The 69838-nt window shown below is 37.3% G+C and overlaps 8 protein-coding genes and 1 non-coding gene across 16 annotated transcripts; 3 read left to right on the top strand and 6 right to left on the bottom strand.

Annotated features, from left to right (window-relative positions):
- Positions 1-234: 234 nt before the first annotated feature.
- On the top strand, positions 235-4099 carry LOC141822469 (wall-associated receptor kinase-like 14). Its single transcript, XM_074709919.1, is given in 4 exon segments — positions 235-512; positions 514-1145; positions 2272-2361; positions 2714-4099. Coding segments are annotated over 4 exon segments (2046 nt in total). The 5' UTR covers positions 235-453; the 3' UTR covers positions 3979-4099.
- Positions 4100-11631: 7532 nt separating this feature from the next.
- Positions 11632-18550, bottom strand: LOC141822056 (uncharacterized). The gene is given in 18 exon segments (XM_074709474.1): positions 11632-12014; positions 12017-12193; positions 12483-12799; positions 12930-13025; positions 13194-13346; positions 13427-13496; positions 13802-13901; positions 14051-14177; positions 15143-15475; positions 15579-15639; positions 15754-15846; positions 15945-16019; positions 16108-16181; positions 16277-16390; positions 16650-16782; positions 17006-17146; positions 17245-17607; positions 18176-18550. Coding segments are annotated over 18 exon segments (2568 nt in total). The 5' UTR covers positions 18263-18550; the 3' UTR covers positions 11632-11960.
- Positions 18551-20830: 2280 nt separating this feature from the next.
- LOC141821181 (inositol-tetrakisphosphate 1-kinase 4-like) lies at positions 20831-26817 on the bottom strand. Of its 2 annotated transcripts, XM_074708563.1 has the most exons (10): positions 26472-26817; positions 25398-25479; positions 25138-25170; positions 24161-24281; positions 23751-23843; positions 22725-22844; positions 22474-22650; positions 22314-22369; positions 22147-22231; positions 20831-21159 (listed from the first exon to the last, which is right to left on the bottom strand). In XM_074708563.1, exons 1-10 carry the CDS (start codon positions 26651-26653, stop codon positions 21080-21082), a joined length of 1029 nt encoding a protein of 342 aa, XP_074564664.1. In that variant the 5' UTR covers positions 26654-26817; the 3' UTR covers positions 20831-21079. The 2 variants fall into 2 exon arrangements, with proteins under 2 accessions (XP_074564664.1, XP_074564665.1); XM_074708564.1 differs by lacking the exons at positions 25138-25170; positions 25398-25479; positions 26472-26817 and adding an exon at positions 24974-25071.
- A 2368-nt stretch (positions 26818-29185) lies between these two features.
- On the bottom strand, positions 29186-29257 carry TRNAQ-UUG (transfer RNA glutamine (anticodon UUG)). Its single transcript has one exon. It is a non-coding gene; the product is annotated as a tRNA-Gln (tRNA).
- Positions 29258-31383: 2126 nt separating this feature from the next.
- LOC141822046 (uncharacterized) lies at positions 31384-35150 on the bottom strand. Of its 4 annotated transcripts, none has more exons than XM_074709459.1 (7): positions 35041-35150; positions 34700-34888; positions 33606-33712; positions 32483-32659; positions 32309-32407; positions 31990-32235; positions 31384-31919 (listed from the first exon to the last, which is right to left on the bottom strand). In XM_074709459.1, the coding sequence occupies exons 3-7, from the start codon at positions 33654-33656 to the stop codon at positions 31635-31637; spliced, it is 858 nt and encodes a 285-aa protein (XP_074565560.1). In that variant the 5' UTR covers positions 33657-33712; positions 34700-34888; positions 35041-35150; the 3' UTR covers positions 31384-31634. The 4 variants fall into 4 exon arrangements, with proteins under 4 accessions (XP_074565560.1, XP_074565562.1, XP_074565561.1 ...); XM_074709461.1 differs by having other exon boundaries at positions 33606-33700; XM_074709460.1 differs by lacking the exon at positions 34700-34888 and having other exon boundaries at positions 35041-35141.
- Positions 35151-37182: 2032 nt separating this feature from the next.
- On the bottom strand, positions 37183-42756 carry LOC141821244 (coatomer subunit gamma-2). Its single transcript, XM_074708650.1, has 18 exons — positions 42644-42756; positions 42126-42223; positions 41980-42030; positions 41799-41912; positions 41531-41731; positions 41352-41453; positions 40934-41041; positions 40639-40869; positions 40120-40370; positions 39862-40033; positions 39635-39790; positions 39497-39547; positions 38974-39111; positions 38697-38894; positions 38489-38620; positions 38240-38413; positions 37687-37926; positions 37183-37617 (listed from the first exon to the last, which is right to left on the bottom strand). The coding sequence occupies exons 1-18, from the start codon at positions 42687-42689 to the stop codon at positions 37423-37425; spliced, it is 2658 nt and encodes an 885-aa protein (XP_074564751.1). The 5' UTR covers positions 42690-42756; the 3' UTR covers positions 37183-37422.
- Positions 42757-49882: 7126 nt separating this feature from the next.
- Positions 49883-50613, top strand: LOC141815876 (TPD1 protein homolog 1-like). Its single transcript, XM_074703747.1, has 3 exons — positions 49883-49976; positions 50051-50110; positions 50222-50613. The coding sequence occupies exons 1-3, from the start codon at positions 49916-49918 to the stop codon at positions 50611-50613; spliced, it is 513 nt and encodes a 170-aa protein (XP_074559848.1). The 5' UTR covers positions 49883-49915.
- Positions 50614-52273: 1660 nt separating this feature from the next.
- LOC141821232 (DEAD-box ATP-dependent RNA helicase 15) lies at positions 52274-58439 on the bottom strand. Its single transcript, XM_074708632.1, has 12 exons — positions 58263-58439; positions 58056-58172; positions 57586-57686; positions 56871-57043; positions 56558-56789; positions 56316-56434; positions 55734-55790; positions 55484-55668; positions 54711-54855; positions 54537-54620; positions 54395-54458; positions 52274-52523 (listed from the first exon to the last, which is right to left on the bottom strand). The coding sequence occupies exons 2-12, from the start codon at positions 58169-58171 to the stop codon at positions 52513-52515; spliced, it is 1287 nt and encodes a 428-aa protein (XP_074564733.1). The 5' UTR covers position 58172; positions 58263-58439; the 3' UTR covers positions 52274-52512.
- A 1770-nt stretch (positions 58440-60209) lies between these two features.
- On the top strand, positions 60210-66402 carry LOC141821149 (uncharacterized). Of its 4 annotated transcripts, none has more exons than XR_012601198.1 (15): positions 60210-60534; positions 60751-60870; positions 61482-61543; positions 61726-61813; positions 61917-61978; positions 62046-62139; positions 62294-62686; positions 63196-63636; positions 63712-63861; positions 63946-64053; positions 64148-64231; positions 64876-65116; positions 65221-65290; positions 65975-66167; positions 66244-66402. XR_012601198.1 is itself a non-coding variant. In XM_074708530.1 (15 exons), the coding sequence occupies exons 3-15, from the start codon at positions 60772-60774 to the stop codon at positions 66087-66089; spliced, it is 2007 nt and encodes a 668-aa protein (XP_074564631.1). In that variant the 5' UTR covers positions 60210-60301; positions 60418-60534; positions 60751-60771; the 3' UTR covers positions 66090-66402. The 4 variants fall into 4 exon arrangements, 3 of the variants coding, with proteins under 3 accessions (XP_074564631.1, XP_074564632.1, XP_074564630.1); XM_074708530.1 differs by having other exon boundaries at positions 60210-60301; positions 60418-60534; positions 65975-66402; XM_074708531.1 differs by having other exon boundaries at positions 62294-62382; positions 62452-62686; positions 65975-66402.
- The last annotated feature ends 3436 nt before the right edge of the window (positions 66403-69838 follow it).

The raw sequence follows: 69838 nt of genomic DNA, 5'->3' as shown, positions 1-69838 counted from the left end.
CCAGTTCAACTAAAAGTCAAGCATGGAGTTTCTTGAGTAAACATAAACAAACCAGTTGACTTCTCTTGTTTATTCTCTACGGTCGAACCAAACCCGCAGCTGAATTAATCTCACGTTGATTTACAATCCAGTCCTCAAAGATTATTCTTTTTTACTACCATTATTATTCATAATTAATTTTAACAGGAGAATAAGACTGATTGAAAATGGCTGCGGAGGAGCTTTCGTTGGCATTCTTCCACAGAGAAAAATCTCGGCATAATTGAGTGGCCGATTGATCTTGAAGTCGTAGGTTCCCAATCCAAGTCCATGCCTCCTGTTAGAATCTTCTCACTGTTCGTCGGATGCGATCTTTTGTTCGCCAAGCGGAGCAACCCTAGATCGAACGCGGTAATGGTTTGCAGGGAAAGTGTTTGACTAAATGCTCCATTGAGTTCGGTTTCTCCTTCAAGCATGCCTAGCTTGTTCGCCGTCTTCTTCTTCTTCTTGTTCTTCTTCGGTTTTCTCGGGCTTAGCCTGCGCTGAAGGTTGCCATCAATCCTGTGGCAGCTACAAAGCCCCCTACCCTTTCGGCTTCTCTGACGGATGCCCGATCCGCTTGAACTGCTCTGATTCCGCGGCCTCCCCCTTCCTCATCGGAGAATTCGCCGGTCGCAACCTTACCCAGGATGCTATCTGGGTCGACGTACCGCGTTCCTGCAACCGCTCCGTGTCTGCCGCCAGGAGCCTCTTCGGCCCAAACTTTGCCTTGACCAACCGGACCGCTCTCCTGCTCCGCAACTGCAAGCGGTGGGACTTGGGGGGAAGCTGCCCCGCTGAGTCCTTGTTCATCGACCAATCATGCAGCACCAGGTACGAAAACACCACCTGCGTCCTCAACACATCCCACGACATCATGAAGCGTGCCAACGCCTCAAGCTGCGGCGTGTTCTTCGTCTCCGGCGTCACATACGGATCGCCGGTGATGTCGGTGGAGTTCCAAAAGGCGGAGCTGGCGTGGTGGCTGCCGGAGCGATGCAACTGCTCATCGGACGCGAGTAGCGAGTCGGTACGGGTTCAGGGGACCAGCTTTTCCGGCTGCCGGTGCAGGTGCCACGAGGGATTTCAAGGGGACGGATTTGCCCAAGGCAATGGTTGTCGACGAGGTTGGTTCTTGCTTCATGGTGCTTTCTTGTCTTCTCTCTGTTTTCTCCACCCTGACTTACCGTCAAAAAAAGTTTTTATTTTTATTTTTCATATTTATGTTAAAAATGAAATTCCTGATTTGTTAATCATCATAAGTGTCACCAAACTATCGATCATTCCCATTAATCATCCACTATTCCAGGTTGCTTCCTTTAATTACCTCCTGGTGCCAATAGTAAGTTCTGAAGTTTCAATGTATCATCCATGATCCTTCTTCTGATTTTGCATCTACTGCTCTGATTGCTTTAAATATGCATTTTAAATTCAATTTTGGCTCACTTTTAGTCATCGTCTGTTCAGGAATCGAGGAAATTCTTCAGTCAACTTTCTTAGAAGAAAAGGCAATCATTGTTTCTGGCTATTAATTCGTTTTCCAAACCTATTCTTCTGTCAGTAATTTGATCGGCACTTGTTCACCCATTGAAATTATTTCTATCAGCTGCAATAAATTTGATGTTAAAAAGATGTGAATTTAATCTTTGAATATGGTGAAACAAACAAGGGTTATGATGATGATTACGTCTGTTGTTTCCTTTGAAACTCCATCTCCTATTGTTTCTTTGTTTAAATTTCACATATCATCAAGTATAAACAAAAAGGTACAAAAAAATCATGGATTATACTTGCTCCGAAACATGTGTATGTGTATGCATGTCAGTATTTCACAAGTCTACTAATAGTTTTTGCTGATCGGACTTTGCATTGTTAATCAATCTTCTCCCATCTCAACTTCTGTTATTTTCCAAAATGCCTTCAATAGGCATTCCTAGCTCTTATCTGCCCATTCCCACTAAGCATTTGCTAAGCAGAGGTGTTTATTTGCTCCAATCACCTTTCCGGGAAGAAAAAGACATACTTGAGGTCGTGGGAACTGATGCCTCCTTTTTTGATTCTGCAATATCAGTTGATAGTTGTTCATGCTTCTTTTTTTTTTTTTTTAACCATTTGCAACAAATTTGTTGTAAGAAAGCAGATCAAATTTTGATTGTGAGTCCGTGATACAAAGAAGAATTAGGATTAACATCACGATATATTACGTCTTTCTTTTTTATTTTCTGAGTGTAAACATGGATTCTACTGTTTCAGTGTCCAATTCCAATCAAAAGTGCAATCCAACAAAGTATGTGACTGGGGACTGTGGTGGATCTACCAGCAAATATCGCACTCTTTTAGGAGGTAATTTCTCTTTGTTTCTGTTGACTCATGTAGTAGTATTGTGTTCGAGCAGTTTTTGTACCCAACTTTGAAATTTGCCAAGGACATAGAAGACCTTAATTATCCGCAAAGATGGATTGTTTGTTTTAAATATCTCAAGAGAGCAGTATTTTGCATCACTGTTTCCAAACTTTGAAACTTGCAAAGGACATAGATTGCGATTGTCTTCTCCAGAGAGTTGTATGTTGGTATAGATACTTTTTTTGTGGAAAGATAATCATCTTACTCTTACTAATTGTGTTAGATTAATTAGTGTTCTTTGTGGTAACTGGATGAAAAGAAATGAACATTGATCATGCAACTCGCGTTTCAGGAATTGCTGGAGCTTCCACGACGGCGGCACTTGTCCTCGTCTGCTGCTGGCTCCGGCGGCGCACCTCCCTGACGAGGAAGCGCGAGAGCATGCGCCGCCTCCTCTCGGAGGCTTCCCGCACCGTCCCGCTTTACTCCTACAAGGACATGGAGAAGGCCACCGATGGCTTCTCCCCCGACCGCATCCTCGGCACCGGCGCTTACGGCACCGTGTACGCCGGCTATCTTAGCAGCATTGGACGCCAGGTCGCCGTCAAGCGCATCAAGAACCGAGACGGCGATACCGTTGAGCTGGTCATGAACGAGATCAAGCTGCTGTCATCGGTAAGCCACCCCAACCTGGTTATTCTACTCGGCTGCTGCGTGGAGCAGAGTCAAGAGGGGCTCATCCTGGTGTACGAGTACATGCCCTGCGGCACGCTGGCGCAGCACCTGCAGCGCGAGCGCGGTCGCCCCCTCCCCTGGACCGTCCGCCTCGGCATCGCCGTCGACACCGCCAAGGCCATCGCCTACCTCCATTCCGCCGTCCACCCCCCCATCTTCCACCGTGACATCAAGTCCAGCAACATCCTTCTTGACAGCGATTACCATTCCAAGGTCGCTGACTTCGGCCTCTCCCGCATGGGCCTCGCCGATTCCACCACCTTCCACTCCCACATCTCCACCGCACCGCAGGGAACGCCGGGCTACGTCGACCCGCAGTACCACCAGAACTTCCACCTCTCCGACAAGAGCGACGTCTACAGCTTCGGCGTCGTGCTCATGGAGATCATCACCGGGATGAAGGCCGTCGACTTGGGGCGGCCGCAGGGCGAGGTCAACCTGGCGTCGCTCGCCGTCGACCGCATCCGCCGCGGCCGTGTCGACGAGATCGTGGACCCGTTCCTGGAGCCGCACCGCGACCCATGGACGCTGACCTCGGTGCACAAGGTGTCGGAGCTGGCGTTCCGGTGCCTGGCCTTCCACCGGGACATGCGGCCGTCGATGACGGAGGTGGCGGACGAGCTGGAGCAGATCAAGCTCAGCGGGTGGGCCCTAACGGAGGACCTCCCGTTCCTGTCGACGTCCTCGTCGTTCTGCTCTTCGCCAGCGAGCAGCATGGCGGAGAGGACGTCACGGTCGTCGTGCAAGAGCCGGAGGCTGGTGCTTGTGAAGAGCATGGTCGAGGAAGTCGACGTGGAGTCTCCGGTGTCGGTGCAGGATCCGTGGTTGAGCGAACAGAGCTCGCCGTCGGCGAACAGCTTGTTGGGCAATGTGCTACGTTAAATTAATGTGCTATATATTTTCTTCAGGTAAATACTTTGTACTCGAGAAAAATACATATATTTCCACACAATGTAAAATAGAAAATTGTAATGAAATTAATGAAATATGATTAGCTTGTGGATGAAAATTATTATCAGAGGAAAGTTCTAGATGAAGATGGCATATTCGTGTTGTTTGCAACTGGTCCAATACATAACCGTTAGTATTGCAATCCATCTTACTATTTTAAATATCTCCAATCCATTACCGTCCATGCACATCTAACTCACTCCAGCCGTCGGATGGCTAACGCCATGGCTATTTAACCTAACCACTTGGCGTTTGAAGAGTTGTTTATTTATTTATCTTCTCCTGCCGCCTCTTTCCTCGCAGTTCGTCCATGGCGAAGCATCCATCCCCTCAGATCTGCGATCGTCGAAGGTATGCGTGGTAGATCTTCCATGCGTTCCAGTGACTCATTTTCGATTCCAAGTGTTGTATCTGTTCCTCATTTTATCGGTTCGAATTTTTCTTTTGTTCTCCCGATTGTCAGTCTGTTTCATGTGACTGCGATTCGGTGTGGTTTCTCGTTTATTTCTTGTTTGAGTCATTCGAATTAACCTATTTAGATCTGTTTTCGAATCATGGTTTTCAATCTTTTTCTCTGATTTGTTGCTTCTACTACGAGATTTACCTTTTGTTCTTCCGATTCTGAATTTCTTTGGTGATTGCGACTCTTTGTACATCCGGTGAATCATTCACTTCGATCTGCGATCTTACGAACCATCCTCGGGATATCTTCCATTCGAATGTGTTGCAGGTTATGTAAATTTTGTTTTCCGTTTACGTTGTTGAAGTTTTTCTTCATATGTTGGTTTATATGATCTTGCCCTTTTGGTCTTCTAATTGTAAATCTCCTTGGCTTGATTGCGGTTCCTCGTTGTTTTTTAGTTAAAACATTCGGTTCGATATGTTTACATCTCTGTTTCACGTTGAGATGCCATTGATAAATTATTTTAGCAGTAGGGGTTTTCTTGTCTCACTACTTCATGTTTAAATCCAATTAAGTGCCAATCTTCGAGTTCATTCCTTCAATGTATTCCAACTTTTTCCAGTTATTTTCATTTCTGTTTTGTTTGATTTGTATGCCAATGAATCAGCGGAGCAAAATGCCTTTAGTTTTTGATTTATATCGATCTGTTGATCTTCTTTCCATCATTACTGCTGTTAAGGTACTTACGTCCCTCTTCCGGCTTATTTCTCTTGTATATATACATGCCTTTGCAAATAACACAGAAGAAAATAATGCATTAACAAGCATATATACACGTTTTAGGTAGTCATTGATAGTCAATGTGATTACGCAACGAAAGCCCATGATCTGAACTTCATTTAGCTACTTTTTGGAACTTCAGTTTATTATAATGTTATCTGTGCTGAAGCAATATATTTGCTGTGATGCCATGTCCTATGCAATTTGGAGAATAGTAGTAAAATGTATACTATGTGTTTGCATAGCCCATTTAATTGGTTGCTTAGACTATCATGAAATTGTTCGTAACATTGTAGAGTGATCATTTATATCTGTTTGTCTCTCGCCAGTTTTTTCTCTTCTCTATGCTGTTCATTCCTAATTTCTAAGCTCACAATCTTGTTGGTCTTGTTTAGTAGTTTAACATATTTACATCTTTTTTATTTATTTATTTTTTTGACTTGTTCATTTTATTTGTTGCTTAGATTATCATCGAAATTATGGAATGATCATTTACGCATCTGTTTATCATTTTCTTGTTTGTGTTTTTCTCCTCTAAACCATCCAATATTTGTTTCTAAACATGATTATTACTACGCAAATTGATTACTTTAAGTCAACAATTACCAGAGTTCCAACTATTTAGTTTGAAATCAGGGTTTCTAAATTTTAGATTCTACATTTGAAATTATTTTAAGAAGATTTTCTTTTGAACCATGCTTGAGTCGACCGGACCACACCGCCTCCACATCTTTAATGGTCTCGCAGCCTCCCTCGTTTGCCTCCATCCGCGAAGCTGATGATACTACCCTCTCCACTTTCTGGACCACCGTTGCTATCCTTTACCCATTGTTTGTTAATCTAAAAAAGCGTACGTGGTGATTTTGTTTCCATCTTATTGCTGCTTGTTTTTGCCCCCATTAACATCTCGCGCCTGGTTCCACTAAGTTTTCATGAAAAGAATTTTCCATTTTAGTATTCGAGAGGGCCTTTAGTAGAATTTTGTTCGTCTTGACATAATATTTTGGTGGTTCAGCGTTTCAGTGTTATCTTTGAGATGTGCACGCCATGTTGATCCTTGTAAAACAAATTGTTGCTCATGGCAGTGTTGCCCCACGTCTGTTCCTTGTAGCTGTATATCTGATTTAAAATTTTACAATCTTTAGATTTGATTAGGTGACTATTGAATGATTTGCACGCATTTCTGCTAAAAAAAGTACATTTAGGCGAGTGTTAAAGATTTGTGAAAAATCCAATTTATCAGCCAATATAATATCCCAGGTCATTATATATTTAATATGGAAAACTTGTTATGAACTTAATTCGTCTTGGTATAATAGTTTGGTGGTTCAGTATAGTGTTATGTTTGAGATGTACATGATCCTTGTAAAACAAATTATTGCTGATCGAAGTGTTGCCCCACGTCTGTTCCTGGTAATTGTATATCTGATTAAAACTTTAGAATCGGTCGATTTAATCGGGTGATTATTGACTGGTTTTCACGCTTTTCGGCTGGGAAGGCATATTTGCGGTCAGTTTGGCGGTCAATATAAAATTCCAGATGATTACGTATTACAACGGTATTAAATTTATTTTCCATATTTATCAAAAATGGTCTATAAGCAACCCAATAAAGCTTATTGAAACACAGCTCAATTATTAAAAAAAACCCAATAAAGTATCCCCATTATGCCCCAACTTATTACCTAATACAGCCCATGCTGGTACAACCAGTTCCAAATTTACGCTCAATGCAGCTCAACTCACTAAAAAGTGAAGCCTTTAACCAATTTAAGTCATTTACAATCGTTTGAAATCATTTTTATTCAACCTAAGGGTGTGTTTGGTTTAGAATTTTTTATTTTTTTTTTCTGATTTAATTTTAAAAAATAGAAAATATGTTTGATATGAATATATTATTTTTTATTTTTTAAGAAAAATTAAAAAATATGTTTGATTTATTAATATAAAAAATTATAAATAAAATAGATTTTTTAATAAAAATATCATATTAAAAAGAAAAAAGAAAATTCATATAAGAGGTCAAATTTGTTTTTTTAATACAGTATTATATAATTTCAAATGTATTGTGAAATCAAATTAATTAATTTAATAAATTTTAATTTAAATATTTATAAATTTAAAAAATAATTTATTTTAAATTTTAAAAAATAAAATTAATGAATTGTATTTATTAATTTAATGAATTATTTTATTAATATATATATATTTAAATTTTAAAAGCTAAAATTAAAAATATATTTATTAATTTAATGAATTATTTTATTAAAATAATTATTTTTAATGAATTATTTTATTAAAATAAAATTATCAAAATATATTTATTATTTCAATAAATTATTTTATTAAAATAAATATAAAGTTATTTTAAATTTAAAAAATAAAATTAAAGAATTATATTTATTAATTTAATGAATAAAATAATTATTTTATTAATATATATAAATTTATTTTAAATTTTTAAAAAATTAAAAAATTATATTTATTAATTTAATGAATTATTTTATTAAAATAATTAATTAAAATAAAATTATCCAATTATTTTTATTAATTTAACTAATTATTTTATTAAAATAATTATTTATTAAAATAAATATAAATTTTTTAAAATTTAAAAAATAAAATTAAGGAATTATATTTATTAATTTAATGAATTATTTTATTGAAATAATTATTTTAATAAATTATTTTATTAAAAAAATATATATTTATTTTAAATTTTAAAAGATAAAATTAAAAAAATTATATTTATTAATTTAATAAATTATTTTATTAAAATAATCCTAGAGTAAGTGTGCGATAGTATTTTATTTTTTATTTTTTATTTTTTAATTATAGTTTTCATTTTTTATAGAAAATGATATTTTATTATTTTTTATTTTTTTAAAAATAATTTTTTATTTTTTAAAAAATGAGATTGAAAAACACAAAGTAAACAGTAATTTTTAGAAAATAAGAAAATGATCAAATCAAACGCTCTAAGATACTCTACGAGACTAAAGGCTGCCTAACTCTGACCCAAGTTAAGCTCTTAGAGGTTCAGTTCAGCAAAAGCGAAGCCTAATGGGTCTTATTTGTCCACCTCTATAAATTCGAGCATCGTTAGGCCCAATTCTAGCCCATTGCGTGCCGCTTATTGAATATGAGCCCGTGAAAGGCCTAATTTGGTATCAGTGAATCTCAGAGTCAAGTCCATTACGGCCCAACTCAGTTAGAATAAATGACTCTCTGCCGCCGATTAAGTGCTGCAAAAGCCTATGTGTCCCAACATATGACGCAACTCAGTAACCTAAGTCTTTCTCCTAATGAGAACCTGACCATGAAATCAATTAGTCATAATGAAATAAAATTAGTTCAACTTTCAATGTGGCACTTTAACTTAAATGCTCCTTGTTATTCAAAAGAAACTACATGATGTACCACGAGCACCTCCATATTCTAACTCTTAAGCCAATATAATTTTTGGAAAATGCCTACCAAACAATAATAAACATCAAGTTTTAGAAAAACACAATTTCAAGTTTCAATTCTAAACTAATTTTCATAGTCCAAATACAGAATGAACAGAAAAGTTTGGTGCAACTTACCCCATAATAGTATCTAGCATGCATAACAACTCGGGGTAGGAATACGTGCAACCATATGACCAAGCTTCTCATCCATAACTTGCACAGTGACTTCAAAGGATAGTTACAGATATAGACAACAATAAGTAGTCGGCAACTATGCAAAAGGATAAAGTTATGATGACAAACTATAAATTGATACCTGGCTACGCCTCTCTTTTGCTCATGATGGAATGTGCAAAGGCACAAGGATCAAAACTTAAACTCGCATCACCTTCTAAAAAAATATGAACGACAAAATTTTACAAGCAAAAGCCATTCAGGTGCTCAAACGATGAATTTGCAAAAATAAATTTAAATTACTGCGGCACATTCTATAGAATCTAATAGAAACCTAATTATGAGATGGAGTTTTATCCTTTCCTTTCTTCTTCCTATTCTCTTTAATAATTATATTGTTGTCCCAAGATTTTAAACTAATGATGAAGGTGGTTAACCTCGTAGTGAAAGAGTGAAACGATCTTGCTTTCTTCAACAGTGGCGATCACTAGTGAGAGCCTTCGCCTAGAATGGTAACCAAACAATGACACCGCTGTGGCCGATCTGCAGTGGGTTCGTCAAAAAGAGTGAATAAATATGTAAATCGGAAGACAAATAAATACATACAGAAGAAAAATTAGGAGAATACATCTTCGAAGTAGCCATCTGGAACACCTTCGACCAGATCGTAGATTTGGACTAAGCACCCCGCGCCATGACCGATCTTGGTCCTTGAGTTAAGCTGCTAAAGAAGAAATCAGGAAAAAAAAGGAAGTAACAAATGAAATGATATGATGAAATGATGTATGTGTTATAATTTCGCTTAATGGTAAGATGATGATTTTTTATAATAATTTAAAATTCTAAAATTGTACAAAATATAAAAAATCATACATACTATTTTAGTTTTGTAAATACACTCTTGCTAATTACTTTAAATCATAATATATACTATTTGTCAATTATTATCTCAAATATATTTTTATATCAAACGAGCCTACACAAACTATTAAAATATTTAATGACAATACCATGACATAATAAATAAAATTATACTGAAAGAGCATATAAGTCCGGATTATTGTAGAAAAAACCAAACAAACTAAACACGGCGTAACATTCAGATTCGCAAATATATTCTAAAAGCAACAGGTATATAAGCTTAAGAGAGAACATCTGATATGATACATGATCCTATTTTAGCGGTATGAAAAGAATAATCAAATAAACATATTAAATATGTTTTAAAATGTCATGCCCATATATATTTAAAGTTACTCTTAAAATTAAAGCTAAAACTATATAAAAGTAGGACGAAATGAAAATAGATCAAATCATGATATAGTAGATAAACCTACCAACATATGATGGGAAATCAGTGAGAAGCAAATAGAATAGGCAACTTTTTTGAGCAGTTACTTCCCTAGTTAATCATACTCACAGAGGAAAGTAATGGAGGCGGGAAGGCGGAACTCGTGGACTTCCGGTCTGATTCAGACTCATGAACCGCTCCACCGGATCGAGATGTTATTGGGCCGACTCAAACCAGTGGTGGCCATCACCCGCACCGCTATCCTTTGCGAGGGCACTCGTGTGGATCTCGCTAGGAAATGGTTGTTCGGCCAAGCTGAGGCGGCGAAGGCGTTCTCCAGGCGGAGGCATTCCACCTCGTCGGTGGCATCGCGGAGGAGAGAAGTAATGGAGGCGCTGGTTGATTGCCAATGGAGATCTCAGAGAAAGGAAGAGAGACACGGATCCAGAAGCAGGTAGAAGGGTAGCAGGGAGAAGTGAAAAGAGTATTCTGAAGGTATAGAGGACGGGTAGGAGAGATTACCATCACAGTAATCTCTTATCCGTCCTCCATACCTTCAGAATACTCCTTCCACTTCTCCCTTCTGCTAGCTGCTTCTCGGTCCGTGTCTCTCTTCCTTTCTCAGATCAACCAGCGAGTTTCGCTTCTACATGATCGAGCGCTAGCTACGAGGCCAAGAACAAATTACTAAGATCTGAAGCAAACGAAGTGGATCTGAAAATAAAGATGAAAAAAGAAGATTGAGAGAAAGATCGTATCACCGAGAGCTCGAATCCTGACGGAGTAGAAGCTGGAAGCAGAGGCGTCCTCGCCTTCTCTTGGAGCAAAGGCTCCGATAAGGAGGTTCAAGTAGCGGACTGAGTATTTATAAATTGAGAGGGATGGTGAGCGAGTGTGGATGATGTGGCGAGTGCGGACGCTGAGGAGACCAAGGTAGACCTAACAACGGAACTTCCCATCCGTCTCATTCCATACCAAAATTGGCAAAACCGTCAGTTAACGCGTAGTAACGGAACCAGATATTATCTCTCTATTTCACTCACCTCAAAATCAAATTTTGAAAATTTATATCTTTTTTTAGAAAACCTAAACCGATTGGGTAATGATTCAGTGCATAACGTATACATACTCAATAATCCATCAGAAAGCTTTTATTTATAAAGTAAAAAAACTAAAAACTAAATAAATATTATTGTTTATCATAATTTTTTTCTTTTTCATAAATTTGCAGATATAAAATAAAAAACATAAAAAAACTCAAAAAGTCCTGGGAAAAAAAAAAATCCAAAATACTGAAACCAAACTGGCATAGTAATTTGGAACTAGAGGTTTGTGTGTGTGTGTGTATATACATATATAGGGGGGTCGAATTTTTATTAAAATCTGACAATAAAGGAATTGAAACTTGTTGTCAATAAGTTTGTCCAAAATAAACCAATTCATTTGTCCAATAATAATAACAGTATAAAAAGACAAGCAGATCATTTTCAAAGGACAATTCATTAGAAACAGGGGCACAATAAATACAATTATAAGTTACCCCCCTTCCCTCACATGTTAACTCAACAATCCTTAAAACATTTTCAAGGTGATCGGGGCTTAATTCTTAGAACAAGCCCTAGTATTGTTTTAACCCGACTAAGTTAACTGTCATAGACACACCCATGAATCCTAATTGATTCCATTTTGTTGGGGTGAAATTACAACCCTAATCGATTAACCTTTGCCATGCCATGCAAAACATAGGCGATGATGGATCCTAAAACACAAACCTGATGAAAAGAAAGTAAACAGCAAACACCAAAACCAATAACTAGAACTTTAAAGTTTTCGTCGTCTTTGCAAGTAGAGATTCCCAAAGCGACGAATCCACCAAGGTACTGTCTCGCCAAAGCCCGTGCACTGGCCCCCACTTTCGTCGCTGCTAAACAGAGTCTGGTCCAAGCAGTCAAGTGCCGCTCCGCATGCTGCATTGTAGGACTGGCATGCAGAATGGCACACCCGAAGCCTATTATCTCCATCCTTATCGCAACGTTGGATTGAAATCTATGACACAAAATGAGTAAAGATTGGAACCGGTTGCACTCGAGGCGGGTAAAGTGATGTCAAATCAATGAATCGAACAAACAACTCATAAATGCACAATGTAAGGCCCAACTGAAATCCAAAAATCTAACAAAAGTTATGAGAACAACACAAATAGAAGAGTTTTGAAGCAATACTTGATAAAAGCTAGGGAATCCATGTAAGAACTTGCTAAACTTCACGTAAGGTTATAAACAACCAATATACGATTGAAAGAAATAAGAAAATAGTTAGGCACAAAAAAACATACCCAGCAGGCGAGCCGCTTGGCTGCTGCAGCACAGTAGCTGCTGTCAAGGATGCTAAAGAGTGAGTGACTGCTGGGCATCAAGCGGTTGTAGTTTGGCATTACCACGGCAGCTTCAAGCTGCTGCAGTATGCTCAGCTCAGTTGGTGCACAGTGTTGCCCAAATACATCCCGAACTAGTACCTCACCGCAGAGAGAGAGGCTAGGCAGCAACAATGAGCTATTCTGGCAAGTATAGCCAGCGTAATCAGAGCAGCGGAATTCGCACACACCATTGTCGCATACTCCTCCATGCCGACTGCACTGCTCATCACATACAGCTGCAAAATTCAAATCAGCAATTTAGCAAATCGTTTTGTTTGACAAGATGGCATTACATTACTAACGTGCAGGAATAGAAAATTTGATGCACATTGGAAGTGAATATGAAAAGGGGATTCCGTAAAGTACCAGTAGAGCAGTCGATGCCAGTCTGACCATTGTCGCATTCACAGATCCCATTTGGATGGCAAGTACCATGTCCACTACAGTTTCCTGGACATGATCCTGTGGAAAAACAACATTCCTCGAGTAATTGCTAAAAAGAAACATTTCCTTACTACAAATCCAAGCCCTAAGTATTTGGCAAACATTATGTTGCTGATGAAGGCTAAATGTAGTAAAGACACCACAAATAGATTAAAAATTATTGAGGCGCTAATCGTGTTAACTCACTTTCGCTGCAATTCTCGCCATGAAAACCAAGAAAGCAATGGCACTGCCCATTAATGCAATCACCATTAAAACTACAGTAACCAGGGCATTGGCTGTTTACAGACATAGGTATGCTGCTGCACAACTCATGAAACGGTGGGCATATCAACTCACCTGCAACATCAAGCACTTATATGAGAGGAAGGTCTGCATAGATCTCATATTAAATGTTTTTTAAATGACCAAGAACTTGCCACTGAATCCTTGGAACTGAACAGGACCACCAGCCTGTAGGCATGCCTTCCAAATACCATCCACAGCAACCTACATAATATATATAAGATAAAATTAAGATCTAATCTACAACAGATTGCTAAAAGCCATCTATAAGCGAAGTCCACAAATTAGATTGCATTTATTGCACGAAGATGTAAAAGAGGGATATGAGAAGGAAAGAAATACAAGATTGCATCACTAAAGCTGATTTTACAATGAAATATCATCAGAGAAAGAAAATGATACAAAATTATTTGTCAAAATAAAAACTGAATCTGCTAAAGAGAATAACAATGCTATCTTGCTAATATTCATGAAATCCAACAAAATGATTTAACATGAATGCCAATTACCTCTAGTGTGTTATTTGCACATCTATGTTGATAACAACCATTTCCCTGAGTCATAGATCCCCTAACAAAGCCTGTGCGCACCAATGATGAAGCCATGCACCTTACCAAACAATTAGCATGTTAGAATAAGATCAAGAGAACATAGATTTTAGCCTAAGTATGTCTTCAAATTGCTTCATGTATGGGTTTCATTTGTTCCACAAACCCTGCTATTATTCTATTGAAGTTATTGCTAAATTTTAGTCTCACCTTGAGTTACTTCCTCGAACCTCGCCCAACATTCTATCAGGAGCACGTGCACTACTAGTGTCTGTGCAAGAACCATCAGAATAGGCAACAAAATATGTGCAATAGTCTGCCAATGATGATTGCCCACCTGAATATGTGTAAATATTACAGAGTCATAGACTATAAGAAATTTAATCAGATAAACTCATCTATACACCATATGAAGGTAACAAATAATGATTCCAGTTGTGATCATACACTATAGATTATGAACCTGGGTGCAGTAAAGCAAATCGTGCTCAAGGATAAACAATTATAGTTCATTCAATATATATATATATATATTTAAAAAGGAATCTATTAAAAAAATGAAGAAGGAAATCCATTTCAGGCTAGAGAAGATAAATGGTGCATTTGCCTATTTTTATCTTTGAACCCTTCATCAATCATTCCTTGTTGTTGTATTTAAAGTCCCTTCCTTCATTCAATATATATATATATATATATATATATATTTTTAAAAAGGAATCTATTAAAAAAATGAAGAAGGAAATCCATTTCAGGCTAGAGAAGATAAATGGTTCATTTGCCTATTTTTATCTTTGAACCCTTCATCAATCATTCCTTATTGTTGTATTTAAAGTCCCTTCCCTATTCTAAATATTACACAACCTGGTCTCGTCACTTTGCCTACCTAGAATAACTCAGCTTCTACAATTCTTATGGTTATTCCTCTAACGCTGGAATACACCACAAGTTCTGCGAATTGAAGGTGGTCAACATGCCAAAACCAACTTTCTACATCAAATCATTGAGCTGATCATTGTTCACAAAGCTTAAAAATTGACCTAGAAAAACAGAAGGTAGATAGAAATTGCTGCAGGTTTTGCAATATGGAATAGCTAATGCGAAAGCGCCATGTCAAAATGGAAGACCTTGGAACAACAAGCATGACAACAATGATAGTGGTATAGAACCCAGATAAAGACAAATATTGTCACGGCGAAATGTGTAGACTTAAAGAGAAGTTATATTCTGGCAATGAAATGAAAGATACAAAGAGGCTGTGCTTTCAACTTTAAAGATCAGACACTAATTAGAATCCAAGCTTACCTTTATTAGCTTGTGGAAAATATTGAGCCCATTTGGGCAAATCTCCATTATAACTTACAATAGGACAATATCCTTCAGCCTCCCTGTTGTATGTACAGCCAGACAATTGAGTCGTGTTGCATTGGTATGCCCCCTTCCAATGATTGCAAGGAGACGTAACAAACTCAGTTCCTTGATTCCTACCCCAATCAAGGCGCTCAGCCATGCTATAATTAGCCTGGTACCATCCACTATCCTCTAATAAAGCCAAGGTCATTTCTGAAACCACAGATCTTGTATCGACGGATCCCGTCATAATTTCATTCATCAAAAGTCTTTTCTCCCAATGAGAACCTGATCATGAAACACACATCAGTTAGTCATAATGGAAAGAAAATTAGTTGAACTTTCAATATGGCACTTTAACTAAATGTTTTTTTTATTCAAAAGAAACTACCTGATGTACCACGACCACCTCCATCTTCTAACTCTAAGCCAGTAAAATTTTCAGAAAATGCCTACCAAACAATAATAAGCATCAAGCCAATAAAAATCACATTCTCAAGTTTCAATGCTAAACTAATTATCATAGTCCAAATACATAATGAATATAACAGTTTGGTGCAACTTACCCCATAATGGTATCTAGCATGCATAACAACTCGGGGCAGGACAATACGTGTAACCGCACGACCAAGCTTCTCATCCATAACTTGCACAGTGACCTGAAAGGATGATTACAGACAGACAAAAAAAAATAGCCAGAAGCTATGTATAAGGTAACAAGAGGATTAAGTTGTGATGGCAAACTGCAAGTTGATACCTGGCTACGTCTTCTCTTTCGCTCATCATGGAAATGTGCAAAGGCATGAGGGTCAAAACCTAAAACATGCATCACCTTTGAAGAAAAATGTCCATCAGTTGCCACCAAGCATAATGAAAGAAGTCAGTAATAGAAGTAGCAGAATTATAGAGCATTTACTAACCTCGTGTATCAATGTGGCTGAAAGCAATGTTTCAGCCTCAGCTGTTAAATGACGAGGAGCGACATTCACATGACCTACAAATCATTGAAGGATACTTTTAATTGGTATATATGGCAGCAATAGCAATAAACTTTCATTAACTTCCAGCAAATATGGTAGAAAAAAGCACCAGCAATAGCACGCCCCCATTGATCTCGCTCACATGCCACTGCCCATGCAAGAGTGTTGCCAGTTGTGGGTCTCGTTGTTACCAAGAGAACTAGGTCTGTGTCAGCAACACCATCTGCATGGCGTAGAGAAATTATAGCAAAAAATAAAAGATTTGAGTACTGAAGTAACAATCTCTAGAGAAATTATATAGAAAAAGATAAAATATTTGAGTACTGGAATAACAATCTCTAGAGAAATTATATAGAAAAAGATAAAATATTTGAGTACTGGAATAACAATCTATAGAGAAATTATATAGCAAAAAACAAAAGATTTGAATACTGGAGTAACAATCTATAGCAGAGCCAAAAACAATCCAGAAATGAGGGTACCTTCAACATATTCATGTGGAAGTTGCACACCGCCATCCTGCCCACATGCAGAATATCCACTTAATCTCAAGTTCCCCTTAACAGGTTCGACTGCTAAAGCTCTTCTGAACCACTCTGCTGTTTGGCCTAACGCCTGATCAGCATTTATAAAAGAAAAAAAATTGAAAATTATGAATGGAAAAGGAATAGAAAAAGCATGGTGGAGACAGTAAACATTAGAACAAAGAAGTAAGTAATTCACCCTATCAAACTTAACAACAGACAAAGATCTAGGCATCTTAAATGAGTACAAACAACATACCAATGATGTGCATTTTGTTTAATACAGACTACGAACCAATATGCTATATTCATACCTTCTTAAGACGTTGCTTCTTATCTTCCCCTGAAATATCTTCCAATGTGCAGTTGTACCAACAATCTGCAGATACTGGCCTATCTCCATTAGGGGTGCACACAGAGCTTCTTGGAACTGATGTTGCAGAAGGTTCACCAAGCTGAAATAACAGCAAGACCAGAGAATGGTTCATGCTTATAAAAATACAGGAACTCATTGTCCATAATTTGAGCAATTTATTTTACATTAACAGATTACCTTCACAAGATCTCCAACATTTAAGCAATCCCTATCATAAGAATGACCCACAGCATCATAATTTAAATATATCCTGATAGGCTGTTTTGAATCCTTTTGTAATGTAGGTGTTTTAGACGCCTGAAGCAAAGCTCTTCTGCCACTATGTTGTGATCTTGAGAAACTATGTTCATGGTAAACTTGTGGAGTGACTGAGTACTCTTTTCGACCAGGGCGGCGCCTCTGATGGAGTATCTCATCATGGATGCATGAGTGCATGAGATAAGCATCTCCCTCCACAATTTCCAAATTTTGCCGAAGATATGAATAATTATTATGGGATTCTGCACTAGTTCCTCCAAAACTCACCAGAAGCAAAAATATCTAGAAAGAACAAAAGAAACCAAAATTTTAAATTTTTACTGAATTCTGCTAAGAGTTTCGTTAAACCACAACATCAAAAAGTGACAACATTGCATCATGAAATAGCAACCAATGATGAAATTAAAGAGACAAAAGTACCGTGCTCTGAGTAAAACTCAGTATAATGGCATTGCCTGCACTAGATCGGCATAACGTCATTTTGCTTGCGCTTCACAATTTTAGGGTAATCTAGGACAACATGGAAGAGAGTAAGATATTAAGCTCCCCTCGCCACAAGAGGTTCTAGGAAGTCCAAGAAGACGGCCTCCACCCTCTCAATCCTCAAATGAGTTGAAATTACTCTACAATGAGATCTATCCATAAAAACAGTAAACCCTAAACCACCAGCAGCTCTCACCATGCTTCCCAATCCCCTAAAAATTACGATCACGAACACACACCCACACACAAGTCAAAATGCTACAGAAACCCAAAATCCTTCCAACTTCACAGCTTGTACAGTAAATCTTCGCACCCGCAACAACAAAAACCCTGAAAAATAAAAATAATAAATAAATAAACATTCTACCTCAAGAGAGACCACCGAAATAAGAACCGGCAAGGAAAATGCGATTCGCGACGACCCCCAAAGAGGAAGTGACGTCTTCACCCCCATCTATCGCGCTCCAAAACGAGATTCCTTATCTTGTTCCATTCGCCCCTCTAGGGGATGATGGTCCCGACACCGAGAGAGGTTTGGCTCTTTCTGCCCAATCTGGCCTAAAGGAGCTAGCTCGCTCCCCTCCTCGCCTCCTTGTCAAGTGCAGACGCCAGCCGAAGCAAGAGATCTCGCATTCAGTGGCCAACACCAACAGATCCAGGAGCCACCTGGGTAGGCGACACGTCGGGGAGGCGATGGAGACCGGAGCCGGAAGCAGGGAGAGGCGAGAAGTCTAATGCGAAACGAGAGAGAAAGAGGAAGAAAGAGAAGGTCGCCGCTGCACTGATTTTTTTTCTTAAAAGAACGGAGCAACTTTTATTTTATTTAATAAAAAATCATAAAAAATAAAATTAATTTACGTTGTGAAAGCCACTACACCAGACGGATATTACGAAAGTACCATTCATCATGGGATAGGGATAATTGGTTATGGACATCAGAATATTTCATTTTGACCCCTGTAAGTTATTATTTAACCATTTTATCTAAAATCTATTTCGTTTGAGGACATCAAATCGTATGTGTATATATATTTTTTTATCCTATGGATGAATAGAGAGAAGGTAGCCCATTATTAGAATTAATCGAATAGATGATTTAGATATCACGATTACAAAATAAAAAACAACTATTTTAATATATAAAAAATGTAAGATATTGAGTATGTTTTCATCAAATGATTATGATTTGCTTGAGGTAGAATTTTCTGAAAAACAAATTAATTAATAATGTATTCTTTGACGTTGTAGATTGAGGTAGTTGAGCAAACTTGATGATCAAATTTTGTAATCAAACAATTCAAATGATTTCTCTTTTTTTTTTTAAGTTCGAAGGGTAAATTAAGTCAGAATTATTGGGGGTTGGAAATGTCAAAATATTATTATTTGTTTAACGAGCCTTAATTATTAAAAATGTTCATAATTCGGTAGTGGGTGGGTCGTTCAACGGTCAAACAAACGATCACTGTTATTAATATATCATCAACTGCTACATTTAATTATGCTTTGTCAAAAGCGGTTCATCAAGTTCAAAGAGAGAGATTAATTTTCAAAAGTGCACTGTATTATTATTAAAAAAAATTGTGTCTTCTAATAACATCTTCATTATTTTTAATCTTGAAAATGAATAACAATCAACTGTCACTTGTCACCTGAATCTGTTACTCGCCACCATGGCCAACTGAGTCTGATACTTGTCACCTCCACTCCCCTCATTACCGATTGCTCATTGCCAACAAAAAGTGTTGTCGTTGTAAGAAATTGAATCATCGCTAACTTTAACCATTTTTTTGTTTTGTTTTGTTTTGTTTTGTTGATAATTCAGGTATATGGAGTTTGAATCATCGCAAACTTAGACCACCATAAGTTGTCTATCATCATCTATCACTTGTTGCCTAATGAAGGGAGCTGTTGATGACACCAAATCTTTTATGTCTCTGTCCCTTCCACCGTCACTCTCGTCGACATAAATAATAATAACAATTTTTTCTACAAACATCTTAAAATTTAAAATACTTTTTTATGACTATCTTACACAAAATAGAAAGGACCTCGTACACATTCTTAAATGGTAAAGAGTCCACAGCACAGACAAAGTTCCTCTTGTAAATAAATGCAAAGTTTGAGGGCAAACCTGTACCTTTTCCCTAAAAAATGAGATCCTTGAAAAACAATAATAAAAATGGTAATAATAGAATAAACAGCCCAAGTTCTAAAATCTTGCAGAGAAAGGATCCTTGTTTGAGTGGTACAAGGAATTGAGGGGACACCTTGAGATGGTGGGCAAGGTTTGATATTTGCCATAATCCCAAACCTCCCAACATAATCAACACAATTAGTTTTTCTTTAACCCAAAAAAATCATTATCATTTTTTTCAAAAAACAAAAAGAACAAGTTTCCTAAACAATGCAAGATTAGTTGGAGAACAGGTCATGGTGTTGAAATAAAAAAAAAGGGAAAAGCTAACTAATCGTTTATTTTATAACAGGCATGTCTCATGACTCGAGAAATGTGCTGGAATATTAAAGCCTGATTAATTATAATTATTACGTAGTAATAGCAATTGGGGCAAAGTTTGTCCTAGTGTGGTCCTATGGATGAAATTTTATAATAAAAAAAATATAAACAAATTAGGCAAGAAACTAGTTTCGTCAGCCTCTTATCGAAATGTTGTTATTATTTAAATCAATCATATACTAAATCATATAATTAGCATCAATCTTGTTGAAATACAGTGGCTTTGCTTAATGGCAGAGAGACTAAGACCCAACTTGTTGCTTGATATCCCATAGTTTATCCTTCTTAAACTTAATTAAATAAGCAAGAAACTCCCGCTAATTTAAATGTCATATCGATGACCCAGAAGAAGAACAATGTGCACACAGGCACATGTGTAGCATTAGAACGGAGCCAAGAGATGGCACGTGACAGAAGGACATTAGCAAGCCTACAAAGTGTTGGATGTTTTGCCTAGCTCAGGATATTACTAAACTTACGACGATTACATTCCTCACACCGCCAAGACACAATCAGATTTGGCCTCACTAAACAATGAAACATGTTACAAACAGAGAACATAAAAGAAGACAGCACGCGTTTGACTATATGAAAGACTCGTTAGAAATGGGCAGTAGAAGAAAGCAGCACTTGTTTGTGCAGTGACATTTGCTAAGGTTGGAAACTGTGTGTGTGCATTGAGAATTTCAGTTGCAATTTAGGCCTTCTCGTGTCGTGAAACGTTATTGAAAGTCACTACATTTAACTGCTAGGAAGTCACCTTTTGAGCTTGCTTTGTACCAGGCTGAGGAGGAAATCAGTGAATATGTGTTCATAACCAGACATTTTACTATAGCCTGCAAAGTTTGCACAATGGAACTAAGGATATAGTATTTGTTGAGGTCGCATCTGCAAGGAAATAATTCACTGACAAGAAGAAAAACAATAAAAAGGGAGAGTTAAGAAAATGTTGGATTATCAACTAATTGATACGGGCATTCCAAAGATGCTGCTGTTTTGTGGTTGTGGCAAAATATGGCGAAATAATGATAGAAATTATTTCAAACTCTATCGTTTTTGAGATACAAATTCTAGTTCGATGGTTATATTTAGACACCATAGACTTGAGAGGAACACCACATACAGACACCTTGATCCAACAGAAGGAACATAGAAAATGACAAGGAAAAGTGTAATATTCATCTTAACCACTAATCTAAAACATATATCCATCCATTATTTCATTCCAAATGGAAATACACAAAACACATATATAAATAAAAATTATCCAATATAAGTTCAGAGTTTCCCCTGAAATTAATGACTATACTTATTTAAACCGGAAGGAATAGAAAAATAATTATCATCCAATAGCTGCCTTGCCTATGGAAATACAAAACAAATAGTAAACACCACAGGACTAAAGGTTGTTCTAGATCTTTGTTCCAATAAAAGAGTCGCTCTAAAAATACCTACTGCTGTTGAACTAATTTATTTTCAATATATTCTGATTCTAATTTTCATTTCCACAAAAAACAAGGAAATTGAAAAGAAAATTTTACAAATATTTGTCAACTGTTGATGTCATTGCACAAAAAAGTTTTATTTTGCACAGAAGATGCTTGATTCTCACGAAAATAAGAAAACAGTGATCGTAACAAAGATGGAAATATAAAATCAAACAGTAAACCATTTTTTAACCACGCAAGGCCTAGATTTTCAAACTAACCATTTATAATACAAGCATATCATATTTGCTGATCTCTACAACTGAACCAGGAAAAGGAAAGACCAAACTACCGATGTTAAGAGAAAAACCAAAATAACAAGTAGGATATACTTACCAGGAAAATAATTGATATCAATGACATAAAACCGGCCTTTAGTTCCATGCTCTCTAATTATATCTATGTTGAATAATTGAAGACCCTACAGGCAATAATCACAAAGAGAAACTTAAACAAATCTACAAATTAATTGGATAATGCATACAAATAGCAAATCCTCTCACCAGTCTATGACGGAGCTCCCTACATAGGTTCTCAAGCAAAGGTCTTGGAGGAAGTTCTACAGAGCAGTAGTATAGAAACAAATCGTCTCCATCACATTGTACAACATACAATTAGTCAATTGAAAATTAATCACAGATGAATTGGTTGAATTAATCTTACCAGCAACACTGGGGTCCAATTCTGCATCATCTGCAGATGCTGCAGCACAAGAAACTCTTGGAAACTGAAAGACACCGGTGTTGTTTAATGGTTCACACTTATTAACATCAGGAAGGGAAAACCGACGAACGACCTTTATTGTCTCCCCAACAATATAGACCTTAAAGAGGACCCCACCTATGACAGTGGGAAAATAAGTTGAATGTATTGAAAATGGAAGCCTGGCAAATTGAGAGTCAAAAACAAATTACCATGGTTAACAAATTCTTGGAGAACCAAAGGAGGGTCAAGTTTTGACAAGGAAACTTCATCATAGGCAAGTGATAGTTCATGTGATTTTGCACTTCCATCGGCTACTAAAGGCTTGACAACTGCAAAAACAAACACAATAATAACACAATGAAGAAGATACAGCCATGCTCAAGTTAAAAAGTAGACATGCATGTTAGCAGTCCAAATGTTCCTAATTCACTACACATCACAAAAGGTTAAATTGTCCTAAGTCAAATTTGCATGGATGGACAACAATTGCTAAAAAAAAAGAGCTGCATCATTTTGAAGTCATAGCCTTTTCCCCTCAGATATACTGTGGTAATAATCAGGACAACACTGGTCGACATTGAATTTGATTTATCCAACATGCAGCATGGTTTTCTAGAGTATTAGAGACATGCACTGAGAGTGAAGTCACCCAAGGATGGCAAAAAGATTGTACAAGATGAAATTTATGGTTATTTTTTTCATTCCAGGGGCTAAATTGTCTTAAGGTCAATGGCATGAAGCCCACTGTTAAATCAAAGTTTTCATTCATTTGATACCTACAGCATCCAAGTCAATTTTCTAACCTTAAACATAGAATATGCTTACATCAGAAGTAGACAATCAGAGACTGACATCGAACATCTAATAAAGCAAATTTTAACTTCCAATTAAACTAAGGAGACAGTGTTTCTTCTTGCACTAGATATAAGGTCACAATGCCTTCTATATACAGTCCTATCCATCTAATCACGGCTAAGAGAAATACCCATTTTTAAGAAAATAGTTCAAATGCTATTTTATGGTGTCAATTCTTCATTTTGACTCATGTTTATGAGATATATGCCACATTGCTAACCCATGCTGGTTTTTATAACAATACAACACTAGATGGGATAAAGTGAAATTGCTATTGAACATCTAGGAATCCCATTCCTTCCTTCCAACATCAGTTGCAAACATTTTTCTGCATAAAGGATCATTGCTAAGATAGTGAAAAAAGGTACCAGAGAGTTTACCTAATGGCAGACTTAGACCAGCCTTGTTAACAGCACCTGGAATTGACGAAGGATCTTTTGTGATGATAAGTTGCCTAGGAATGCCAACTTTGCCTGCAATTATTATTCAAACAAGATATGATTATAGTTCTATCATTTTGAGTCTTCACAATTGGAAGATTGTTGTAGACATGAGAATACTTCATGGTGGATAATGGGCAATAATTTCAAGAAGATGGTAAGCAAACCAGAGTATAGAGAATTAAATAAATGACTGAACAGCTAATGAACAGAAATGTCTTGGAGCAGAGTATAACTCTTTCAAATTACTCTCATGAGGGATATGGAATATGGAAAGTTATTAATTTGATCCAAAATAATATATTTGTGACCATGCAACCCAGTTTTAGCATGATGCATAGCAGAATTACCATAGCAGTCTGACATATTCAGATCAGCCACATCCTGGAGCATCGATTGGCGATTACGCAAATGTTTTATTGCAGCTGGTGGATCAAGTACAGTAACTTCTGGATGTTTTTCCCAGTAATCCTTCAAAGATTAATAGAATCAAGAAGTAAAAATATATAAATTTTTGACACCACAAATTCGAAAGATGAAAGTTGACAATTATTCTCAAAGAGAGAAGATGCATAACACAATCGCCAAGGGTGTTTTCAGGGGAGTCAATCACCAAGTGCGTAGGACACAAATTATGAAAACTTCAGCAATTAAAATTGGGACATAGACAAAAACTCAATGGGAGCATTTTTCTCCACCAACAGCAACAATTTATTATAGTTGTAAATGTAAAATATTCAAGTAAGTAAATTTCTGTGAAAGGTTCAGGTCAATATGTTTGGGATACAAGACCGAAACTCTGCAAAAGAGAAATGTACAAGTTAGACAAAACAATTTTGAATCATTGCATACCAAAACTAGAGTATAATTGGGGGTATTGCTACTTGTATCAGATGGATCTTAGCCATGGAGCCATCTGTATACCAGAACTACAAGAGTAAAGACACTAAAAAGATGTGCTTTCCAAAACTATTGCCACAAAGGTCAGATCCTAGTTCAATAATTAGATTCTAGATGCACCACAAATTAGGTCACCTACAAATCAAATGAGGATATAGTTTTTATGAAGTACAATTTCCTAGTGTAACATCCACCACCAACCTCACAATCATTAATCAGATGGAGAGAAAAAATTTTGTAAGTAATTCGAGAGATGGGCAAACCTTTTAGGTTTACCATTCAGCAATACTTCAATTTTGATGAATAAATTGAGTTCTAGCATGATGCAGAAGCTATGTACCCTTCTGAATAGCTGAATTGATCAAGCGATAGTATATTGATTACTGATCATAGTGAAGCTCTGAAACTTTAGAAGGTGACTACTAACCTCTAGGATTTGTTGCCACTCTTTTCCAGTCAACTGCACAAATATTAAAAACAGAAGATTATCAGTTCCAGTTCCACCATGTGGAAAATCAATACAAAAGAGTTGGGACCATTAGTTTGTTCACATATTTTCACAAATACCAATTAGTCGCCAACACAACAATAGATAGCATTCAACAATTTCAATCCCTAACATGGAAATAGTCATTGCCTGTTAAAATTTAAAATGATTGAAATTGTTATCCATGGGAGACGCCTAACCTTGTGGAGAACAATGTCAAAAGGACCTTGATTTCCAAGTGGCTGGCAGTGGTCAATGGCAACAAATATAATTCCTTTCTTCCTGCATCACATATCACAAAATCTCCTCAGATTAATTTTTTTTTAACTTTTCAGAGTCCTGAGATATCTGGTTTTGATAAATAAACCGATATTTTCTTGGTCGACAATTTTTTATGGCATGAACCAGGGTAGACATAAATGTCAGCAAATAAAGCTTTTTAAAAGTCTATAACACAAGGAAACATCAGAGTTCGTTGGTAGCATAGTCCACGCAATTAAAAACATAAAAACATTCTATTCTATGTTTTCTCAAAAACTAATAGTTCAAAATATAGTAATACGATACTATTCTTCTCAAGGTTCAACAGTTCCTCAGTGAAATGATGCCCTTTTGACCGTTTTCTGAGACAAGATGGCTGAGCTGCATTGCATGGGCAGGAGAATCTTCTGATTTACAGAACCAAAGATTCCAGATATCACCATGTCAGACATGCCAGCTTAGATAAATGCATAAATCAAACTACTGTTGAAGATAAGACAAATGAAGTCCTGTTGTGAAAATTTGCATGGATCAATGCCAGTTTTCTTTGGAAAAGGACGCTGATGATTTATGAACTTCCCCAATTATCCTCTTAACTAGCAGTCGGATTTGATAAGAACATCGACTACATATTTTAGAAGTCAACAATCATATGGAAAAAAATATAAAGGAAATAAACAAATAAAGGAACCGGAAACTAAATCTTTATTAAAAATTTTCGTGGTGTGATAAATATTTATTTTAAAGATAAGCACGCCAAATAAAAAAGAAGAAAAAAACATAAGAATTCCGAAACAGAAAAGATGGAGAATATTTAACTCATGCTCTCATTTTAAATTCAAAAGAAACAACACATACTCTTGTATCTTTGCAATCTAAAACGAAAGCCCATTTTATACTCGATGGACTCATCACAAATCCAGTGTTCCACCACCTTCACTAACAGTAACGCAGACAATCAGAAGAAAAGCCCCCGAAGTTTTTAAGATCAAATTCTGGCGTGGAGGACTCACCTTGCCAATCCTTCCAGCTTAGGCTGCAAAAAACTCTTAACCTTCTTCGACGTCAGAGCGTACCCCACGACAAGCTTCTGCGACGGCGGAGGCGAGAGCAACGTAAGGGGAACCCTATCTTCCGCTTCCACTCCCTCCGCCTCCTCATGTCGGAGGTACGAGACTTCTCTGTTCAACCTCATCGACCAAAAGCACACAGACAAAAACCTAGAACACACCACCGTCCTCGAATGATCAAAAGATGGCAACGGAACGACGCGGTGGTTTCAACGGAACGAACGGGCAACGATCGAGCGAGCGAGGGGAACAAGAAAAGTTGGGAGCAATCCAAAAGGAAGTAGCCGGAAAGGAAGCAGAGGCAGAGCGAGGGAGCGAGGTTTGATCGGCGGCATTTGTAGCAGAGCTCAATCGGGAACAAATTCCATAAATGATGCAATTACCCAAATGGGAATCACCTTTCCTTCTATTTACGAAACTAGCACGGTCCTAATCAGCGGTGGCTACCGACGTGACCATTGACGCCTGACGTGGCGGGCTCCTCTTTGGTTTGACGATATCTCGGTCGAAAGCAGTAGCCGTTAGCTTGCCTTGGTTTGCCTATCTTAGGCTTCTGCGTTTACTTCCGCGGAGGGAATGTAATTTTGTGCAGAGATGATCTCTCCTTGGATGACTTGACTTCCAGAAAATTGCAAGTTGAAGATCGTTTGCGATTTCTAGAAGACCATTTGAAGCCAAAAATTGTCTGGCAAACGTGAGCAGTTTTTATGGAACCGCATGATAACTGAAGAAAAGTCATGTCTACTCTCCATTTCCTTGATGATGTGGACTTTGGGCATCGATGAGCAAACGAGGGCAAAGAGGTGCAGTGGTTTAACAAGCACAAAAAAGGGGCAAAAGGTGATATGACGATCATAATGGTGGTCTTATATATATATATATATGTGCATGCTTTTAAGAATTATTATTAAAATGTATTTGTCAATAATAAAAAAGATATAAGTTTACTTTGGGCATGGATACATGGAGTTGACTTGTAGTAAGCACTTGCTATTTGCTTTGGCTGACGAAGACATTGATGGGCTACAACACAACATCCATGAACCATAAATAAAGAAGCACAGTGACCTGCTAGCCTCAGTCGTTTTCAACCCTTTTGACATTGCTCCATTAATCTCGCGTGGAGTACTTCAATATACAGATATCCTTATACTATTACTACTACTAATGATGATGATAATGGAGAAATCTTCATTTTATAAATGTTCCAATAAGATTCTTAATTCCTGTGAACTTTAATGATAAAATTGTTATTTTTAAAAAAAATTGTTAAGGGAATAAACAGGATCTCAGGGAATTAGTGGACATTTTATAACACAGGGCCAAGATAATTAACGAAATGGGAAGACGCCCTGAACGGTGCGGTGAAATGACAACAGGAGGAGACAAGACATTACAACTCAATGGCGAGTAAAGTCACGAGTCGAGTCCCTACAACGCGTCGTCTGCACGCACCTCCTCCAACCTTCAAAATAAACAACAGCATAATAATCTTCACAGAAGGGCAGTATTGTAAATTAAAGCTTACGCGTGAAGATTGATGTCCACGTCTTCCGTCACTGTTCGCATCCTCATCTCCTGGCAATTCATGGATTTACGGCTGTACGCTTTCATTCTGATTCACATTATTTAAACACGTTGAATTTTCTTTCTCCCAAAGTTTGTCGGTTTAGAGATGTTTACTAGAAAATAAATAAGAATTCAAAGATACATATTCAAAGACAAAGAATATTTTTTTCCTAAATTGTCTTTAAATAAAGTTAGTATCAGTATATGATAGAGATGCGAAGGTAACATTTTAAATGCATATATATATTGGCGAAGAATAGCACCATTAACTTTCTATATTTTAATTTGTAATCCAACTTGTGGTCTCATTATGAATAGCTAGCTCTCTGCTAGAGGCTAGAGCCGCAACAATTATATAATATGTAAAGTGCTCTTTATAAGAATGGATTCTTATTTGCATCTAATTATATACAGTCTCTGGAAGTGTTAAGATGTCCGCATTGACCGTCGAAATAAGATCACAGTTTGTCAAATAACAACAAAAAAAAAAGTTAGGGTATTGGTACATTTTGGAATAAAAATGGCAAATTTGGTGAATATAATGATTACTTATTATATTTTCACACACATGTATGCACATGTGCTTTGTTTTCTCATGCATATATTTGAAACTAAAATATTAAATATTTTTGTCATGCCAATTTTAAAATATTGATGATAAAGGTATTAGATGGTGAAGGCACCCTTATTACCAAAATGTTAAAAATGAGATATGCATAACCTATAGTGATATGTAGCTTAATCAATTCCCCAATACTAATTAAATGTTTGTTTGTATCATTACTAACCAAGCTATTCATCAAGCTAGCTATAAGTATTTCTTTGTATAGGATATTATTATTATTATAGATTAATCAAAAGTTTTGGATGAGGATAGAATTAGTGGAGTAGAATAACATGGTTTCCACGTAGACTAGTGAGTACGTTATTCGCTGGCTTATGCTTATGGATTAAGAATAGATTCATGGATTTGTTAACTTTATACCATGGCAACATGTCTAACTTTATCTTGACGTGACCTTTTTATTTTGCAGTGTTTAAAAATTAATTAGAACAAAACGACCAAGCTTGATTCGAATGGGGAAAAAAGGTCCTACCGGGATTCGAACCCAGGTCGCTGGATTCAAAGTCCAGAGTGCTAACCACTACACCATAGAACCATGTTCGTACATCCAATTACCACATTATTACTTAGTTTATATACCTTGATCCACATTGCCATCCGAGATCAAAATTAGATCGATGATGCTATCAAACTTCTATGCTCCGTCATAGGTTTGACATAACAAAGGTATAAAAGTCATGTGTGACCAAATAAATGAAAACATCATTGGAACAAAATACCACATGATACCCTACAGATAGATTATTTTTGTCCATAAGTAATTGAAATGATTCCTTCGATTATCTCATTCTCTAATATCAGTGATTAAGTATCATAATGCTTCGCTGATTCCCTAGATTCAGATTAAAATAAAACTAACTAGATATTACATCCTCATCTAGCATATCTATAAAGAATCTCAATTGGTCAGACTAATAAATCAGCTTAGTATGAAAAAGGCTTTTAAGCATATGAATTAAATTTTATCCATTGGGTTGGATATATAACAAGAATTTTTCTACATCATTAGAATTTATTCTTTACTGTATCATCATGTATACAACAATAACCAAGTCTTATCCCACTAGATGAGGTTGAATATATGAATTCTTTTACGTTATTGGACTCTATCTTTACTATATCATTGTTAAATACATGTCTGTACCATCTTAAATGTGTCTTCCAGAGATTTTCCTCATAAAACTCTCAATTTCAGACGACTTATCATCGTCTATCTTAATAATTATGTCGTTATGTCTAATATTACTAAATTTAAATTTCATATATTTTTTTATCTTTACTATATTAAGCCTAAAATATTTCACTTTTAATATTTTTTTTGGTCAAGATTCTAGTTTAACATTTACTTCTTTACATGTTTCATCTATCAATATATATCATCTGCAAACAACATATATTACGGTATTGTATCTTGAATGTGTCCAGTGAGTTCGTCTATGATTAATGTAAAAAGATAAAGACTTAGAGTTGATCTTTGATATAACTCTATATTCATTGGAAATGCTTCAGTTATTCCATTTGAAATCTTCACTCTAGTCATTATATCCTCATATATATATCTTTGATTAGTTCAATATATGTTACGCTAACACCTCTCTTTTTCTAGAATTCTTTATATAATTTTTCTTGAAACTTTATCATAAATTTTTTTATATATCATCATTTATATTTTAAAAATAATTATCTTATTTTATTATTACTAATTAAGTTTTTTTATAATATACATATTTATCATAATTTTATATTATTTAACTGAAGTATTTATTAGTTGTCTAAATACATAATCATATCCAACTCCGACTTTCTTATTCAAAAACAATGAGAATTAATCTACTTGGGCATGACTTTAAATTATGGTGTTGTCAAAACAACACCAAGCATGAGAACAATTATCCAAACTCCTTGTGGTATTTTCTCTACCAGTTACTCGAAGAGCTATCGCAACTTTGATGAACCCTCGCATTCGATCGCTTCTTCCAATTCCCTTATCCTGACTATTTCTGATGTCAATTGATTAGGTCGATGGTACCGGCGTTGGGAATTGTCGTGACTCTGATACCACCATTGCCTCCGCCTACCTCAAGTGATTTCGCCTGCCGGAATTGGCTCTCTCAAGGTACCAGCTATAAACTCGTCCATACACCCTCTTGTCCAGGGTATTGCCATTTTGCACGTGCAAAAAAAAAAAAAAAATCCAACGCTGAAGGGGAGCCTTATCGTTGCTGCTGATTTAGCAATCAAAGAGTAATCCATGGACTGATCTTTGTTGCAATGTTGCATCTGACCATGTTTTTGGAGAGTGCAACAGAGGAAAGGAACACTGCATGCTAAGAGTAAACCATGTATTGCTGCTTCTGCTGTTGTCGCTCTTGTTGTGAATTTGTAGAAGAGCAAGGGCTCCTGCTGTAGCTTCTTTCTTCTGCTTGCTCTTTAGCACGAGAACGAAAATTATAGGTCCATGTCTTTTCTCTGCTTGTATTCAAATAAAAGTAACTTGAAGGTTGCAGTTTCATTGTGAACTGTGTGGTAGTTGCCCTGACTTGTTTCTTCAAACATGGGCATTCTTTGTTTGGTGAGCTTTAACATGAGTTGTTGCATTATGCTTCCTGAAGTGTATTTATTGCAAGTCATGTACTCGTCCGAGAGAAAATTCAAACCATCTGCAACAAGACACATGGCTTATCCGTATATAACTTAATGCAGTGCAAGATTCATGATAAACATCATCCCTCGAACAAGAAACAAGATGACATGTCGAAGCATTCTTCCCAGCCTGCCTTATTTGATCTCTTAAAGACTAATTGAACCAATGTTTCATAGTTTATGAGCGCTTAACTAATGGTCCACAGTATCAACAGAGATCGAATGTCAATACTTTAGACGGTTAATGTTAGACTTCAATGTAGTCTAACTCAACTCGCTTGTGCAGCGCAATGCCCGGGTTCTGGTGCAACACGATGACCAGACAAGGGGCACTTACCATCCAATCCCCAAATCGCAGCAGTCTTAATGTCATCCTTCACCATCAACTTGGAGAACTCCTCGTAGTTGTATTGCGTTTTATTCTTTCCTCCAAAATCTTCAGGTAGCGTCTCAGGATCAAAGTTCTTTGTGAAGAGTGTCAGACTTTCCTCGTTCTTTAGGTACACAAACTTCACTTTCTGAAATGTTTTGGGGTCCAAGAAATATTTGACTATCTGTGTGTGCAAAAACACAACTGTTAGATATTACAAAACCAAAGAGTAGGCAAATTAAGGAGGCTCGGACCTTCCAAAATGTTTCGAAAATCCTCGGAGGGTTATATAGGTAAGCAGCTCCGAGCCTCTCAGGGTAGTGACTCTGCAAAATGTGTGCTGTTTCTCGAGCAGTCCGAATAGGGACTGAGTTGGTCAATGACCATCCAGTAAAGTCTATTAACCAGATCATTTGCTTTTGGCCCTCAGATAAGTTGATGATGGCATTCTCTAGGAGATACACCAGATGCCTAAGTTGATTGTCTTGCGACGATGTATTCTGCAACAACCACAGTTATATATAATATCTACATGGGTGTGTGCTCACATAAGTGATAAGTTCAATGACGCACTTGTTTCCCTGGTCTCAGTACAAGTACAGTTCTCCCATCTCTGTCATGGAAATCTGCTCGATACACTTTCCCAGTTTCACCTTCTTTGGCAACTTCATGCTGAAATAACGGGTAGGATAGTGAGAAAACTGCACTTCTGCAAATTTATTTCAAACCAGCTGAAATTTAGCTCACCCAATGAATTTCTTCGGGTTTGTAAGTTGCTCTCCACTTGAGTGTATCCTCCAACATTTTCTTCGCCTTATCAACATTCCAGTTCCTAGCATCTAAGTATCTCCCCAAACATAAGTCATCACAGAACATGGAAGCGCGCCCGGACAAGGGTCCAATTGCTGCACGGAGATCTTTAATCTGTTGTTTGATTTTGAACAACATAGAAAATTAGGAAAAGAACAGCTAAAATGACTTCGTGAAGTTGTCCGTTTGCATTCAATTTCATATGAAAGTGGTCTTGAAGTTGCATGGACAAGAATAAACACCACAATTTAAACTGTGTGCTACTGTTGATACGTAATACATTTTTTTGGTTGGAAAAATAATTGAAGTAGTTGGTGATCATTGACTTGATTTGCCAGGCAGCTGTATTTCATTACATTAAATCCAAGTGTCTGGCATTGGCATCAGATACAAGAACTTATGAGTTGTGACATCTTACCTTTGTCTCACGTGGGAAATCGTAGACCAATAAACTTTAGTCTTACATGAAAAATTATAGACTCAAACATTTTGACCTAGTGGTTAAGTCTACCAATTAAAAGCAATTCATTCATGTGTGGGTCGTGATAATTGGTATTAACTGGCCCTAATCTTAAACATGGTGTGGTGCGTAAGGGTTGCATGTGTGCTACTGATCTAACACTTTGGACCACACACTGCCAATTAAGAATCTATAACACCTCAGTTTAATCTTACATGGTGTGTTAATAGATTGATAACGATGTTTCGTAAACTTAATGAGTAAGCTAATATTGACTTGGGCTTATGCATTTTAAGTGTATGGCTGGACTTGATAATACTGAGTTAATTCTCTTATCTATATGGATTGTGACATGAGTATTCATATCTAACTATATGTTACCTATACAATCACTGTCAAACCAGATAATTGCATCATCATTAGTAGTATATGAAGGTGATGGAACAAAGACATGAAACCAATATATATATATATATATATATATATATATATATATATCAAATAAAATGATGATAAGCAGTTAAAAATATCACAAACAATATGATGATCGCGTTGCAGATAACTGCACAAACAATAATTGGATCTGTTAGATCTGCCTACCTTTTGTTCTTTGATAGCCTCATCGTCTTGCTCTTTATGCGAATTACGCATTCTTCAGAAATATGATGCCGACGATGAGATGATTGATCGCACTACTGTTGAGATATCTGTATCAATTGGCAGTGTATAACTTCTACATTTTCTCTAGTGCATAACAAAACAACAATCCCTTGCTTGATGATGAAGATGATATTCAATCACAGGAAGATTGTTCAGAATTCTTCTCAGTATATAGATGCAAAGATCCACTCATCCAACCCAAAAGGGCAAGCTAAACAGATTCACATATATGCATAATCATCTATTCCAAATAGTTAAGACTCATGGTTTATTATTTTTGTTGTTCTGCACAAGCACAGAAAAGAAAAACAAATGACTAAAGCGTTGAAAGCAATAGCTTGTGGAGATAGTGTGACAGTTTCTCTTCTAGCATTTGCCCCATGGAGAGCTTCTCAAAGAAAAAAAAGGTTAAGATTGGATGGGAATGTGTTGAGAATCCATTTATTTCACGTAAAATGCTTTCCTAAATTTCCTCGTTAACCGTAGCCTCCACCTTCACCGCTTTCCCCACATCCTCATCGGCTTCACCTTCCTCCTTTACGAGGAGGCAAAGGTTGAACATGGAAGAAAGAGGGAAAAAAAAACTTTGCATCTCAATATATCATCAAACAAAATTTAATATATATATATATATATTTAAAAAGATATTCTAGAAAGATAAAGTTGGTTTACTTCAAATAAAATCGACCATTTAGTTGAAGTTTATAAAATGGGTTCATCACTTCCAGTGAACATTCCACAAAGATCTACTTTTCTCTAGAATCATCAGTTGTTGTTGTTATTGTTTCAGAAGTGCGGATAAATAAGCATATAAAATCCTGTTCATGGATTCTGCGATCGAGAAGGAAGTCACACAAATTCTGCTCGAAAATTTCAGATTCTAGATACAACTTTGAATCAGGCAAGAAGATCAAGGAAAACAAACTTAAAAAAAGAACCGCCGATGGCGGGCGTTGCTATCGAGGTAAAAGAAGGATGAGGAAAACAATACATCTAACAAAAACAAGAACGGATCCTGTAAAGGCAACACTTACATCTTTTAGAACGCAGATCGATCGGTAACTCTTCACACGACCGACTCCTCTGCACTCGAAATCACAAGATCCCCACAGAAATCAAGAGCCAAGACGCCAAATCTATCCTAACGCAGCAGACCTTAGACCCCCACTTAAGATCGGACCGAGCAAAATCCACACGGGCTAATCGAGCAAAATCACTAGCAACTAAAAACGAAGACAAAAATTTCGTATCAGGCGAAAAGGTCCAAACGCAATTGATCATCTTTCCAATAGGCAGGCAAACTCCGTTTGGAAAGCAAAGTCGAATCCGCAAAAGGGGATAAGGACTACAGAACAAGAGGGCAGGGAAGCCTTACCTGGACGACGACAACTACGAAGAGGGATCGAAAATAGATTCTTCCGCAGGAGCGTCGTCTTCTTCTCCGCTCACGAGTCGGCGCAGAGGACAGAAACCCAGCAGAAAACCACACCAGAGAACGTTGGTGTCTATAATAACTTTATATCAGAAATGGGTAAAATTGTAAAATTGGTCGTTGGGCAGATTCACCGTGACTCTCAGCTGACAGAGTGGGAACCAGCTCTATCCTTGGTCAATAAGCAGAATAAACTCACGACATAACTGTGCTATACGATGTGTAAACAAATTTGTTTAATGAGAAAAAAAAATATTCTATTCATTTTCTTGTTTGAAAGATTTTTTTTTTTCTGAAGTAAGTTGCAAGTAGGTCAAATACATGGGACCAATGGGTTTTTCTTAAAAAAGAAAAACAATACATTTTATAGCCCATCAAGTATTGGCCATTTCATCTTGCCTCCTAAATTAACTTTCAGTTTTGAAGGTCATAACGAAAATCTGGACAAAGTCGATTGCTTAGATGAGGAACTGCTGCGTTTTCAGATTTTAAAATTAATTGGACAAATTAATATTTTAAAAAATTAGTGGATAAACTAAAAATTAGTGGATTTTTGTTTTAAAAGATAAAATTACTAAATAATTTGCGGCTGAGAGGGCAACCGCCCGTATCCCCTATGGATCGGAACACTTGCACGTTTAAAGAACCAATAAATGTAGTGGAAACCTCGTGTTAGGAAACAAACAAAATAAAATACAGCATTAATTGCTTCTCTGCTAAATACAAGACAACGTATTATATGCTGTATTTTTTTAAAAAAAAAAGTAGATTTGAAAATTGTTTAATTTGTATATATATATATATATATATATATATATATGTTTTCAAAGTCCTTTTTCCGGCGGCCGGAGATGGCCGGACAATATATAGTTTACAATTCCTTCCCCGCCATAAAATAATATGCATATATATATGGCAAGTTGGTATTATGTTTTTCCTTACGAGAAAATTAGTGGCTGTGGGTGGCAGAGTCATTATTCCGGTAATAGTGGATGATCGGGCCCGGTATCAGGTGGCCGGACGGCGGAACTGCAGCGGCGGCAGTGGACATTTGTTTCGCACGGGATTCGCGCAGTAGGATCACTAAATGTATATATATATATATATATATATATATATATATATATATATATATATGGCAAGTTGGCATTATGTTTTTCCTTACAAGATTTTTGCTTATTTGAAAAATATTTTTCCCTCATTTTTAGGTTCTACGTTGACCAGGTGGATTGGAATTTATTTTAACCAACTTCAAATATAGGGGGCTTTAAATTGTAAGTAAAATTTAAGGACGTTTATTTTGTGTAGAATATTCTTTTTTTAAAAATAAATTATCTTCATATTTTCATATTTGAGGGGATATAAAATAATATTCAATAAAAATAAAATCGTTTTAGGAGGAAATGACTTATTGATTTTAAAACGAGCAGAGTTTTTTTTTACCCGTTCACAAGCGACGACAGCTCCATCTACCAGCTCCGCCTCCATTGATACAGGATGCCTCGGAGGGCCGGACCAACATGTCAATTCTCATATCTATCGATGCCTCACCTCTACCAACGATGTCCCTCCCCAAGTGAAAATTAATTAAGCAAAATAAAAATAGACAAAGGTTCAGGCAAGCAAGCTTGATACGAGCCCCGGAGTAACAGTGTAGTGGCAAGATACGCAGTGGACTACTCAAATATTCACAATTTGAATTACAATTATAATATATTACAAAATATTTTCTTCTAATAAAAAATATCTAAGATAGTTTGAATCCCAACTAGGAATATTTTCTTTTAGAAAAATCTGAGACTGTGAAAAAAAAATATACAAGGACAATTTATTTTACTGAATTACAGTTAAATAAGAAAAAAATTAATCTATTCATGTAAACTTTTACACTAACACATTATTTTAGTATTTTATATGATAGAACTAATCGACTGAATCCTTAACATCGCTTGCTTCACGTACCTAGGAATATGTGAGATTTCTTGAGTAGGCCAACACCGCGGGGTGGGGCCATCAGTGTTATACCGCATTAATTTCGATTTTCACAGAATTGTTTTCATCCAACAACCATGAAATAAGCAATGATTATTATGTTTGATCATCCGGCAGATGGTATAATTGAATAAATTTCATCCACCATGCAATTAAGACTCATCACAAACAAGTTCCTACCAAACAAAATGACAGCCACCTCACGGTCGCTGGAATATTCGATAAGTTCTAATGAAAAATAACAAAGAACAAGTATAGGGGAAAAAATTTGATTGGAACCGCAGGCAATATCATTTGATGGCAAAAGATCCATCCAAACAGTGTTTGCAGCATTCAACCCTCGGCGACAATTTCATGAATCTTTTCACTGATCTCTGGATCTTCAGATCTAACTGCTAGCTTCATCGCAACCTGCTTGGACCCATCAATGCCGAATGAAACTCTGACAAGCACCTTCACATTGCCAACAAAAATCCCTGACAGCAAACATGTGTGTGACCTGGAGTTGTTTGGAACGACATCGGTTCCCTGCGAACAATTCAACATGGTTGGTATCTTTCTGTAGCAAAATGAAGTTCCTTGCTGAAGAAGACTAACCTCGCAGGGTTGCATGCCGACAATATCTATGACCGCCTTGACAGTTTCTGCCAAGCTCTCTTTCACACCTAGGCCATACTCGTCAATGCGCTCATTATCAGGGTCCATGCCATCCCAAGCATTTTTGAAGTTGGAGACTCCCACCTTCAGCATATAATCAGCTGCAGCAATTTCAAGATCCTCAAGCTGGTACTCATCTTCAACGCCTTCTTCCTCGGCCTCCCCCGTAGCTGGATCTACCTGATGACAGCATAAAAGGAGAATGGTTGGATTTGTCAACGACACAAGCTAACTAAATATAAACATCAAAGCACTGGCAGAAAAAGATCAAAAGTTGCTGAAGCTAACTCTTAGATAACATTCTATAGAGCATGGAAATCCTGACTATCCAAAAATAAAGAAAAGAGCCCGTTGAACTCATTTACTTGGTAAGCAGTAGCCGGAGGAATATTATCTTCTATTTTATGAAAACTATAAACAGACAGAAATGAACAATTTAATGAGAGTCAGACATGCATATAATAACATCAGACAACCGAGGGATGAGGCAAACCTCCTTAACCACAAACTTCAGAAGGTTAGAGAACTTTCCAGTAGCAGGAACAGCTTCTGGCTTTTCAAATGCAACAAAAGTCTGCCCTGGTGAAGCATATGGTAAGGACCGCAAAGGCTTTGTTGCAACTTCTGAAAATTCCTCTGCTTCAGATGCATCCACAAAAACAGTAACCTGATGTAAAAAAAATCAGAACATTGTACGGGTTACAAGCCTAGTTGAGTAACTATGTCCTAAACAACTACTGACCATTTCGAGTAACTGTTCTGCAATGGTATTTGTGCAGTTGTATTGGAATATGACATGGTTATCAAAGATGTGCTTCACTGCGTTAACAGAATATTCAGTTTCTGCTTCAGTCAACTCCACAGGCGCAGATGACTGAGAAATCAGAGCAGATAAGCGATATTAATAAAATAATAATCATATAGAGCATTCAATAACAGCTATTAATAACCTTGAAAAGTTTTCCAAAGCCAGAAAACTCTGGGATGGATGAAAGGAGCTTTTCATATCCATCAACGACGGAACTGGGAGCACTTGGAGCAGCCGTTAAGCCAGTAGGCTTTTTACCAGGAACCTTCTTCTCGGCAAGGAGTTGTGATTTGATCTCCTTGGGGACAGAAAAAATATCAAAGGGTACATCTGATGCCACCTGAATTTAAAAAGGTGGCAAATTAAGTAGTAAAAATAACTATTGTACTCGATAAAAACATTACAAGTGATGATCCTACATAATTATGCAAGCTTGTTTCGAAGTTGACGAGTGGCACATCCAGAGGACCAAATAAGAATTCCTTTACTTCCTGATCAGTTTCAGTGGCAGGGTCACTTCCAAGAGTATTGAGATAAAGTGTAGCCCTGTCCCTGACCTACATCAGATGATAGTAACAAAACAAGATTATTTCCTCCGACCATAAAGGCTGCCATGTAACAATAACAATGAACCATAACCAAGAAATAAGACTATGGATATCAATTGTACCAGTAATCAAACTCTGGAATTTAACCATAAACATATAATTCTTATCTATAGGATCTTAGTGTCTTCAAATTGGACTAAGTTTCAAAAAGTGTGTAACTTCAGAAATGTAAAGTGAATGGAGAATATATAAAAAAAGACTTCAAAGATTTATACACAAGAGGACTCACTTATGAATCTTACTGATTTTTGTAGAACCAAAAATTACCACATTTCATAAAAAAAGAGAGTTCTATGAGCCAATAATAATCTTCAGATTCATTAACAGAAATTACCTCATCATCACTATCAAATAGGCAACGTCTCAACAGAACAAATATACGAGGCTGCAGAAAATAGTCAAAGCCAATAGCAATAAGCGTCAGATTATAAAATGAAAGAATATTTTTTCAAGAAACTACATGATCTAGTACCTTTAGTGAGTCTACCATAGCACCAAATTTTGCTAAGGTGCTTACAGCACAAGCTCGGACAGTTGCATTTTCAAGTATCACACGGTTATAAATATAGCGAATATATCTACTAGGGTCTGATGTCTTTGGGCCTTCATTCCCAAGAAAGTGAAGAATCTAGTAGAAAGCATGAAAAAATTACTTCGACTCAAGGATATGAACATGGCAGAAAATCACGTGATAATTACCTGGGTAGACAGGTACGTAAATTCACAGTCCTCGATGAATTCACATAGGTGAAACAAGCCAATTTCTTTTGCTTCAGGAATATCTCTGATGAGGATGACTATTGAATCAACAATTGCTTTCTTGTAGTCAAAGCCCCCTTCTTCCCGAAGAATGTTGCTTAAGAAATTCATCCTAGGAAGTAAATTGCAAAAAAATAAATGTTTGCCTTCAGTAAAGAACATCTAGCAGAAACATAAGTGAAGAGGACTTTTACATACAGAGAACGGTATTTGAGGGGGAATTTCAAGCACAAAGATCTTATAGCTTCCACAACAACAATCTTGAATTCATCTGCAATATCTGACATGAAATTTGTTATTTGTTTCATCAGGCGATCGACACTTGATTCATTTCCAGTTTTTAGAAGTGTAGTTATTGCAAGTGTAGCAATGCTCCTGTTTTGGTCTGAAATTAGGCTCTCCATATCAATGTTGCAATTTGTAACTGCTAGAGGATGAGTATTAGCAACCTGCAACAGATTACTTGAGCTCAACAAACACTTTATGATATCTACAAACAATTCCTTTGATAAACAAAATAAGTAACTAATTTAGATCTAGGCAGGACATTGGCTATAAATTGATCTTAAAGGAATAAAGAAATTAATAAGATTGCATTCGTAGCACAGGAAGGATCAACATGAAAAGCATGTCTGATTAAATAGGAAATAAAATTTTCTAAGAATTTACTTAGTATCGACAATTAGAAAAAATCTTATAAAATTTGTCAACTCTAACCTTATTTAGCGTTCTAATAGCTGCAAATCTAAGAACAGGTTTTGATGAACTCAAAAACAACTGCAATACAGTGATTGCAGGGGTCAACTCTCGATTAGTCACACCACTCAACTCTGTTATTGCTCTTGCAGCCTCAAAGACAACCATTTCAGCTTTGTGTCGCAGACAAGATTCAAGGTAATCAAAAAATGGGCGCTCTCCTTGTGAGTTTGCATTTGACTCTAGAATTACCTGAAAAAGATGTCTAGTTATAAAATCTCAGATTGTTTATCTAACCTCCAGTCCATGAAAATACCTGGCTAGTGTATCTTATCAAAAGGCACTGAGCTAAGGATGAACGGACTGATCCTTTAGTCAAGCTAGTGACAAGCTTGGTAACAGCGAGGCGATCATTTTGTCTAATCTGCAATTCAGAAAAGCAATAAGTGGGGAAAAAAATTATGATAAAAGATCTAATACAATTTTAAATCATATGTAATTCATCATTGAATAATTTAATGCATGATACAAAAAACTACAAATTGACGGAAATCAAATAACCAGTTAAAACTGCATAAGACCTGTCATCTCCAGCAACTCATAACAATTATAGTACTTGTACTTTTCTATCCCTTGCCTGTGGGTGTCCCCATATAATTCATATGTATAGAACCATGATGACCCTACATGCAACTCCAAATGCAGGCACATTGTGAAAAAATTGAGTAGCACACCTGGTGTAGAAGAGCAAGAGCATGGAATTGCACGAGAGCAGCTCTTGACTGAACAGCTTCTTGCACCTCATTGCTCCATCTTTTTACAATTTCTGGATTTGTCTGTATCCATTATTTGAAGCAAATATGTCACATATGAAAGTAAACCATAGGCTTGGCCAAAAGTGATAAAATGATACCTGAAGCAAGTGAACTGCACTAACGAGGGCCGCACTAGAAACAACAGGATTTTTGTCGACAATTGCTTGCTTTAAGTATCTCTCAATTTGAGCAAGAAGAGTGCTATCAGTAATTCTACAAAGAACTCGTATAGCATTGGCTCTATACATATCAGTCTTACTATTCATATCCTTCATCAATGAGCTTGTGACAATAATAACCTAGACAGATAAGGGAAAAAATATTAATATTGTAAAGCTCTTGAAGACAGATTGTAGACAGTCACACCTCATCTGCAGACGGCGAAAGTTCCTTGATCATCAAATAGACCATCCTCCTAAGCACTGTATCCTTAGACTGAAAAAGTTTTGTCACGGCAAAAAAGACTCCCGTGGCCTCAACCTGTAATAAAAAGAAAACATCAACAATGTTGACTATAGCGCAGCAGGAAAGAATAACAAGACCTCACCTTAGTAAATGTTTCTCCTTGATTAAGCAAATACAATAGCTTAGTGATAACCTGCAGATTTGTCATAAAAATCATGGATAAAGCATGTGGAATAATTTAACACAATCATTCAAGCATGCTGGCAACCAAGATCTAGAACAGGGTACCTGAGAGCATTTTCTGGCATCGAGTTGGGGATCGTGGAAAACTCTAGCCTCTTGTAGGACAGCTCCTTTCTCAATTCCGTGAAAGGGTGAGTATTCTTCTGCAACAAGGGTAATATTTCGAGATTATCAGTCATTTTCCAGCACACAAATATCAACTTAGATCAAGTGACAGGACAGTTGCGCTCCAATATCGTTACTTTCCTCCAACACAATCAATATTAGAGAAAACTACATACTAAGCACTCCAATGCAGGAATCAAAAGGTCAAAGACGAAAAAATCACTCAACGACTTCAGATCCACTATTGAAAAAAGGGACAAATCTCGTGGTGAAAGGCGGTGTCTCTTTCTCAGCATGGATCTATATGAAACCGGCAGATCTCCATTCGGAAGATCGTGGGACATCATCATGGCGCTAGGATTCAATCAAAATCGCAGAATTTTAAACGCAAAGACAGTGGAATCAACGAGAGATCTTGAAATAACAAAAAAAAAAAAAAATCGGGGATGGGAGAAGACCTTCCTCGTCGTGGTCATCATCCTTTTTGACAAAGGGCTGAGCCATGTCGTAGTTGCGAGATCCGACGGGATCGACGAAGATGGAAGAGATGGGAAGTGGGAGGACAGTAAAATCGGCGATCAGCCGATGAGATGGGGCGTATTATGTAAATGAGAAGGGCCGCGGAGCCTCTAAATGGATCGGGTTGAATCGGATTAATTTGAACAAAATCCGACCCCTTTCTACCACTTAATTGCAACCGGCAAAACCAAAAATTTCAAAGTAGCATACTTTATAATGAACTTTAATTATTTAATTTATGTCCCCGGGGCAATGGTGCAACGATAGGACATCCGGATTGTAATTCAAGGACCCACGGTTCGATCTCCAGCTATGGTGTATTTGCAGAAATTTTCCTCCAAATGAGAAACGCAATCAAAGGATGTTGGGCATTTGGATTAACTGCCGTATGTGCTTCCCGATTTACCCTGGTGGTCGGTGGGAAACTTCCGTGGGACCAGACCGACCACCCCAGAGATGTGACTACTAGGATTATCATTTTTTTTTAAAAATTATTTAATTTATATAAATGCAAATTTTTTATAGTATCTATATATTGTATTAATTATAATTTAAACTTAATTAAATCAGATATTGTGCTTACAATTATTTAGATGGATACTTGAGAAGAATAAAAATATGAATAATTGAAAATTTGATCTTACATGATACATCGAGATATTTAGTATTATATAAAAGCACAGTGCTCCAGAAAAAAGTTTATTATATATGGACAGGGTGTTATAAGAGGCTATTTTTACCCCTCAAATTCGTAACAAATTTACTCATAATATTATATAAAAGAGGAACATGATAGATTGGCTTTTAATATAGAATCCCATACCCATACGGCCGAGATGACTCCAATCCCAGCACCGCCGCACGAAGGGTGTGTCCACCGCCACAGGCGGCCGCCCTTGTACCCCTTCGAGAGAAAGTGGTTGATGGAGGCATAGATGAAGCCGTAGGCTTGGCCCATGGAGATGGCGTAAATCCAGTCGGCGACGCGGCCCTGCGTGGTGGCGTCAATGATGATATGCCAATGACGATGCCGACGGGGCTGGAGATGGCGAAGGAGTAGACTGCGCTGGAGTGGAGGGGGCAACTGGGTAGCCTCCACAGCTAGGCGATGCCCATGGCGATGACAACGAATACCTTGTGCAGGCTGATCGTCCACAGCGCTCGTCATGACCGCTTTGGTTTCTGCATCAAAAACAAGAACAGAACAGAAGGGATTCATTAAACTGGAATGGTATTAAACATAACTCGTTAATACAATCTTATCAAGCACTTATAACAAAATGGATATGAGATTACAATATTTTAATAATGTAACCAGGTTTAATTATTTTTTCTAAAATAAATTTAAAGTTTCATTATTATATTTAAGCTTTTTAGTTTCGTTTCGAAACACCCTCTCACACAGAATCAAGCGCAGAGGATTAAATATCATCCATGTGTATGAATAAAAAAGAAATATATACATTGCTGTCATTAATTTAGATCATCAAATATTTCATGTGGGTCAGCATAGCAAAGTGCATGTGTTTGTCCTCCCACTAGTTACATACTTTCGTTGAACTACTAAGACTGTGGTCTGTGGTCAAGTGTAGAAACTAAGCTTCAGTCATGAAGATCTTCCTATCTACCTACCTACATTTAGCTTCGACAGAAATAGCTTGAAATTTGAATGTTTTCTTCATTGATCGCCACCTCCAACAGTTGATCAATAGACACATTAAGGTCAAACTTAAGGACGAGATGAATCCTGATATCACAGTTGTGATGCCACTACTAATAAATTTACCTATCTCTTATTACTTAATCACTTATTGGAATCACACTTAGTTCCCTTTAGAGGAGGTAAAGAGGAAGGAGTCACGAAGCAGCTATTTGGCAATCTACAGAAGGGCTAATGGCTAATCGAGCGTCCAAGTTGAACACCACTTCAAATCAGGCCATGATGCAATATGGACATGAGTGATTTATTTAACCCTATCAGTTGAAAGATAAAAGCCACATTTTGAAACAAAATCTAAACATTTAAAAGAAAGAAAATATAATTAAAATTTGTAGTCATTTACAAGAATAATTAATGTTAGGGGCCATTTTAAAAACTTATATGATATTAAACAAGGATCCGTTCCATCTTTATTTGGTTGCCATCTTCTTGTTTACTTTTCTGCACTGGGTTCAAATTTCCTTTCCCATAAGGTCAATCCTTTTCTCAAAGACTTATTTTTTCTTATATAAGTAAGGCGAATGTTTCTGGTACATTCAATTAAATTCTTTAAAAACTAGAAAGAAAAAGAAAGATTTGGTAAGTGGCAATGAAATGGAAACAGGAAGGTAATTAATGGAATCAGAAATTCTACCTGCAATTGCTATTCCTTCAAAAACAGAGTGGACTAACCAAGCCACAGAGTTTAACAGTGTGCTCTCTCCAAGTGAACTGGCATCCCTAAACAGGGATGGAACAAGTGCTTTCCAACTCCACATGCACTTCATCACCAAAGTCAATTCCTCTCCCCATCGAGGATCCTGCATGTGGTTCAATACAACGTTGCATCCTATCCCGATTTTGCTGACTCCTCATAGCTCCTTCCCTCCCCAAACTCTTTCAATTTCAACGTACATTCTCAAGATCGATCGTCATGCAACGTCGAGGGACACGATCCAAACATCTCACAATAGCCTTGTAAGTAACTCCGGCTGGCATTCTTCTACCCCCTCCACGAGTCTTCCCTAGCTCCAATATTGGAAAGTTGGGCAACAATACATTAGGACACTAATGCCAGCATGGTGATTGATGCGAGTGACATATATGACATGGCTCCAATAGGAAGGAAAATCAACAGTCAAGCCATATCGGGCCTTCGTGCAAGGAATCCTATGCGATAAATAATAAAACGCAGCGAAAAAATGATCCCTTTAGCGATCTATGCGAAAGAAAACTCATACAAACTTAGATCTATAAAATCCTATCTAATAGAGTATACCTTTTGAACATGTCCTTCGCTTATTTGGCTCATCCAAAGTTTGTCAGATTTCTTGCACGTTTAAATGTCCGTGCCTTTATGCGTATCCACACGAACACTCACTTTTGGAGAAAAATTTGATTGTGCCAGCAACCTTTAATGTAAGTCTCGGCCAAGAAGAAAAGAGGGTAAGAAGATGAACATCCAACATGAATTTTGGAAGAAAAAACTCTTTTATATTGAAGTCATGAATACCAAAGGTTTTTAGGCTTTTGGTATTCCCTCATTAATCATGCATGATGAATTTAACTTCATCTTCTTCAATGCATGATTAATCCACATTAATCATATATGATGAATCAAACTTTATTCATTAACTTGGTTTAATTTGAGTCTAACTCAAATTCAATCAACTTGAGTCTAACTCAAGTCTCGACCATCCAATGAGCTTAATTGCTCCTTTAGTCAAACTAAAATGAACTCATCTTCAAAATAGAATGTTATTTATGTGTGACATAATAAGTTCTCGTAACGTTGGCAATGTCTCTAAAATCCATTTTAGACACATAAGCAATGAGTGACATCTAGCAATGCATCATTGTTATCCCAAGTGACAAAAATGTCAAGATCCGACATAACTTTTGTGACTATGATAATGTATAGTCATGTCCTTCTATCCTCGATATCAAAATTGATCAATGAGACATATATTGTGTCATCATCTTATTAATCTTTGTGTTTCTTGATCTCCAGGTAGATTCACTCAAGCAAATGAGCTCAATATCTCATATTGATTCATTTGAGCATACCATGCATTTTGTGGTCCTACTCTATTAAGAGGCCTCAAGATATCACTCTCGTCATATTGGAGGGATAGATCTCATCTACATCGCTCACATCCCTCCGCATAATTTGTTACATATCCAGTAATCGCCTTTACAGTTCACCCTGTTACGAGTGACGTTTGACGACATCAAAGTACATAATTCCTTATGTAGGGAATCGTAGTGACTTCAGGTCTAAAGACTATTCATATCAATAGTCACATAAGAAAGTTTATGACACTCATATAACAATCCATGAAACTTTCTCATGATGGATCAATTCAGTATACATTATTTAATTTATACTCATGTGTTAACTCGATATCTCATATCCATGACTTATAAGATCAAGTCATCTAGTTGACCTACATGCTAGTTTCAACGCATTAATATCGTTCCTGAATATTAATGCTTGACTAGGAATGATTAAGAGTAATGTTCTCTACTCATTTCACTATCAACTTAAACAATCGATATGATGTAGATTAGAACTAGCTACCGAAGGACATTATTATATATACTTAGTTATTTGACACAAACATAAAGTAAGTATAATAATAAAAAATCTTGCCTTTATTAAATATAATATGATACAAAAGTCCCTAGTCAATTATTACATAATTGGCTCTAGGGTAATACTAACACTGCGGGCCCCCAAGGCCACGTCAAGTCTCAGCCCGCCTCGTCTCGGGCATGCCTAGTCTTGTCTCAGCTTTAGGATTTCGGCTCAAACCTCTCTAGTCTTGGTCAGTTGTCTCGTCTTGGACATGCCTAGTCTCGTCTCGGCTTTAGGGCCTCGTCTCAGACCTTTCTAGTCTCGGTCAATCGTCTCGTCTCGGACATGCCTAGTATCGTCTTGGCCAGTCGCCTTGTTTCAGACTTTTCTAGTCTCGGCCAGTCATCTCGTCTCGGACCTACCTAGTCTTGTCTCATCCAGGCGTCTCGTCTCAGGTATGTCTCGTCTCAGCTAATCCCTTCTCAAACACATCTTGTCTTGCCCAGGCATCTTGTCTCGGACATGCCTCGTCTCGGCCACCTCATACGCCTCCTCTCAATCACTCCACCCCGCGCCACTTCACCCGGGGTTTCTGTCTCAGGCCTTCAACGTGTCAGCACATCACATAGCCACCCAGAGGAGAAAGTGATTATTCTTACAGACAAACATCTGTGTGAGAACATACCCACAGGAGAATGTACCAGTGATAGTTGCAGATTCAATCCCTTCTAATACATTTTCTTCTGCGCATAAGGACAAACGACATACCAGGTTGTCAGACGCGATCCCCTCCGATACCCCCTCTTCTGCGCATAAAGTCAAAAGGAATCCAAAGTTGTTAGACTTAGTTCCCCCAGTGTCCCCTTTTCCTGTACATAAGGTTAAAAAACAGAATGCTTATCGAAGGAGACTTCCATCTTCTACTAGCGCCCGTGAGCATCTAGGGGGATGCCACCCTACCTGTGGAAGGACCCTGCATAGATTATAAAAGGACCAACCCGTCACCATGTTGGAGGTTCGATCCTTAAAACTCTGCTAATACTACTTTCTCTCTCGTTTTATACTATTTTCACCGAAATCCTAATTTAAGCGTTGGAGTGGTCTGCCGGGACTCTCGGCACTAGTCTAACATCTTATTTGGAGTGTGTTTCAGATTCAGATCAATATCCCCCCTTCACACAATCTGAAGGTAGTCTACGTCAGATAGTTCGTTGACTGGTGGCTTGACCATTCGCGGTATCAAGCTAGAAAAGTGATGACACTCGACATGTTGAAAAAATGAGGTTTGTGGAAGAAAGATTGCACTTATGTGGAAGAGAAAAAAAAGGAAACACTTAAACTCTAAATTTTTTGATCTATTTCATCCATAGACAAGTAACATATTTATAGGCTAATAAGATAATCCATATAAAACCATTAACTCCACTATTTTATTCCTCCACTTCCACTACTCGCCACATCATCAATACACTAACTCCACATACTATATTATTTCAATAACACAAAATTAAATTAAATTTTTTAACACCCTTTCTTAAATTTAGTTTTGTGACTTCAAACAAATTTCGCATCCAAACAAATTTTGCATTTTGATAAAGTCTTTAAATTTGAATGACTTAATAAAGATATCATCAACTTAATTTTAAGATTAATTTTATGTATTTTACTTACACTTCTTTTCTTATGATACACTATCTGATATAGTGATAATACATATTGATATATTTATTTCTATCATAGAAGGCTGGATTTTTTGTTAGTGTTATTACAGATTTGTCGTCAACTCGAATCTTGATTGCCTCTTCTTATGATAAATTTAAGCTATATTTTATACCTCATAATTTTGATTATATGCTTGGTAATCATATAACTAAAGTTATATTTGATAATTTAAATCAAACACATTCTTAGTGTGATCTGTCCTACAATATATCTATTTAAAATAAATTGGAAATATTTTTTCTCATGAACTTTAACTTGGGAGGAAATGGTTCTACAGTGCGTCACTATTTCCTAATTCCAACCATATATTCATATCCATTTCTTGCAGCCCTGCCCGCCTTTCCCGTTTGAGCCAAGCGCTGGAGCACGGATTTCGTTAAACACGCCGTCTCCATACTTGATACTCCGCATGCAGTGGTGCAGCGCCCTGCAACGCTGCAACTTCACCGGCCGCCCCCACTCCACCACTCATACACGCCTCAAAAGTACAGCTGCAATCTACACCGCCACTTGCTCTCACCTACGTCCATTTCCTCGCTGCCTCGCCTTAAACTCCCCTCGCTTATCCAACAACCACCTTGTCTTCTCCATTACTGATTTATCTCCAGATTCTTTAACTACTATTATGGAGTATTTTTCCTTTGCATTAATGTGGAATTATGAGACTCACGTAAAGCCCATTAATCAAGGCCGTTGAGCTCACGTTAAATCCCAATCTTTTGAGCTGTCTCCACGCCACGTCGCGTCGATAGACGTCCCATGCATCCGACGGTTGTTGGTCAAAGATACAGAATATATCCGGCCCTTGGCGCTTCATCTTATCGTAGTATTGTTTACCGAGGCGCACCGGAATCCTCTCCCCGGAATTTCGACGGCCAGATGAGCAGCATCGTTGGTGGAGCCCATCATCCGCGGAAGAATTTTCTTCTCGCTGTCCTGTCAGCTGCAAACTAAGACAATAGGATTTTATGCATCACCGCCCGCTCATTGAATTCGGATTGTGGTGGTAGACTGACATCAGCCGTCGGATTCACGTCGCACGGTCTTGATACGCACGAGGCAGTGGGTCTGGGAAGCACTAGGACTCGTCAGTTTTATCAGTTCGTGTATAAATAGAAGGCGAGCGGACCACTTCTGCCTCCAACCGATTGCCGCTGCAGATCAACCGCGTCACCACCGCCTCGGACGTACGGCGAATTAGAAAGTTCGATCATGGAATCATCCCGCTCGACCGGCGTCACCATCTTCTTCTTTTACTCTTTACTTTTTCTCAGTAAGAAAACCCAGCAGCATTCTCGATATTCTGTCGTAAGCAAGGATCAATTACATTCGCACATGGCTTTTCAGGGATACGAGCGACAGCGTCCGTACACTCGGAAGATCGAACTGGGAAGGTGTTTGTAAACGGTAAGATCTAACGGCCTCGACCAGGTGACATTGGTTTCATTTTCGTAATATATTGGCATCGAGTGAGTATACATTAAGGCATTCAAATACCTGAAAACACATGACGAACAGGAGACATCGCCACGGCTGGCCCGCTCGCCGAGAGCGATTCCTCGGCGGAATCACGGAAGGTGGAGGAGCGGATGGGGGAAGAAGGGGTCTGTTCGAAAGAGGACATATTGCTGTACCAGGGGGCGACGGCGCCGCTGCCTAACGGAATCCCGACGTACACGGTGCAGATCCTGAACACGTGCGTCGGCGGGTGCGGCGTGGGCGACATCCACGTGCGGTGCGGTTGGTTCAGCTCCGCCCGCCTCATCAATCCCCGCGTCTTCCGGCGGCTTCGGTTCGACGATTGCCTTGTCAATGACGGCGCCGCCATTGCGTCTGGCAGCTCCGTCTCATTCCAGTACGCTAACTCCTATCCCTATCCGCTCTCGGTTGCTTCTGGCGCCTGCGGATGACCAACGGCCGAACCAGCGGTCCAGTTGGCGCGCTTAATTGGTAACCACGTGTACTTGTTGCCTGCATGCATTGTAATAATGGACGTCTAATTACTATTACTAATAATTAAGCCGAGTTTCTGAAATTATTGGTCTTTTTCTTGTTTAGCATATTAAAAATAATTTGCGTATACATAATTTAATGATAAAAAAATTACTAGCGGGGTCGATTTGTTCGTCTGCTTATTTAGTGGCAAGATAAAAAGAATATTTTATCTTTCATCTAATTTCTTCTTTAATTCTTTCAATGTCTTATCTGGCTTTGGAAACAAGGGTTTACTCGATTCCTGTTGGATTGAGCAGGTCATTTGATTCCTGTTTTCTTCGTCTCGAGGAAGCTTGTGTATATGTTGGGAATTAGGCCTCGCCGAATTGGGGATCCAGGTGCGGAGTTCTATTTTCACCTAATACACCTCGAGGGACCTTGCAAGAGGGGAATGCCTTCAACTTTGAGAACCCCGCTTGGCTCGCGAATGGAGTCTTCGGCTTAAGGAAGCTCCGCTTTTTCTGCTTGGCCTAGAGCGGACTCAAAATATGGTGTTGGGAGCTGACCGTGGAAATCTATTGGGTTTTGAAATCATTGCTTCCTCCACTCAAAATTGAGTGTTTGCTTTCACCGGCAGAGTACTCGATTCAACATCGGACGATTTTACAAGGACAGCGCAACTATAAGGATATTATTGTATTTTCGAACATACCCGATAGATGTACCAAGAGAAGGCCACCTACCTTCAGACTAGTCAGGCAAAATCTAGACATTTGGATTAAAAACATAAATATATAAGATTTCGAAAGTGTCCTGAGACTTTGGTACAGCGGTTCAAGCACTCCAGTAATTAATTAGATATCTAATATTTGAATTACTGCTGCTAACCATTAGAAGACATTTTCTCTTTAATAGGATAACAAATTTAAGGATGCCACCGAACAATTGTAAATACTTGCTGATTTATTTGATGAACGAAATGTGAAACCAACCATCTACTTCAAAATTAAAAATCTGAATACTTAATATAAAAAAATATAAGACTTCTAAAACGCCCTCAAATTTATTATAATGGTAAGAGAGTGCATTTCTCAAACAATCAAGATTTAATTTCCACTAAGACACGACGATTAAACTACATGTGAAATTGGATCACCTTATCAGCCACCACACTTGTGAATTTATTTTGGCGAAAATGTGATCAAACTATTCATCCTAAAATTAATCAAAGAATTAAATATTAAATTATAAAATAATACAAAATTTATAAAACCCCCTGCAACAAGAATTCGAATCTCTTACAAAACATACTGTCCATCAAGACCAATTTGAAAAAATTTTACGAGATCAAATTAATAATCTTCAAAATTAATCCATCCAAAAGAATTAGATAAGTGAACTACCAACAAAAAATATTAGAATTCTAAATATCAACCAGCTCCATCACAATTGGACTAATTTAAGATTCAAATTAATCCATCACGATTATTTTTTTTAATTAAGCCTTGACGATTTTGATGGATTTATTCAATTCTAGTGTAGATATATTTAAGACCGATACAAGACATGGGCACCAAACAATGTCAAGATCGGTAAAATTCAGAAGAAAAACAATTATTGATGCAACGCACATGATTAAAGCAAATAAGTGAATTAGACAAGACGATTATGAATTCTAGAACATCAACCCGGATCTAATTAAACAAAAATTAGTCAAACATAAAGGTACGAGTAGCTAGAATATGGTCTAATACTTAATAGTACAAATTCTAACATCTACCAAACGATACTAGAATCAACTCAGCAAACTTGTACAATGCTTGTTCGCCCATGAACTCTTGCTACAAATTGAGTGAAAGCCTTTGCTGCAGAGCTTACGAAGGCACTGCAAAAGCACAGATCAAATCATTCATAACAGAACTGATTAAACTAAAAACAAGTTTAGAATTTCCAAATTCCTTATGTAATGGAACTTTATTGGGCTTAAAACGCATCAGAATTAAGCTGTTCCTGTTGTGTTTGGAAACAAAATCCTGTTTCCAAACTGCCCACTCATACGGTTAATAGTTTTGAAGCTATAACACAATCAAAGAGGGGTAAAAACTCATCTTAAACTGGATAGAAGTGAAATACTCTTTCTCCTTTCACAAACACATTATTTTTAATAGATAACAAATTGTGAATCCAAAACATAATTTTCCATCTCCAACGCTTGATTATTATAGGATGGCTATTAATAAGATCATAAAAACAAAGTTGTGCTCTTTTCATAATCATTTTATCAACAAGTATCATCTCCATCTTTCATGTATCCAATATGAGCTGAATCTTTGCATTCCTTCTCTAAGCACAAACAAATGTATAAATATTTTTGTTCCCATTTTTGTTAATAGGTTGTCATAAAAATTATCACATGATTTAAATTTTGCCATGTTTACAGGTTTGCTTTTGGGCCTCAACTGTAGCTTCCATAAAAACTATTCAAATTCTTCTGAGACCTGCAATTTTCTAGTGTAAATATGGTCATTCTTACATTCACACACCACCGGTACCTGTATATATGTTCCTAGCCAAAAAAAACACAGTGGTCAATCAACATGATGAGATAATCTAAGACTTACGTCCACCATGTAAAATAGTCTAGTGAGAAGATTTAGCTCTCAAGAAGTATTTTCTTCGACAATGTCACAAGGTGGCATCTAAATGGACTGCCCATTAATGATACCATATATAATCTAAAGCTTTCAAATTCTCACATGATTGTTGTATGAGGGCAACCTGGTAGATCAGTAAATTAACAATACTATATTCGTCCATTATTATAAGCTATTCCAGCTATAAGTTTATCATGTAATTGTGTGGTTTGATGGACTTGTACTGTACATGGTTAATGACCTGAATGCTTGTAAATTCATTAGCCAGAACTACGAATTATTACCTTCTATTAATGGTTGTCATTTGATTCATGTAATTAGTTGGCAGTGGACTCAAACCGTAACTTTATAGTAAATCCACCAGTTAAATATTGCTTTCTCAAGAAGTATAACATTAGTTATTAAAAGTCTAAATCCAATGATTAACTATTACTTTCTCAAGAAGTCTAACAATTATTAGAAGACAGGCTTAGTTATCTTAGCACAAACAGCCAACTAATATCTTTTGATACATCAACCACATAATTGTTATGATGGATGAATGACTGAACACAATCCATTAGTGTTACAATTCTTTGAGCAAAATATGAGTTAATACCTTCTTGCAATGTACTCCCTATAATTTGTGAGGTGGGCAAAACACATCAATTACTGAGCTCAAACGGGTAACTATTTATCTTTATTATAAGTGTGCTCTATAATTGCTTAAATTTGATGGCATGACGACTAAATTGATTTATCAATACCAAGCTTAACAAACAAGTAAATACTATCTCAACTCAAAATCACCAACATACGGATGGCTTGATGGGCTAAACCTCTTGCAGACACAATTATGATTGTAAACCAAGCGCCATCACCTTCAGTCGATGTTTAATACATAATTATCCTAGGTGGATGACCTAACAGTCCATAGGTAATGTTATACTGTGATCAGGCAATGAATTATATCCATCTTGACCACCTATTCTAACATATCAAAATTGACTTCTATTGAGCTTTCTTTCCTTTTTCAATAATTGCATAAAATGACATCCATTAGTTGATAGTTTGATCAATGAATTGAAACATCACCAAATCTATTCCAGAAGGCATAACTTACTGTATGTCGAAGTGTCTATCTGCTCAGGTAACTCCTTTATGTCCACCTCAAACCTCTCTTGCACCTTCAAGAAACAGAAATAAATTGATCAGTCTTTAATCAAATCACAAAATATTATTCATGGAACTGGCAAGTAACAAACCTGATTAAGAACATCAGAATCAGCCGCTGATGAGACAAATGTAATAGCAAGCCCTTTGGTTCCAAACCGGCCAGCCCTTCCAACCTGAAGAGGCTCATTTCTAAATCAGTTGATAGACTAGCAAACTAACAAAATTCACTTCTCTTTAATTGCTGAATAGATTGAAAGAGTTACCCGGTGCAGGTATGTGTCAGCAGAATCTGGCATATCATAATTAATCACAATGTTAACACGCTCAATATCAATTCCCCTCCCAACCAGATCTGTAGCAACAAGAATTCTTTTGAGCCCTTCCTTAAAGTTCTTATACTTTGTTAACCTGCAGGAAAGAAATTTATCAATTTCTATGCTTGAGCATGGATGTAAATTACACATACTTCAATAGACCAGGAAAATAAACTTGGGCATTTATCACTATGTGACACACAACAATTTCATTGAAGAAAATTTATGGTACATTAAGATTTTTATTCACAATCCAAATGTCATTAGAGATAGAAATGTTTATAAAGATGATCTTAATGAAGATACTGATATGCCACAGGGCTAGTTGGGACCCAGGAAGAATGTGTTTACAAGTTTAATGGAGAGACATTGAGAAAGCTGATGGGTTGTAAACATGATTGTGCAAAAAGGGTTTATTCAGATTTAGTTAAATCAAAACAGAGGAAGATAATATTACGAATATAAATATTATGAATATAGGCAGTCCACGTGAAATAGACAGTTGATTTTGTGCATACGGATAGACAATAGAGTTGAGTGGATGAGAAACCTACATTCAAAACCAATCTTTTGCAAATCACAACAGCCATGTTCAGATTAAACATGGCATGTTTCAGTTGAAATATTTGAGAATATAGCTTCCGAGACAAATTGTGTCAACGTGTGAAAATGACAGAACTCATTCAAAAACTCTTTCTAAGATGCAACTTAAAGGCACATACCTTTCTTCCTGTGACATGCCAGAGTGTATACAGATGGATGGAAAATTGCATTCTACAAGTAACTTGTTCAGCTCTGCTGCTCGGCTCACGCTTTTCACAAAAATCACAACTTGATTGAAGTCTAGTGCATCCAAAAGATCATTTAGTTTTCGGTTCTTTTCCAATTCAGTCAGTTTGATGTAGTGCTGAAACAATGACAGACATTTAGATAAGACCAACCAGAATAATAATATAAAAAAAGTCGGCATACCTGTACTAGTCCATGAAGTGTCAGCTTGGCCTCATCGTCTACATATATTTCCATAGGCTGAAAGGTAAGAAATGTCAGGTGAAAGAGGATTAGGGTCTCGTCTTCAAGCTAACTGAATCCAGTACCATTTGAATGACACTTGCAGTGTTGCAGTTGTGAACTAATTGGGCATACCAAGGGAATTGTAAAACCTTACAGCTTAATCTTCCTAACCCAAGCCCCCAATAATACAAAAAAAGATGCCCAATCAACATCCTCCTCTATACATACACTACGACCAATGGGTAAAAGGAAAATGAACTAAGGAACCCAGAAATAAAGTCCCTAAATCCCAAGAGGTGAATGAAGCATTATACTCAAGAATGTGCTTGTAGTAGTGTTGAGGGAAGAGGGTCAAATGCTACAAGATATGGACCTCCTACTCCTTAAAATCAAACCATACTATACAAATTGTGTCTAACTATATGATAAGTCATATTAAGTAGTTCGAAGACATGCGGATCAGGAACAAACTAAATGTGACACAAAGGTAGAAGCCACAAATAAACCAGAATAAAGAACTCAAAACTTCTATGACATTACATCTTGCATGAATCTCTTGCACACAGGGCGAATCTCCTTGCTGAGAGTTGCTGAAAACATCATGACTTGTTTGTCGTGTGGTGTCATTTTGAAAATTTCTTGTACATCCCGCCGCATGTCTGCAAAACATGATCAATAGTGAAAAGAAATATCAGTAGTGAACAAAAAAGAAAAACAGTCGAAACAAAGAAAAGACAGATTATATAATCATTAAACAAGTCTAAAAAAATCATCATTAGTACCAAGTGACTCGAGCATCTTATCACATTCATCAAGAATGAAATGCCTCACATTCTTCAAATTAAGATCCTTATCTCTTGCTAGCGCTAACACTCTTCCTGGTGTGCCAACAACTATATGTGGGCAATCATTCTTTAGTATGTCCTTGTGCTTCATGATGTGAACTCCCCCATAGAATACAGCAATTTTGATGTCTGGTAAGTATGTGCTGAATCGCTCAAACTCATGACAAATCTGCAAGAGTATATGTATGAATCAAAATTCTAAAAACACTAAATCAACAGTAATCATTCCTCAAAAAAAAAAAATTCAAACCTGGTAGGCCAATTCTCTTGTATGGCACAGCACAAGTGCAGCAACTTGGCCTGCAACAGGCTCAATTTGCTGAAGAGTAGAAAGAACAAAAACAGCAGTTTTGCCCATTCCGGACTTTGCTTGACAAATAACATCCATTCCCAGAATAGCTTGAGGAATACATTCATGTTGTACTGATGAAAATTGAGGGGTACCCCAGTAAGTAAAAAATAACCTTCTGGATCCTTTAATGGAAAGGTTTACCCTATTCTCCGCCAAACTGAGAAATGTGGAAATGATCTTTACCTGCAAAATGCCACCAACATTTATGCATCCAGCCACCACATAACTTCATAAAAAAATTTAATTAAATTTATATAACAAGATAGGTTATCATGATTTGCTCTCAAATTAAGAAAGTAAAAAAAAAATGTGCAAACAATCAGTCTACAACTTTAATACACTTCCAAAGATAGGAATTTCAATGATTCTCATCTACCTAGGATAAATTGAACTATTGCCAACAGAACACTCTTTGCTTTTGTATCAGAAGGTGTTTTTTTTTTTATAGGAACAAGCTTTACAGCCCAAAATTGAATGTGATGACTTTAATGCAACTACCAATTAACTTGATGTATAGACCATGTGACAGAAAACTAAATCTAAAATATTGAGTTATCTGCCACTGGTTCTGGCTTCAAAATATGTACATTTGGCATGCAATAGTATTTCTTGCCTTCAGAAGGATGCTCAAAACCACAATCGACGATGGCACGAAGGAGTTCTGGCTTCAACAGGAAGTCTCTGAATCCGGAACTGTGGATCCCAACATAGCCTCTGTACCATTTAATATACTAATCAGTAAATTGTATGCCTTTTATGAATTTTGCGGAATTATTCCAATATAAACAAAACTGATAACAAAAAGATGCAATATTATAGATAAGTCGCCTCCGGATCTACAATAAAATCCAGTTTCTAGCCATACAAAACCCTTGGAAAAAGAGAAATTATAGGCAGATCATATATATTTAAGAACGCCTGGAATATATAGACGACAAAAAAAGGGCATAATCATTGATATCATGAGAAAAAAAGATCTAGCACAAGAATACACCTTTGTGCAGTATGAGCTACGCCATAAATGTTTAAAAACTAAAAAAATACCACAAGGATAGAGGAAGACTGGTAAAAATTCTTTCTTACTTCTTCACCGCTTCCCCGGAGACCTTCGCAGCGACCGAGTCAGGGGCCTTCTCTTCCTCCTCTTCGTAGTCCAGGAGCTCCTCCTCGTAAGCATCGTTATCCTTGACTTCCCCCATACTACACCATAAGAACAAAGATCAGGACGAGATCTATCAAAATCTACAGCCAAAACGCATCCGTCGCGACCAAAAAGAAAAAAAAACTCACCTTGGCGACCAGGAGCTGGAAACTAGAGTCAGAGAGTCTGCAAGAGAAACAAATCAAGCAAAAAAGAAAGTGCAGGACGACGAGGGTTTTGAGATAAATCGTAAGCGGAGAGGGATCGGAGGAGGCTAGGGTTTGAGGAATCGAAGGTGTGGGGAGGAGGGTTGGATAATAAAGGGATGAGAAAGCCAATCCAATGGCTGATTGGATGAGGGGCGAATGAGAGCGGCATGATGTGGGAGACTTTTAAGGGTTAAGATTGTTTCGATGCAGAATGGTTTTGGGCTTGGCTCCGCTTAATTCACACGCACGGGTCTCAAGTCACCAAAGAAATGGGCCGGAGGCCGGAAAGATAAATGCTCGATTGTAGAGTTATGTTAATAGTAAATTGACGCATTGAACGCCCTCTTAACTCGAGCTTGTGGCTTTTGCAATGCTGCCTTCGCTCAACGTGAGACCAGAAGAGCATCGCATTAATAGATTGCTTTTTTACTTTCTTTTAAAAATAAACTTACAGTTTGTTAAAAATTTCCTTGTAGTCTAATTATTCTGAACTTGATCCATAAAAATGTGCTTTCTTGACTCTTCGAACAAATATTTGTGTATGCTAACTCGCCTTTTTTTATGCTCATTAAAATTCGTCTTTGTGTGCATAATGATTCTTTGACTTGTACTGGTAGGCAAATTAAATCTTGCTGGATTGTTATAGGGCCATCCAGAACTAGTTGGTTAATTTCTATGTTGCTTGCAGTGACGTTGCTCTTAAAACCCTATTTCTTTCTTCGTCTATGATCACAAATGAAGACGCTTTATTGTCACATTGCATGGCGCCTCGCTCAGTTTCCCGCTTTGGCTGGCGTGCTCACAGCATTTTTTGTGGGAACAAAGGTTGTCGCTTTTTTTTTTGTTTTTTTTTTAAGATAGCTCTGTCGACCGATTAATTTCGAGGACGAATTAAATAATCTCGAAGATAATCAATTTGATCTGATTAAAATTTTTTATTAATCATCAAGTAAATCTGAAAGTACGCCAGCCAAATAATATCTCAAATTTATCACTCCACTAGAAATCAAACTATAAATATTTGAGAGATTGCATGAGTATCTTATTATTGTACCATAGTCCATGAGACATTAGATAGAATACTAACGGAAATCACATTTTTCGCCATTATAGTATGCTTCACACTTTTACAATCTGATTCCCTTGTTGGTAATGTACTTTCACCTCCCAATTCAGTCGTAGGATATTCACATTCTTAACAAACGGCTAGTAATGACCCTTTAATTTGCCAATTCCTTCCATGCAACACTCATTTGTTAAGAGAGAAGACAAGTGAGAGTTGATAGCCCAGAGATCCATAAGTACTAAAAATTAAAATTTTATATGTATTATTTTTTTATTTATAAAACATATTCAATTTTTCAACTATCTTATTTGTTTAACATTATTTATTTATAATTTTATAATAAATTTATAAAATCTATAAATTCTGTATACGCTATTTATATAAATTTTGTATATGTTCTATGATTTATACAAATATTCTGGAACAAGCAAAAGAATTATGATGGAACGAGTTCAAAATAAGTTATCATAATTAATTTATATATGAAATTAATATTAATACATAATCAATTGATTTTTTCTATTGCAGTGGACATTCACTTTGGATGCAATTAAAGAGTTGGAAATAAAGAGAATTTGTAAAAAAAAAAAAAAGGAAAAAAAAAAAGAGAGACGATCACATTCGAAATGTATTAAGTTATGAGAAAATCAGGGGAAAAAAGTATGTATCATGGAGAATTTGATAAGATTGTAAATTTTTAAAAATATGAGGAGATGAATAAAATAAAAAAAAATTAAACTTATAATTTTAGAGAATTATCGCGACATATGCGGGAGTGGCATGGATGTAAATTCGAAACATTCAAGGGTGCCGAGGGAAGGGGAGACGCGGTTGGACCGGCAAAGACCAAAGGCTGCCTCTTCCTTCACCCATCGGCGAAATGTCTTCGGCAGAATCCACAGAACCACAAAAAGTAGTCTCCTTTTTCTGATTCATCGGAGCAAGTCAACAACAACAACCGTTTTCTATTTCGATCTAGTTTAATTACTCACATATGCTTTGTTTTCTGTCGATCTGCACAAAGCGCAGCAGCAGCTCAATTGATCCTAAGTAGAAACTTCGAAATCTGCAAGTATCTATCGATGCGGCCACTTCGCCACCGCATCCAATTTGTCTTACCATCATCCTCGAGCCCTAGTTGAGAACGTAAGAGGAAGCTAAAGATATAAAATTTTCTTTCTCTTCCTTGTGTGTCATGAAGTCGTCTTCATAAGTTGTAGATCTTGAGGAGTTCTGACGTTGTCGGACTTCTTGATTGCTTGCGACTTAAGTTTCGTTTTTTCAGTTTGCTTTCATACTTGTTTCTCCTTTTTCATTTTATGTTGTTAGGATGCTTCTAATTGGATTTTTAAGTTGCTATAGGATTAAGGTGGAGGATTTCCGATGGCGAGCAGAGTGAAGGACGACGAGAAGAACGAGAGGGCTATCCGGGAACTGCTGAAGCTTCCGGCTAACCGGAGATGCATAAACTGCAACAGCCTGGTACTTCGTGCTTCACCCGCCAGCTGTTTATGTAGTTAGGTTTCTTCTAATCTGTTCAAGCTGCCGAATTATTGTAGCTCCGGATGTTTCACACATATCACATATCCATAATCACCTAAAAGTTTCATTCCCCACTTTTTTTGGGTCCCTTTGCAATATTTGTCAACTTTCCCCTCTCTTTGCTTCTCATTTACTAGTATTCATGGATATACAAAACGGAATTCACTGCTTGCTGCAGTGTCCTTTGTCTGGAGGGATATACTTCCTGCCCTAGCTTATATGTTGGCTTCTTTCACATATTCCATTAATTTTTCTTATACATGATTTGGGCTTTTTAAAACATTAATTGTGCTCTGTATGTATACTTCAAGATGGAGGCACAAGATGGAGGCACAACCAATTCCCCCTTTTCATAACTTAATCATGCATCTGACATTCTCTTTGAAATTTATAATGTGGCTTGTAGGTCCAGATTATAGCCATAATTCACGGTGTTGGCTTATGCTAATATGTGTTTTCCTGATAGGCACACTAGTTCTTGTTGATTTGTCTTTTCTCACACGTTATTTCTTGTTACATATGGGCTATGCTAACTCGCTTCGTCTGATCAGGGACCTCAATATGTATGCACAAATTTCTGGACATTCATATGTATCAATTGCAGCGGAATACAGTAAGTTCTGCTTGTTTGTTTTCTTTGGCTTTGTTATTCTCTTGTTCTCTTTGATTGCCTCCATGCAAATAGCCATAGAGATGCAGAGTATTAGACAATTGTTGATGATAAAATTTTCAAAGAACTCGGAGGCGGGCTTTTCCATATTTGTCCTTTTCTGATTTTGCAACTATGTTCTAAAGCCGGGAGTTCACACACCGTGTAAAGTCTATATCCATGGCCAAGTTTTCTTCAGAAGAAGTTTCTTCCCTTAAACAAGGAGGAAATGAGGTTGAGAGCCATCCATCAGAGAATTTTTATTTGTCTTGCCTTGTGGAAAATGTTCTGTTACACTTTTCTTTTCCTTTTGCTTTCTATTCCTCTTATCATGCAGTGTGCTAAGGAGATCTATTTTAAAGAGTGGGATGCTCAGCGTTATTCTTTTCCTGATAGCAGGTCTGCTGTTCTAAAACTCTTCTTTGAATCTATGTGGATGTTATATCTATACAATCTTTTGTTTCAGCAATATTGTCAGACTCAGAGAATTCATTAAACATGTTTACATGGACCGAAGATACACAGGAGAAAGAAGCTCATCCAGGTCTCCAAGGTCTAAGGTGATTCTTGAAGTCTTGTGTAAGATGTTGAAAAAATTAATTTGTTCTGTCATCTACAATATGAAATCATGCAACATAAACCTTGCTATATTTTAGGTGCTGTAGCAATGAGACTCTTCATATTTAAACCCGACAAAATTTTGCCAATTTTTAGGGCGATAATGAAGATCCTTATGACAAAAAGAAGTTAGATTCTTATCATGGTTCCCGAAGCCCGACTTACAATGATATGGATGTCCAGCGGTATGCTGAAAGACCTAGTTCTGCAAGTCCCCAATATGAGTTTGGATTTAATCCTAGCCGCTTTGACAGAGATGACAAATCCGGAAAAAACCACCAAACTCCTGGTGGTCAAAAGCTCGAAGGGAGATCTCCAAGCCAACAAAAAGAGATTGACATATCTAAATCCCCTGTGACACAACCTATTGGAGCAGTCATCAACTTTCCACCTGCTCCATATGCTGAGCCCACAAAGTCTACTGAAATTCAAGACGAGCTGACAAAGTTTACTGGACTTCAATTCCCTCATAATTCACCACAAATTCAGGTGATTTTTCAAGTAATTCAGAAGACTGTTTAGTACACACTGAGGACATCTATGTTTATGTTACATGTGCATAAATCATGCTTTCTTGTGTAATTATGTATCAGCACGCGGACTTGGGTGAAACCAGAGTTCATGATCCATTATTAGTAGTGTATAGATGGTTGATTGTATTGTTCATGCCAATGCAATATCCAGTCACGCTTGACCAGAGTTCATGATCTGTTATTGCTGTTTGTTATTTGATAATATGTCAAACAGACTAAAGAAGCTGAAGGATTGTTTTGGTCTATTCATTAAGATTAGAAAGATCCTGGGATAAGGAACTTAATTTTATTCTACTTCAGAACTCAGAAGTAGCAATTGCCATAGCATGTCAGTTAGTTAGCCTGCTGACTTGAGATTGATGTATGTCCTGTAGAAAGTTCAAAATGTTCAATTTTGTTAACTCTGATATCTGTGTTCACCATAAAGAACCATTAAAGCAGTGCTCATTGTTTGGTTTATTTCAGAGTACAATATCAGGATCCAGTGTTGGGATTTCTGCTGAACTAAAGGTGGTGAGCTCTAGAAGTTTGATTGATTTTGATGCAGATCCTGACCCATATACTATTAGAGCTACAGATCAGTTTATTACCCATCAAACCACTGCATCACCTGTTGAGGGTGGAGGTTGGGCATCATTTGATGACTCTTCCTCTCTTAAACTGACTCAGGTTACTTCAATGGGAAGCCCAGTAGAATCATTTCTTTACCAATTGTCAGTTCCACAGATTGCTTCAACTGCCGATCCAAGCCGTTCTGTTGTTCCTGGGACTATTTCTATATCAAACCAGAGTAATCCAGTGCAGTGGTCAACCAGTGACCAGAACCATCCATCTCTATTCAAAGTTCCTAATGTTTCAAGCAATCCGCCATTTAGCACATCAATTTCTGGGGCTCCAGACAATCCAGTTAGCTTTCGCTAAATTTATAACCCATCAACATCTTTAGTTAACTGATTCTGATTTGTAAACTTTCTACAACAGGTGCCTCCAATTGTTCATGGACTTGCATCTGCTGGAACTGAGCAATCTTCTCAAGTGGTAAATACACCAAATCATCAAAGTGCTACTGGAATTTCACAACAGCCTACAAATGCAGTGGCTAGACCAGGCACAAGAAAAGAACTTCCTCTGGTATTCATTTGATTACAAAGTATTTCTATGGCTCACATTCACATACTTGTGGAACTTCGTCATGAAATTAATGCCCATTTGCAGGATTTGTTCACTATGACCTATCCTTTGTCATTTGGGCCATTCCCTTATTATCAGACACCTCAACCTTATATGGGTTATGGCATGCAAGTGCAATACCCATCCTCAATTGTATGTCCTGTTTCTTATCATTTTCTGGAAGGAATCATTATGTTGGTTGGTTGGTTTGTTTCATATTGACATGCCTTGATTTTTTATGCTGCAGGCCATGCCAACATATGGTCGTTCTTTGACATCTGCAAACCCCTTTGCTCTTGCTGAAGAGCCTAGATTAGTTCATGCTTCCACGGTATTTTCAGCTATTAGTCAAATTTCTCCTTATCAAAGTTTCAAATAGCTTATGCAAGCAATGTGCAGTTGAGCCACTACATAACACACACACCATATAGAAATGCATTTTTTTTAGAAGTAACATTAATCATATTAACATCACGTGTCAGAAAAATGAGTTTGTATTCACACAAAATTTATGTATCACTTAATGATTAAATGAAACATTATAACCAACCCATAACTTCAGTATACGAAATCTCAACATTCGACAACAGATGATAATCAGCCACTACCATACATATGACAATTTACTTGTTGACCTAAGAAATAAGAATAATTTTTGGAAAAATAGGTTTGATCAATATTAACATTAATATGACATGGAGCTTAACAAGTTGGATATTGTTCTATTTCGCATAATCCTTTGCAGCCTTATGCCAGTGTCATGTATCACTTGCTGCATAAGCTTATGCAGCTTGCATGAGTTGCATAGGCACAGGTAGATATTTTTCAAAGCAATGCTCCTTGTGTAACATAAATTAGAATAAAATTAAACTATCTCGGACAGACTATTTGTAGTGTAAAATATTCATGACAACTAAAGTCTATTGTCATGGTCATTTCTTACTTCCATGTATTCCTTTTTTCGCCTCCTCGTAGTTCCCAAATTTAGCACCTTTGCAAGCAGCACTGCCTAATGTGGATGGCCAGTCATCGATACTGCGCACATCGAGCTTACCCACCCAACAGTGGTTGGCCCAACAACAAACTCCAATGCCAACTGTTCCTCAGGGAGCATTTTCTAGTATTGATGACCATTCATCTTTTCTGGGCACATCCAGATTTCCGACCCAACAGTGGCTGCCCCCACAACAAATTCCGATGCCAACTGTGCCTCCAGGTAGAATTTTAACATTCGAATTTTGTGTGAATTGTGTGTTGTTGTTCAATATGTCTGTTGGCTAATTATTTGTCGATGCTGATGGTAAAGTTCAATATCCTCAGGTCCAAATGTGGTGCAGCAAGGTGCAATCCCTGTGGCTCTTGCACCATCTAGCTCTATGTTTCCTTCTATGTAAGCTTGGAGTTTAACTTTTTTTTTTTTTTTTAAATTAATCTATCCATGCAAGGAGTCATAATGATTTAGAATGCAGAAAATTTGTTACGCTAGTTGATAGAAAATGTACATTGTTAGCTTCTAAATTGCTATGTGATATTTGGAGATTAAATCGAAATGCTTGATGATGCTGGTGGCCGCACTCTCTATATTGGAACCAGAGATATATTCTTAAGACAATTGAGGGAAAGGAAATGTGGAAAGAAAGAAGAGTGATGGGAAGGGAGGTGGTGGGGACAGAGGGAGAGTGGTTTCCTTAATCTTGTCTATTTGCAAAGCGAGGAAATGAGGATGTGGTCAATCCAAAAAATCAATTCTTTAATCTTGTTCCTGGGAGCTGCAAAGCTGAATTAGTCTTTTTCTAAAACCTTCTCAACGTTTCCATTCTTTTTCTATCCACTCTTGGATGGAATCACGTCTGGGAAAAGGAGCAAAAACTTGCTTCCTACTTTATCTTTCTTCTTCTAATATAGTAGATAAAGATCCTTACTGCTTTATCCATTGTTTCCACTCTACGTGGGCTCCATTCTCTTTGACACAATAATAATATCTGAAGACCATACGTTGGCAATTTCCATTTACAAATATCATTTCTTTGAATAGCTTCAGAAATAATGATGTTAGTCTTTGTTGTGAATGCAGGCATCAATCTGGTGGGCTTAACATGGAAGGACTTGCATTGAACCAGCATTTAGACTCCAGAAACTATCCATCACACACCCCAACTTCTTTTCCAGGCGGAAATCCTTTTGGTTAAATGGTGCACTAATTGAAACATTTGCTATTTGTTTCTATAGATCTCTCCGTGCATTTCAGTTGCCTAGGGAGCTTAAAGGTGAGTTGCAACAAACAATATCTCAAGTTCTGTTTCAAGGTGGCGATAGTGAGATGCTAGACTGTAATTATTGCAGGGGAGAAACAAAGGCTGTCGAGGTTTTTATTTGCATATTGGTCTTTTGATCTCCTAATTGCACCGAAGTGTGTTCTTGTATAGGCCTTGTATTGTATTTTCATAACATGCATTTTGTGACATCTTCAAATGTGTTGATGGTAGTTTCAGGCTGGATCTACATAGTTAATTGCAAATGTGGTTGAGGCAGTTATGTTTCAGCTGTTCTTCCTTCTTGGTTTGCAAATACAAACTGGTAGACCATTCTTATACCAACAAAACCAATCTCACTTATAGCATGTCTTGGTGCTATTGTGTCTGGATTTGCATATGGATGATGAGAATCATGTGAACTTAAAACTCACAATAGCAAAGTTGAATGACTGATAATGAGTGTGGTAAATTTCGCAAGTGACAAGGCTAAAAGATTTAAGGTCGGATTCAAGCGAGCTGATCGACGAGAAGTAGACTATATCGGTTAACAGATTAAATCTATTTATACTTTTGTTTTGATAACTTTTCAAATTATTTCATTCATTTTGTAGTCTAACTCACCTCAAACCAATTTGTTGAATCTATATTTATCTATATTTTTAAAACGGTAATTTAAAGTTGTCGAATTTTCAAAAGATCCATCTAAGTCTCATTGTACTCCTTTGTCAACAGTTACTCTTTCATTTTTTTGTTTTTTCCTTTGTTCTCTCCTCTCTCATCTCTTATTCTTAAATTAAAGTCACGTCAATTTAAACTTTAATCGGCAGTCGAACTTTATTTATTTTTATTATAAAAACTTTAATAAAAATTTAAAAAGTATAAAAAAAGTTAAAAAAATAAAATTAAAATTAATAATGAGAACTAATTTTATTAATAATGTAGTCTTGATTTTTTAAATAATAAAGAAGTATATTTGAACTCCACTATAGAAATTCATAAAAGTTAGAATGAATCGAATTAAAATTCGCTAGATCCATCAATAGATTTCAATTGAAACTCATAGATAAGCCTAGGGTATTTGAATTTTTAAAAAGTTGATATATAATTAAAAAAGGTAGTACAGTGAAGGTATTTATAATGTTTAATTCTGACATTCTTACGATAAGTTATGTGAATGTATCAATTACCAAAATAATGATATAATTATTCGGAACCTTTGAAAAAGTCTTAAATGATATTTTTTTGGGACATGATGGTATTCGAATTATTTCCCATGTGCAATTGAGGAGTCGGACATCCTTGAATATCTCTGTTAGTGTCTTAGTTGATTTTGATGTGATCAACCAAGTTAGGTTACGTCCTGTTGTGGTCTGATCCCTCTGTCTAAGTATGCAGGAGCTTCGGAGTAGAGGAAGTCGAGCGGAAGATACAGCAGTCACGAAAGATGGCACGAGGGAGTGAGGCGACGGACTCAGTGCATCTGAGGGACATGGAAGTTGTGGAAGAGTACACCGGTGGAGCGAGAAGGACGCACGCGGCGTTCGAGGAACGAGAAGCCGGGAGGAAGGATGTTGTTGCAATCATGCCCATAAGTCATATTTTGATGTTTGACACCAATAACCCTTAGCGCACAAGATGAGATATCTAACTTGTGTGTTAAGTGTGTAGGAAAGTCCTTACGAGGTAAGACAAGTGGAGGAAAGTCCTTACGGATGAGTCGACCGGATGTAAGGCAAAAGGAAAGTCCAAGAGGATCGAGGAGCGAACTCTTGGCATGATGAAGTCCTTACGGGGTAAGGCAAAGCATAGAAAGTCCTTGCGGGTGAGAAGACCAGAGGCAAGGCAAAAGAAAAGTCCAAGAGGGTCGAGGATCGAGTTCTTGGCACGGGAAAGCCCTTACGAGGTAAGGCAAATGAAGGTCAAGAAGGTCGACGACCAGAGTCTTGATCAAGCGAGGAAAGAACTCGGTAAGAATTTATTTCAGCCACTTTTCACTAGTGTCAGTCGACTGAAGTGGTAAGGTCAGTCGACTGGCACTGAGTTACTACGCCTGATACGCCTTATCAGTCGATTGGATTTAATGCCAGTCGAGTTGTTTTAGAAATCAGTCAACTGACGTTGAAGACCAGTCGACTGATGTTGCTTGGAGAGCAATCAGAAGGTATAACGACTCAACTGAAGTTTCATGTCAGTCGACTGAAGTTGATGGACTCGACTAGATGTGTTCATCAGTCGACTGTCAGCAACTCAGAGCAAACAGAAGGTAAGATGACTCGACTGATCTACCACATTAGTCGACTGAGAGCATAATCAGTCGACTGATGGGAAAAGTCAGTCGACTGGATTTTGAATTCTGACAAAAATCAGGTGTGATTTTAGCAATTCAGTAGCCGTTTTCTTGGTTTGACTAAATCAGTCGACTGAGATGGTAAAACTAGTCGACTGATGACTTAAAAATTGAACTGGTTTAAATGCTTAGTGCACTTCGTGGAAGAGACACTTACAACCATTCAAGCTCCAAGTTCTTGTGCCTTACTGATCAATCAACCATCTGGGGTTCAACCCTAAAGCTTGGAGCAACTCCTTGAAGAAGAAGAAGCACTCCCATTGTGTAAACACTTCCTTTCTTCTTCTTCCTGTGCTGTTTGCTTTTTGTAAACTTGGTGTAACTTGCTGTAAGAAGGTTTCTCTGCCTTCGGTGTTTGTCCGAAAAGGAGAGGAATAGTGGAAGAGTGGCTGAGTGAAGATCCTTGGATTAGTCGCCTCAAGGAGGCGGATACCAAGTAAAATACGTCTTGTTAGCATTGTTGAGTTGTGAGGAAGTGTAGAGTGTCTTTCCTTCATCGACAAAAGTTCGAGAGAAGCTATTCAACCTCCCTTCTAGCTTAACAAGGTCCTTACAAAGGACGCTCGAGAGGCGAAAGACTAGAGTCGGGTTGGGGTGAGCCTAACTCTGGTTGGCCAGAAATCACTCAAACGATATTTCTAAAAAAAGTCAACTCTATTGACTTTGACCAAGTCAAAATCTCCAATTTTTAATCATCGGTCAAATTAAGGATAGAGATTATCCTTAATCAAGGATGATTCAAAGGTTGATAAACGTTTATTTTTTAAAAGAATAATATTTATCCTTTATCAAAGATCAACGATCAAGATCAAATCCTAATTACGATCAACGGTCAAGATTAGTTTGCGTAGGTTATAAATAGACTTAGAAGCTAAAGAGAAAAATAACACTTCAATTGTAATATTTTTCTTAGCTTCCGTCTTGTGCTACAAACGTCTGTAAGAGGTTTCTCCGCCTACAAGAAATTTTTGATAGTAAGCTTTAACCGCCTTGGTTTACAACCACCTAGGTTGTAACCAAGTACATCTGTTTGTATTCGCCTCTTACTAGGTTTATTTCATTAAATTTATGTTGGGTCTATTTAATTGTTGAAACTAACATTTATCCTTGTAAAATTATGCAAGAGGTCCAGTTTTATTTACAAGGGCAATTCACCCCCTTTCTTGCCGGTCCACATCGATCCAACAATCTCAACCGACCATGCTCAATTTTCAAGTAAACATTTCCGAACACTACTAGCATCCCCCAACACAGGCAATTGTTCATGAAAAGATCATCAAAGGATATTGCCCATACGACTCTATTACTTTAGCTTGCAGAAAACGAGCCATGCCAT

Source organism: Curcuma longa, chromosome 2 (assembly GCF_044706935.1).
Source record: "Curcuma longa cultivar G26 ecotype Majalengka, Jawa Barat chromosome 2, ITB_CL_G26_1.1, whole genome shotgun sequence".
In the NCBI taxonomy this organism is placed as follows: Eukaryota; Viridiplantae; Streptophyta; class Magnoliopsida; order Zingiberales; family Zingiberaceae; genus Curcuma; species Curcuma longa.
This window is presented reverse-complemented; position numbering and strand designations above follow the sequence as displayed.

Bases quoted from the DNA above. Each gene is read 5' to 3' on its own strand.
- LOC141815876 (XM_074703747.1), top strand. From the start codon at position 49,916: ATGGAATCATCCCGCTCGACCGGCGTCACCATCTTCTTCTTTTACTCT. The intron at 49,977-50,050 runs GTAAGAAAACCC...ATGGCTTTTCAG, and splicing joins TTACTCTTTACTTTTTCTCA to GGATACGAGCGACAGCGTCC. The intron at 50,111-50,221 runs GTAAGATCTAAC...CATGACGAACAG, and splicing joins TGGGAAGGTGTTTGTAAACG to GAGACATCGCCACGGCTGGC.
- LOC141821232 (XM_074708632.1), bottom strand. From the start codon at position 58,171: ATGGGGGAAGTCAAGGATAACGATGCTTACGAGGAGGAGCTCCTGGAC. The intron at 57,044-57,585 runs GCAAGAAATACT...AATTTTCATCAG, and splicing joins TTTTGAGCATCCTTCTGAAG to TACAACATGAATGTATTCCT. The intron at 56,435-56,557 runs GTACTAATGATG...CATGTTTTGCAG, and splicing joins TAAGATGCTCGAGTCACTTG to ACATGCGGCGGGATGTACAA.
- LOC141822046 (XM_074709459.1), bottom strand. From the start codon at position 33,656: ATGCGTAATTCGCATAAAGAGCAAGACGATGAGGCTATCAAAGAACAA. The intron at 32,408-32,482 runs GTGAGCTAAATT...CCGTTATTTCAG, and splicing joins AACCCGAAGAAATTCATTGG to CATGAAGTTGCCAAAGAAGG. The intron at 31,920-31,989 runs GTCCGAGCCTCC...TTGCACACACAG, and splicing joins TTTTCGAAACATTTTGGAAG to ATAGTCAAATATTTCTTGGA.
- LOC141821149 (XM_074708530.1), top strand. From the start codon at position 60,772: ATGGCGAGCAGAGTGAAGGACGACGAGAAGAACGAGAGGGCTATCCGG. The intron at 64,232-64,875 runs GTATTTTCAGCT...GCCTCCTCGTAG, and splicing joins GATTAGTTCATGCTTCCACG to TTCCCAAATTTAGCACCTTT. The intron at 65,117-65,220 runs GTAGAATTTTAA...CAATATCCTCAG, and splicing joins GATGCCAACTGTGCCTCCAG to GTCCAAATGTGGTGCAGCAA.
- LOC141821244 (XM_074708650.1), bottom strand. From the start codon at position 42,689: ATGGCTCAGCCCTTTGTCAAAAAGGATGATGACCACGACGAGGAAG. The intron at 40,371-40,638 runs GTTAGAGTTGAC...AATCTGTTGCAG, and splicing joins CTATTAGAACGCTAAATAAG to GTTGCTAATACTCATCCTCT. The intron at 39,548-39,634 runs GTACTAGATCAT...TATTTTCTGCAG, and splicing joins CTATGGTAGACTCACTAAAG to CCTCGTATATTTGTTCTGTT.
- LOC141821181 (XM_074708563.1), bottom strand. From the start codon at position 26,653: ATGAGGTTGAACAGAGAAGTCTCGTACCTCCGACATGAGGAGGCGGAG. The intron at 25,171-25,397 runs GTTAGGCGTCTC...ATATTTGTGCAG, and splicing joins TTGACATTGTTCTCCACAAG to TTGACTGGAAAAGAGTGGCA. The intron at 21,160-22,146 runs GTAAGTATATCC...CAAACTTTGCAG, and splicing joins TGATATCAATTATTTTCCTG to GCTATAGTAAAATGTCTGGT.